A 71,543-nucleotide genomic window follows, 5' to 3' on the forward strand; every position below is an offset into this window, starting at 1 on the left:
GCTTTCAACGCACGCCGCTGTGTGGACGGGCTGTAACGGGGAGGGCAGCCGGTCGTCCCGGTGTCAAGCAGACGCGCGCGAGTCCTGGGAAATGAGCCGTTTCTCATTTCTCTAATTTTTGCGTCCCAGACTCCCAGGTCCTCCGGCAGCGACCCGGAAACGGATGTCGGCGCGCCGTCTCGAAGGGAAACAAATTTCTCTAAAGGCTCGTCGAGGATCGATTATCGAGGAGGCTGTCTGTAGGAGCCGTAACCGAGGATACACTGATTTAGAGGAGAGAGGAGTCGATTTCAGCCAACAGTGTTGTTTCCGTTGTGATTATAAGTTATTTAAGATGATCAAATGTGCATCAGACTTTCTGCCCTTTACCATTTGTTTACTCAATAATCACATAACCTCTGGATGTTAGGCTATCTATCATACAACTGCTTTCATTGTGAGGCGATGTTTACAGTGAGGACAGCTGCTGAGGTCAGTGCATAAAACAGAACAGTGTGTATAATATATATCGCTCAATAGTATTTATGTACCAGGCCTACATTTCACACTTTATTTGTAGGCTTTAGGAGTAATCTACAAATAGACAGTAGGGTTAGGGTTAGGGAGTGTATAGGTGTCTGTTGTAATGAATATGCCGCCAGCAAAGGGCGTTGTTGGACTAACAGTAGGTGAGTGTGTGTCTGTTTGTGTGCGTGTGAGAGTTGATGTGCCAGGCAGACAGGCAGGTCTCAGTAGCTTATCTGACATATAATTGGTCAAAAAGGGTACATTCTCCGTTAGCCTACGAGCTCCTCGTTTGAGCGAAGGACTATTCCTTCTCAATGTAGCATGACATTGGAAATGCATTGAAGTTGTCCTGGATAATTACCCTATGAGGAGTTCGCAGAAATGTCCTTAAAATGCATGAGAAACGCACATTTTGTAAAATGGCCCACTTTCTGGAGGGCGGGGCTAATAAAAGCAAATTTGAAATATGTCCGCAATCATAATAGCAATTTGTATACAGCATTTCGTGAATATCGGAAAAACTATATGCGAGCAGTTTGGAGCAATTTGCGCCATGTAAATCGTCAACAATTGTGTATTCGCTGTGAGCTTACGACCTCCACGAGTGATTTTTCAAAAATGTGCTCCGCAATTAAGCATCAAATTGGATATGCGCTTAAGTTGCCCTAGATTGGAATTTTCCGATAATTTCCCTATGACGAATTAGCACAAATGTGCTTAAAATGGCTGAAAAACGCACATTTTTCAAAATGGCCGACTTCCTGGGGGTCGGGGCTAATGGAAGGCAATCTGAAATATGTGTGCAATCTTAATAGCAATATGTATACAGCGTTTCGGGAATATCGGAATAACTATATCCGAGTAGTTTGGAGTAATTTGCGACATGTAAATCGTCAAAAATGGTGTATTCGCTGTGAGCTTACGACCTCCACGAGTGATTTTTCAAAAATGTGCTCCGCAATTAAGCATCAAATTGGATATGCGCTTAAGTTGCCCTAGATTGGAATTTTTCCGATCATTCCCCTAGGAGGAGTTCGCAAGAATGTGCTTAAAATGCATGAAAAACGCACATTTTTCCAAATGGACGACTTCCTGGGGGACGGGGCTAATGAAAAGCAATTTGAAATATGTGTGCAATTATAATAGCAATGTGTATACAGCGTTTCGTGAATATCGGAAAAAATATATGCAAGTAGTTTGTAGTAATTTGTGACATGTAAATCGTCAAAAATTTAACATTCTCCGTTCACTTACGAGCTCATCGTTTGAGCGATCAATTATTCCTTCGCAATTTAGCATCACATTGGAAATGGGCTGAACTTGTCCTGGATTGGAATTTTTCTGATCATTCCCCTAGGAGGAGCCCGCAGAAATGTGCTTAAAATGGCTGAAAAATGCACATATTTCAAAATGGCCGACTTTCTGGGGGGCGGGGCTAATAAAAGCCAATTTGAAATATGTCCGCAATCATAAGTGCAATGTGTATACAGTGTTTTGTGCATATCGGAATAACTATATCCGAGTAGTTTGGAGTAGTTTGGAGACATTTGCGACATGTAAATCATCAAAAATTGTGTATTCGCTGTTAGCTTACGACCTCCACGAGGGATTTTTCAAAAACGTGCTCCTCAATTAAGTATCAAATTGGATAGGGGCTGAACTTGTCCTGGACTGGAATTTTTCCGATCATTCCCCTAGGAGGAGTCCGCAGAAATGTGCTTAAAATGGCTGAAAAAAACGCACATTTTTCAAAATGACCGACTTCCTGGGGGGCGGGGCTCATGGAATCTGTATACAAATATGTTCGCAATTCCATGAGGAATGTCTGTGCCAAAATTCGTGAAGTTCTGAGAAACTATATGTGACTACCACACAATAGGGGGCGCTAGTGAGCAGTTTTTTTCTTACATTCTCGAAAAGGTCGTGGGCTCTGACGTGTGTCCCAAGTTTTGCGTCCGAAGCTCATTTTATGCTATCGCAATTAAAAAAAAATGTATAGGCCACGCCCACATTCTGGATTTGTTGCGACACTTTAAATCTGAGTTCGTAGTCACCCCGAGAGTATGTGTAAAAAAAGAAAAAAAAAAGATTAGTCCATCCGCTCGAGTTATAAATTGGTGGTGTTTTTGGCCCCCCCTATAGTCCAAAATGAAAATGCTTTGGTGTGCCTTTTCCCCAAGACAGACTGAACCTATCCACCAAAATCTGTGGTGAATGGATACATTGTTGATGAGTTATGAGCATTTATTTCTAAGCGCCGCCTTTTTGCGAGTACGTTTTAATTAGTGGCGGAAATGTGTGTGACCCTCCACGGATGCTGTATACTAAGTTTAGGATAAAAAAAACAAAAATGTAAATGAATATTTCACTGTTTTGAACATTATGCTAATTTAGAAGAATAAAAATGTAGGCGGAGCTTAGGGTTCCAAGAGGATTATTTGTAGAGCAGGTCCACCCGGATATGTGTGCAAAATTTCATGTCATTTGGAGTTACGGTGCGACTTTGTAAATTTATTCCGAAATGGGTTTTTCATCGGTGGCGCTAGTGAGCAGGTTGGAATATTTAACCCATTGACTCCAGAATATTGAATTTTCTACCGTTCCTGGCATCCGTGCAAAATTATACAACTTTTTAAGCATCCTAAAGACCTCAAAAAGAGGAAACGCGAGCACGATAATAATAATACCACCAATAACAATAGGTTCCTCGCACTTCGTGCTAGGACGCCGTTGGGTCCTAGCGCTCCGTGCTCGGGCCTAACTATGTGCGCAATCATAATAGTAATGTATATATAGCGTTTCGTGAATATCGGAAAAAATGTATATGAGTAATTTGGAGTAGTTTGGAGTCATTTTTCGACATGTAAATAGTCAAAAATGGTGTACTCGCTGTTAGCTTACGACCTCCACGATTCAGCTATCAAAAATGTTCTTCGCAATTTTGCATCATATTGGATAGGGGCTGAACTTGTCCTGGATTGGAATTTTTCCGATCATTCCCCTAGGAGCAGTTTGCAAGAATGTGCTTGAAATGCATGAAAAACACAAATTTTTCAAAATGGCCGACTTCATGGGGAGCTGGGCTAATGGAAGCTGTATACAAATTTGTCCGCAACTCCATGAGGAATGCCTGTGCCAAAATTAGTGAAGTTCTCAGAAACTATATGTGACTAACACACAATAGGGGGCGCTAGTGAGCAGTTTTTTTGAAAAATGACGTTGTTTTTTTTTACATTCTCCAAAAGGTAGTGGGCTTTGACGTGTGACCCAAGCTATCGGAATAAAAAAAATGTATAGGCCACGCCCACATTCTGCATTTGTTGCGACTTTAAATATCAGTTCGTAGTCACCCCCAGACTATGAAAAATAAAATGTGTCCATTCGTTCTTGAGTTATAAATTGGTGGTGTTTTTGGCGCCCCCTATAGTTCAAAATAAAAATTATTTGGTGTGCCTATTCCCCAAGACAGATTGAACCTATCCACCAAAATCTGTGATGTTTGGATACATTGTTGATGAGTTGTGAGCATTTCGTTCTAAGCCCCGCCTTTTTGCGAGTACGTTTTGATTCATGGCGGCAATATTTATGTTCTGAACATGCTCATTTTCTATGGTAATGTGTCTGACCCTCCCCCGATGCTGTATACAAAGTTTGGTGTTGAAAAACTGAAAATTGAAATTTAAGTGAATATTTAACTGTTTTTGTAAATTATGCTAATTAAAAAAATTATATATCATATTAATATTTCTAGAGCAGGTCCTCCCGGATCTGTGTGCAACATATCAGGTCATTCTGAGTTACGGTGCGACTTTGTAAATGTATTCAGAAATGGGATTTTGATAGGTGGCGCTAGTGAGAAGGTTGGAATATTTAACCCATTGACTCCAGAATATTGTAGTTTTCACCAGTCCTGGCGTCCGTGCAAAATTATACAACTTTTTAAGCGTCCTAAAGGCCTCAAAAACAGGAAACACCAGCAGAAAAATAAAAAGGACGAGTAAGGAGAGAACGAGGGCATATGGAGTGGAGACCATCACGTTTGCCAAAGCAAGCCCATTTAGCAGTCTTCCCCATGGCTTTTCCCAGAAGCTAACATAGATGTGAGTATCAAAGAAAGGAAAAAAGAGTGGCAAATAAATGAAGTGGGAATTAAAATGAGTATGTATCTACCTACAAGTATTACATACCTACACATTTATACAGATGGATCTAAGAAGCAATAATGTGTGGGGATAGGCATATATATCCAGGAATTAAAAATATCAATCGCAAAACAAGTTCAAATATCAGTTTATACAGCAGAAATACTCGCAGCAATTATTGGGCTACAATGATTTGAAGAGGTCAGACCTGATAGAGTGGTGATATGCACAGACTCACTATCTGCTTTGGAAAGCATACAGTCCACAATAACAGTTAGAGAAGATTTAATCATTGAACTTAACTACTGCTTACTGAGACTTCAGAGGAGGGGAATAGATGTGCAGTTATGCTGGGTGACTGCACATGAGGGGGTTCAAGGGAATGAGCATGCTGATAAGTTAGCAAAAGAGGCGTTACAAAAGGAAATAGCAATACCAGTGTCACTTGGAAAAGGAGAAGGAAAAGCAATAATTAAGATCTACAGAAAGGAACAGACGGGAGGAGATAGACTCAGACTGGACCATACAGGATTAAACGGAAAAATGTTTTTAAAGGGAAAAAGCGAAGTTGAAGAATGCAGGAGGTGTGGAGTGAAAGAAAATGCGGAAGACATCATATTACACTGCAACATGTACAAAACAGAGAGGGAACAACTAAGAGATAGGGTCAGATACCTCATTCACACAAACGCAACTCCGGTTTAAGCTCCGTGCTAGAGCTTTTCAGGTTCAGAACCGGTTTTTCGGTTTAGCTCCAGCTCTTTTCACAACGCCCAGAGTCCGACTGGTTCTGCGTCATGACGTAACCGTTTGCGTGCCTGCTTCACAAAGCCAAACCGCACGGAAACCCCTCACAGCTCACATCGACAACAACAACAATGACCAATTGTATTGAAGCGCTACTCGTTTTGATTTTGCTCTGTCGAAACAAAATGGGACGACTTTACTACCAACTTCACAGTCGTTACATGCTAGATTCAAAACTGCTTCACAATCATCAACTTCAACGACGATTCCGATTCCCCCTGCCCCTGCCTCGACGTAAGCGTGACGTATGTGGTGCTTTTGCTCTAGCCAGACAATTATTTGGTGCTCGAAACGAACCGGATTCCGGAGCTAAGAGGCTGCTCCACTGCGGTGTGAACAGGAAAACCTGGTGCTTTTCAAGCTCCAGCTCCGAACCGGCCCTGAATCAGCGTTGGTGTGAATGACGTAAGAGTAGGGTGACCAGATGTCCCGCTTTGCGCGGGACTGCACAGCATTTTCACGACTTTTGGTGCGTCCCGCAAATTGAGACTTTGTCCCTCATATTTCATTTTGATTGGCTAAAATGCTTTTCTTAACATTAGATTTATCCAATGGCTGTTGAGAAAGCAGGGAAGGCTATCATCACGGGGCCGTGTTTGCTGTCAATCAAACTGTAACACACGGCGGGTGCTGGTCAAGTGTTAACCAATGAGGGTAACTCACTCACACACTGACACACCCCCCCGCGGCCCCGCCAAACAATGAACAACGAAAGGCAATAACGCATGCGACGCAGCAGGTTATGGAAAATGGAGGAAACTGAAACTACAGCTCAGAAGAAAAGAAGATGCACATACAACAAAGACTGGGAAGACACTTACCCGTGGGTGAAGCCAGTGCAGGGCGACTCTCAGAGAGTTTTTTGCAATCTTTGCAAGAATACTTTTTCAATTTCACATGGCGGTGAATACGACGTCAAAAGACACAGAGAATGCGATTCTCACAAGAAACGTGTCGCTCAAAAAGAGACATCCCACTCTATGGAGACATTCCTACTCCAATCAAAAAATGATGGCCACTCAGACAAGGAAACAGCAGCAGAAATAACCAGTGTTTACCATACAGTGCAACACTCCCAATCATACCGGTCAAATGACTGTGGTAACAAGCTGGCGCCGACCATTTTTCCAGATTCTGAGATAGCAAAGAAAATGTCATGTGGTCGTTCAAAAGCAGCGTCCATAATAACAGATTTGCTTGCCCCTGCCTCTGTGGAGAGTTGTTTGACAGAGTTAAAGACACCAGTGGTTCTAGGTGACAAAATAGCCCACACACCATTTTTTTCAGTGGCTTCAGATGCTTCAAATCATGGCACTATAAAACTCTTCCCACTCTGAGATATTGGACCCCAGAGTTGGGTTTGAAAAGAAAGATACTTGATTTCTATGAGGATAGTGATGAGTCAGCTGCTACCATACACCGCCAGATTACAAGCAAGCTAGAAGAAAATGGTCTGCAACCTGACATGATTTCAGCATACACTGCCGACAATGCAAGTGTAAATTACGGGAGAAACAATTCAGTTTTCCAGAAGCTAAAAGCAGACAACAGTGGCATCATTAAGGCTAACTGTATGGCCCACATAGTGCACAACAGTGCAAAGCATGCTGGAGACAGGTTGAACATTGTCATTGAGCTAGTAGTAAACAAAACATTCAGTCACTTTTCCTTATCTGCAAAACGTACAGAAGAATTGAAAGCAGTGTTCACCTTTGTGGAAGAAGAATATCAGGTTGTGCGGAGACCTGTACCCACAAGATGGTTGAGTCTGTGGCCTGCTGTCAAGAGGCTACATGACAGCTGGAGAGCTATCAAGAGCTACTTCTTGTCACTGGGAGAGGATAAGTGCCCAAGTTCACTGTGGCAGCTGTTCAAAAATGATGAGGATGGTGAGGGGAAACCCCTAGAGCTAAAGGTGTACCTGTCCTTCCTCAATAATGTGCTGAAAATCTTCCACGATGTTGTGCTACTATTGGAGAGAGAGGACGGGACCGTATGTGAGCTATATGACATGATGCTCGAGTGAGCATCATGTCATATAGCTCACATACGGTCAAGACAAAGCTCCAACAACGACAGATTGATTCCTTCTTTGGAATGGAGACCAGTGCTATCCTCCAACAGTTTCCAGACCAAAAGGCAGCAGCAATCAAACATGATCTTTCCAAGTTCTACCAGGCTGCTCTCAACTACCTTGAGAAGTGGTATGACTTCACAGACAACAACTACCAGAAGAATGTTGCAAGCTTGGCACTGAAGAGCAAGTTCACATTCTCCCATCTCTGTGATGCAGTGGAAGTCCTACAGATAAGGGGGAAACTAGACATGGATGAACTGTATGATGAATACTGTGTGACTTTGACACGCCAGCAGGACGTTGTGGAGAGAAGAGCTCCTGTTGTGGAGAAGTGGTCCACCTTGCTTCAAGGCACAAATACACAAAATCTGACTGCTGTGGCATCCTTTCTCTTAAGCATCCCCATCACTAATGCTTCGGTAGAGAGAGTGTTTTCCCTCATGACGGCAGCGTGGACTGACCAGCGGAACCGGTGCTCTGTGGAGCTTATCAAGTCTGAAATTCAAGTCAAGACCAACTTTGAATACAGTTGTAAGGAATTCTACACCTATGCACTCAAGGAGAAGGCCTTATTGGAAGCTGCGCGCTCAAGCAAAAAGTACAAAGTCAAGAAGAGCATCTAAGGTAAGATAAACTTTGTTTAGAATAAAGACTAAGAGTAGGATATTGTGGGCCAATGTGGTGTTAAATTTTAATACGGTGCTGCTATTCTTGTGTTTCTGTTTCACTGCCAGGTGCTTTCCATGGTGCTGGAATTGCATAGCCACAGCCAGCGCCATATAGATAGAAGAGTTACGACAGCGGAAGTCCAAAAACGGTTATCGTCACGTGGTTCATGCAGACGAGGATTGTTCCCCGGAAGTTCACGGCGGGCAATGTGAATGCATTGATAACAGGAGATAGAACTACGATTTTTGGTAATTATTAGTGAATAAAGGTTTTGATTTGCAATATTTATACAACAAATCGATATGTGTATGTATTTACATCAATATGTTTTAAAAAATAAAATAGAATTTGCTAATATTAAGTGATAATATTAGGATTAGTGTGAACAACTAGTTTACATGTTAGGCTAACAGTGCCTTGGTTAAAGAGCCTGTTGCTGTTTATTTATAGCTTTGAATTCTTTAAAACCAATATTATCTTCTTAAACTTGTATGGTAGTCAGGAGCATTACTTTCTAATGTTTATTGATATATTTAGAGGGAGGGGATCTAAAGGAATGCTTCAAAATTCAGATTAGATTCATTTCTACCAGGTATTCAGGCTCCATTGAATCCCCCTCTGGTTCTTGTGCTGAAAGAGGGAGTAACAGACAGGAGAAAGGGTTATACACACCTATATAGCACACCTATTGGATGGGAAATTGCCTTGGGGAGATAAGGTGTGGTCTTTGTTCCCAACTGAAGTTATGGAACTTTATTATTTGTGAGTTTAACAAAGTATGACAAATGGCATCAGTAACAGATGTGATATGAATTTCTATAAAGTTGTCTCACATTCTTGGTCATATTTTATATACAGTATATAATGAGTATAACATGTCCAGTAAGTATAAAGTGTTTCCTAATACTGTGTATTCAACCACTATGGTATAGTGTATGGTACTATGGTATGGTATCCTAGCTTAATCTGTTATCTGTAAACGTTCCCTAAATCTACTAATTTAGGGATAATCCACTGACATCCTTTAATACACATGTTAATTTGAATCAGATGTACCGATAATATCCGCAATATAAATCTTTAAGCTTCTTCTTACCTTTAAAAGTCCGTCACGAACGGTCTATTATGCTGCAACTCTACAGCTCTGCTAGCCTTGGCGCTAACTTCCGGGGAACGATTGAGAGGCTCCACGATCCGCCATTGCTGTAAAAAAGAGGTCCATTGGAGTGAACGGAGATGACATAACTCTCAGTCTATACGGCGCTGGTCTGGTGGTTCCTCGATTATAGCTCCTCCGGCAAAAATAAGGCCGATTGGGGGGAGAGATGTCTGGTCGGAGGAACACGACAGATTCAGTCGGAGGAGTGTGAAAAACACAGAGAAAAGCTGCAGAAGAGAAAGAAGAGGAATAAGGAAGAAGAAGAAGAAGAAGAAGAAGAAGAAGAAGAAGAAGAAGAAGAAGAAGAAGAAGTAGTAGTAGTAGTAGAAGATTGGTCACATTCCTGGTTGCGTGGCGAACACGGAAGTGGCAGCTCACGACTGGAGAGTCTGCTGTCACGAGGAGCTGTTGACGGAGGGAGGGAGAAACGGACGGAGGAAGCCGGAAGAAGAAGGTGAAGTTGGAGACACGCTGCAGAAAGTTCAGAGAGAGTCGGAAATCATCGAAACATACAGAAACGGTAGCATTGGACTGGTTAGCATAAACTGTACATTGACTGTATCATCATGTCAACCAGCTCAGATGGGACCCAAAGAGCTGATATGGAATGGGAGGAAACCAAAGCGGTGAGGAAGAAAAGGGCTTTGAGGGAAAAAGTTAGCAGACCAAGAACACAAAGTTGGTCGGATTGGTCGAGTGGTGCAGGCTTAAACAAAAAAACAAAAGGCAGTCAAAATGAAAAACAAGCAATTTCGAATACAGAACTAGAGCAGGAGTGGAAAGTTATAATAGAATTCAACCGGGATGGTGGGCATTACCACCCGATTCAACTGAAAAAATCAATTGAGAAAGAAATGGGTAAAATCAAATTTGCCAAGTTTATGAACAACAAACGAGTTTTGATACAAGCAACCAGCAAGCAACAGCAGGGAAAAATACTTAAAATGACGACACTCAGTGGGGAAAAAATAAAGGCTCATATCCCAGGAGCAATGGCAATGTTGAGAGGAGTCATATCTGGAGTTCCACTTAATATGTCTATGGATGATGTTAAAAAGGAGATTAAAGGAGGAAAAGTTATTGAGGCAAACAGACTTATGAGCAAAAGAGATGGCACATTGAAGGAAACACTTTCAGTAGTTATTCAGTTTGAGAAAAATATACCGAAATCTGTGCAAATAGGATACATGAACTACAGTGTGAGGGAATTCATCCCAAAACCACTTAGATGGGATGAAGAATGGGACACACAGCAATGCAGTGTAAAGGAAAACTAAGGTGTGCGAGATGTGGAGGCCAACATGAGTATGGGAAATGTGAAAAAGAGGCAAAGATGAAATGCTGTAATTGTGGAGGAGAGCACAGTGCGGCGTTTGGTGGATGTGTAGTGCAGAGAGAAGCCAGAGAAGCTCAGAGGGTCAAAGTACTCAGTAAAGTCTCATATGAAGAAGCTCTAAAGAAGGTTAGGGAAACGGAAGCAAACAATCAGGCTTCTAGTGGAAGGGTTCAAAGAAACTTAGTACAGAGTGGTAGCAACATTTCAGAAAGGCAGGTTACAAATCAAAGCCAAGTACCTGTGGAAATTAAAGAAGATGATAGCATTCTCGTGGTAAAGAAAGTCAACTTTATGACATTCATCTGCCATACCATTAATGTTGCAGCACAGATGAAGAAGAAAAGTGACAGAATCAAAACCATCGTGCAGGCAGCGGAGAAATTCCTTAACATTAGAGATATAAAAGCAGACCAGATACATGAATTACTAGCAACAAAAGATGTGGGAGAAACGGACAACCAGGATGAGGGTTAGCACGTTGTTAATGGTAATTCACATACTCCAGTGGAATGCTAGAAGCCTCATAGCTAATGGACAGGAGTTTAAAAAATATGTCTATGAGTTACAAACATTGCCAGATGTAATTTGTGTGCAAGAGTCTTGGTTAAAACCTCATCTAGACTTTATGATTCCAGGGTTCACCTCTATCAGATATGATAGAGTTAGCAATCAAAATGGTGGAGGGTGTGTTACTTTCATAAAGGATGGGCTGGCCTATAGGGTAGTCCCATCCCCTGACGACAAGGAATGTGTCATAATAGAAATATGCAGCCCAAGGAAAGAAGGGAACATAAAGCTTATCAATTTCTATAACCCGTGTAAAAATCTGGACATTGAAACCTTACAGACAATAGCAGGGACGGCTCATAGAAGGGAAGTATGGTGTGGTGACTTTAATGCTCACAACAGCCTTTGGGGAAGCAGTCAAACAGACAGTAATGGGGATGTCGTAGAAGAAATGCTAGAGGAAAGATCACTGTTTTGCCTTAATGATGGACAAAAAACAAGAATAGACGTGAATAGGGGGACACAATCATGTTTGGACCTCACACTGGTGACGGATAGGTTAGTTAAATCATGTGAATGGTATGTTAAAAGTGATTCTACCATAGGAAGTGATCATTACCCAGTTTTCACAATCATCAATACAAAGGTATGTAGACAGGAAGGGAGTGTATTTACCAGGTGGTGCTTTGGTAAAGCTGACTGGGAAACATTTAGGCTTTACTGTAAGGAGTCAGCGCAATTGTTAACATTAGAAGGAAGTATAGAGGAGTGCTCAAATCAAGTCACAATGCACATTAAAGAAGCAGCAAATAAAACTATACCTAAAAGAACAACAGAGGGTAGGAAGAAAGTGGTTCCGTGGTGGAATGAGGAATGTAGCAGAGCTATTAAAGAACGAAACAAGGCATTTAGGTCTTTAAAGAAAAACTTGTCACAAGACAATATTTCAGATTATCAAAGGAAAAGGGCAGTAGCCCGTAAAACAGTAAAATACACAAAAAAGACGTCATGGAGAGAGTATTGTTCCACCATTGGAAGAGGAGTAAAGTTAGGGGATGTATGGTCGATGTTTAAACGGATGAATGGGAAAAGGAAGTCGGTTAAAATTCCCGCTTTGATTGATGGGGAGAAAGTGGCAGTGTCAAATGAAGAGAAGGCAGAATGTTTAGGTAGGGCATTTGCTGCGGTGCATAGTGGGGAACACCTTGATGACAAACATAGACAGCAAAAAGAGTGTGTATTAAGAGAAAATGAAAATGTGAGGGAAAAGAGACGGGATGATAATTCAGCTCTTGATGTAGACTTCTCAATAGCAGAACTTAAAATAGCTTTGCAAGGTACAGGATACTCAGCACCAGGACAAGACCAGCTATGCTATGCCATGTTCCGGCAGCTACCAGAGGAAACATTCAAATTAGTCCTGAGACTATTTAATAAAATCTGGAGAAACGGAGTCTTACCAATGAGTTGGAAAACGGCAGTTATATTGCCATTTAATAAGCCAGGGAAGGATCCTGCTAATCCCAATAATTACAGACCCATAGCATTAACATCACACTTATGTAAATGGATGGAGAAGATGATAGTGCATAGACTATCACACGTCTTAGAACAGAGAGGGTTAATAAGTCATTTTCAGAGTGGTTTTCGTAAAGGAAGATCCACAATAGATGCTTTGATTAGAGTAAGCAATGAGGTGGAAAAGACAGTGAAAATGAAAGAGGTTATGGCAATAGTATATTTTGATATTGAAAAGGCTTATGATTCTATGTGGAGGGATGGGTTGCTCATCAAATTGAGTAGAATGGGTGTTGGAGGGAGAATGTATAACTGGATCATGGCTTTTTTATCAGACAGAACATTCAGAGTTAAAGTAGGGGCAGAGGTTTCAAAAGAGTGCAGTATAGAAAATGGTATTCCTCAAGGGAGTTCAATCAGCCCGATATTATTTAATGTTATGATAAATGACATTTTTAGTAATTTGGATGGATGCATAAAATCTGCACTATATGCAGATGATGGGGCCATATGGATACGGGGAAGAAATGTTCCATATGTGTTTGAAAAAATAGGGAAAGCTATAAAGAAAGTGGAGACGTGGTCATACAACTGGGGTTTCAAGCTGTCAGCAAGCAAATCTTGCTTTATGAAATTTACGAATAAACGCAAGATGGAGACTGAGAAGCTTACATTATATGGAAAGCCGATGAGTGAGGTCAATGAATTTAAATATCTGGGGCTATGGTTAGATAGTAAATATACATGGAAAACTCATATTAAACATTTGGAAACAAAATCCAAAAAAGTGTTGAACCTATTAAGAGCAGTGGCTGGATGTGACTGGGGGGCAGACAAACAGGCATTAATCGACATCTATCGGGCAATTATGAGGACAACACTGGATTATGGGTGTTTAATATATGCAGCAGCAGCACAAACGTCATTACTAAAAATTGATAGGTTACAATATAAAGCGTTACGGTTGTGTATAGGTGCAATTAAGTCAACCCCTACTAATGCAATATTAGTTGAAGCAGGAGAGACTCCATTGGAGCTAAGAAGAGAGAAAATTGCTCTTGCTTATTGGGTCAGGTTAAAAGGAAGTGGGGAAGGAAATATCACAAACAAAATACTACAGGAGTGCTGGGAATATTCTAAGTTTCAGGGGCGTGGGTTTGGATGGACAAATAAAGAAAAAATAAGGACATACGGCATGCATGAGTTAGAGTTTTCACCATCAAATCCATTCAGTAGTGTACCCCCATGGCTCTTTCCAATAGTAAATATAGATGTGAGTATTGTAGAAAAGAAAAGAGAGTGGCAAATAAATGAAGTAGGACTCAAAACAAGTTTGTACCTCAGGAATAATTATCACAATTACCTCAAAATATATACAGATGGTTCTAAAAACAAAGAAGAGTGTGTCGGAATTGGTATATATATCCCAGAATTTAAAGTGTCAATATCAAAAAGAGCATCAGACCAACTTTCAGTGTATACAGCAGAAATGTTGGCAGTAGTAATAGGATTACAGTGGGTGGAACAGGTCAGACCAGACAGGGTGGTGATATGCACAGATTCATTATCCAGTTTACAAAGCATACAGTCAACAACAACTGCCAGAGAAGACATACTCATAGAAATCAATCACAGCCTGTTAAGACTTCACAGAAGCGGCATAGATCTGCAGTTCTGCTGGGTGCCTGCGCATGAGGGGGTGAAAGGGAACGAGTGTGCTGATAGATTAGCAAAAAGTGCACTACAAAAGGAAATCACATTACCAGTTCAACTTGGAAAAGGAGAAGGAAAAGCAGTTATTAAGAAGAAAGGGATGGAGATCTGGCAGAAAAGGTGGGAGAAAGACCAGAAAGGCAAAGAATACCATCAAGTGCAAAAGACAATTACAATTAATATTTATAAAGAAAGAAACAGAAGGGAGGAAGTAATGATAGCTAGGCTCAGACTAAATCACACTGCATTAAATGGTACGCTGTATGTCATGGGGAAAAGTGACAGTGACAAGTGTGGGAACTGTGGAGTTAGGGAAAATGTGGAACATATTTTATTACATTGTGTCACCTATAGAGTTGAAAGAGGGAAATTAAGGGATACAGTTTTAGAGGCAAAGAGGGAGTGGAATGTAGCGGGTATTCTGGGAACAGAAGGAGAAGGAGTAAGAGCTATCAGAAAAGCACTGTTCACCTTTTTGAGGGAAACTGGGATAGGGAAAAGAATTTAACAGTAGACCATGGATGATTTGTTTTTTTTGTTTTGTTTTATTTATTTTATTTTATTTTATTTTCTGGTTTTCTTTTTGATATGCTGGTTTATTAGAGGACTGACATGATGATACACACTCGTGTACAGTAGGTGGCGGTATGCAACCAAAAGCTGTTTGCGACCCGCCATTAAAAAAGAGAAGAAGAAGAAGAAGAAGAAGAAGAAGAAGAAGAAGAAGAAGAAGAAGAAGGCCGATTGGGACGCTACTCAAGATGGCGCAGACAAATCAACTTCCGGTGAGACCGAGACCGAGGAGCGAGGAAATGAAAAGTAAGAGAAGTGAAACGCAGCCCATGTTGCGTCTCGTTGCTACGGTTCTCTCTCTCTGTGTTCCTGAGAAAGTGTGTGTGAGCTCCAGCTCTACTGATCCATCATCTGTGTGTCTGGATAAACCTCTGAATGGACTGTGTGCTCTTTTTTCTGGAGCGTTTACCTCGGACTATAGGAGCTAGCTTAGCATGCTAGCTGGAAACACGTTAGCAACACAAGACAGATTGAGAGTTTGATGGAGAGAGAAACGGTGTGTTTAACGGAGTCTGCAGGAAAAGGTGATCAAGGAAACATGAGTAAAGTCCAAATGCTGCTGTCGTTGAAGAAGCAGCGACTCACTGCTGCTGAAGAAGAGATATTTGCTCTGTTTGAAAATACGATAGCAGAGCTCGAGGAGGAGCTGTCTCTTTCCAAAGAGGAGAACAAGAGACTCCAGAAACTACTGGACGCTGTTTCACAGCCTCAGTTTCGGATACACAGAGCAGGTCTGTTCCCTTTACCCTCAATTAACACTTTACACTCTTCAGTAGCACTTTATTATCACATTAATAACACTTAGACCCTTTATCAGCACTTGCTGCAGGTAGTAGATCCTGAAGTAAAAGTACAAACACCACACTGTGAAAATACTCCATTACAAGTACTACATTCACATCTTATTTAAGTGAAAGTATGTAAGTATTATTAGACACGTGTAGTTTATTATAATAATTAAAATGTATTACGGAAGAGTAACCTACCAAAATAAATATATTTATAAAAATACATAGGCCTACATTGAATAATATGCCATTTAATGTACTGATTTAAATATTACCATACATATAGGCACTAGGACTAGTTGGTTAAATGTGACATACATTGATACTTTAGTTTTAATGTGCTCCTTTATTCACCTTTTCTTTTTAAATGTGTAAAAGCAAATCAAAACAAATACTTTGGATTAATTCAGATTGCACGAGATAATTCATAAAGAAATCAATGAATAATTATGTTCAATAATAAATTAAACACTTCTAAAATGTTACTTGATAAAGAATAGGGGAACTCGTACAAAGGTCATTAAGTAATTAAAACATTAATATAAATTAATGTAAAATCTCATCAACCAATTATTGCCAAAATGTATTTATAATATATTCTGTATATGTATATACAGAATATATATTTTGAGAGAGATATACACTAGTATTAGACGTAGTATCTTCTCATTGGAACTTTTTTATTTATTTAAATTGGTTCTACTTTGTAGATTTATACTGAAGACATCAAAACTATAAAAGAACACTGGAATTATCTAGTAAACAAAAAAGTGTTAAAAAATCAAGAATATGATTTATAATTTGCTGGCTACTGCAGAATGCTGTGGAAGCCATGCTGGTTAAGGGTGCCTTGAATTCTAAATAAATCACCAATAGTGACCCCCCCCCCCCCCCGCCCCATCTCACGTCCTCCTCCATGCTTCACGGTGGGAACCAGTCATGCAGAAACCATCCGCTCACCTTTTCTGCGTCTCACAAAGACACGGAGGTCGGAACCAAGAATCTCTAATTTGGACCCATCAGACCAAAGTACGGATTTCCAGTGGTCGAATGTCCAATCCTTGTGTTTCTTGGCCCAAACAATTCTCTACTTCTTGTTGTTCATCCTCAGTAATGGATCTTTGCAGCAATTGGAGCATGAAGGCCTAATTCACGCTGTCTCCTCTGAACAGTGCATGTTAAAGGTCCCATGTCATGCTTTTCAAGTTATTACCCGTCCCCTTGTGTGTTATGTAGCTTTTTCTGCAAACGGTCTGCAGTCACAAACCCTCAAAGTATACCCTGTAGCGAGTAAAACTCTAACAGAAAAGACGTGTCTATTGTTACGACCCGCCCTCTACACCGTGGTAGTGGCTCCTGGGGAGACACACAACATAAAAATACACGTAAAAACCAGTATTTGGTAACGATCATTTATTGAAGCACAGCCGTTTACTCACACAAGCATCCGGCAGATAAATGGTCTACAAAAGTAGCAGAGAGATAATTAAAGGCGAGTGTCTCCCGGCGTTAGGAAAGGCGAGACCTCCTTCTCCTCCAGTTTCTCCTTATAATACGGCTGAGTGGAATTAGGAACACCTGGGCAGAGGCAGAGCCAGGGGCAGACCAGGTGCACCTGAAAAGACAACAAGGAGGTGAGCACTTAACATTTATGCTGCCCCAGAACGCCTCATTAGAGATTTTTCTTTTTCCATTTTTTCCCTCCGCATACTCACGTAACGAAGTCCAAATGGACCAATCCACGGAGCTCCACACACACACACACACACACACACACACACACACACACACACACACACACACACACACACACACACACACACACACACACACACACACTCAACCTTATCTTTTCTCAGCCGCGGTGCTGCGCGGAGCTCCGTACACGAACATACTCAGAGCTCAGGCTGAGCTCCGCGGTGTCTCGCTGTCTCGCAGACCCCACACAGAAACCAGGGAACGACACCACCAGTAATCCAGCTCACACTGTCTGCTCCTCGAGCCTCAAAGGGCGGAGCAGCGAGCCCCGCTACGTCCCGCCAACACGGCATCCAGACCCCACGCAGCATTCTCATCTGTTTGTCATTACTGGTGTCATTTTCTGGTTGCTAACAAATGCCATTGAAAAACATAATCACTGATGTTCAGCTGTAACGGTGGACTCATCAGAACAGAGTGGGCGAGCTGACCAATCAGAGCACACCGGGCTCATAGGGAGGGGGGGGGGGGCAGGAGCTCCAACAAGGCGTGTAGGACAGAGAGTGAATACACATACTATACAGAGAGGCTGTATGAGAAACCAATGTGATTTCGGAACATTGAACAATGTAAATCTATAGTAGACCTCAACAATGGAATTATGATCAGTAGAAATGGCCAAGACATGGGACCTTTAACCTGTTAAGCCCGAGAGACCCCGGTACCGCCGCAACATCTTGCAGGAAACAGTGTCTGAGGGCATGTTCATTTAATAAACTATGAATGTTTTATATCCATGTAACAGGTAGAAACTCATCTAACTGATCATTTAAAAACATTTTTTTTTGAAAAACCCACAATGCTAACGCTGAGCCTCTGAATTAGCAATGAGCGAAAAATGCTAACAGATGACTGCACCGAAATTCACTCAAAAAAACTTATTATTTATCTTTGCTGCACATCCAACACATCGTTTCACATCGTGAAGTAACACAGGATCGAAGGGTACCCTTATTATCACTCAATTTTACGAACTCGCGGAGGTAATAACAAGAACAGGCATCAAAATATATGGCGCTCGGTAGCTAAAAACGCTAACATGGCTCACATGTGTCGTAGTCTGGTCACAAGCTGTCTTCAATGGCATTAAAATGATAAAAACGCTGCTGAAGTTAATCCATAGGTTAATCCAGTGGTTCTCAAACTTTTTCTGTCAGGCCCCCCCTTTGGAGAAAAAAAAAAGTCGGGCCCCCCCAAAACGAATAATCAGGCTCAGTGGCGTCGCCAGAGATTTATTTTGGGGGTGCTGTGGGGTAGCTTGACGTTTCATAGAGGGTGCTCAAACATTTAGGGTTTCCCATTAATGTACCGGTCGCTACAGTGGAATTTTCTACTGCAACAATCCCCACGCAAATACACAACGTACCCGCGACTGTTACAATGAAGGCTCGATATTCAGCTCACGGCATATAGGTGTAAGCAGGGATAAAGTGCTATTTTTATAGGTGATGTGTGGACGTCACATAGGGGGGTCCGGGGGCAAGCTTCCCCGGGAAGATTTATTTTTAAATATTGAAGTTAAAAGCATCAATCTGGTGCACTTTGAGAGCGAAATGAAGAGATCTATGGATACATCTCTCAACACCCATATGAAACAGAAATGTAAACAGATTTACTTTTTCTTGATGGATATTTTACAAATCACCCTTTTAAACTTTATTCTTGTTTTACTGTCATATAGTATTTCATACCTGTTTTTCATTTATTCTCTTATTTTTTTATAACTATAATGATCATATAACCGTGTGCCTCGGAAATAATTATTTACATTAATGGTGACCAAAACATTTGAGACCCACTGAGATAACACTGAGAGAGTCCTTTAGCTCTCAGTCTGACAGGAGAGGACTCTCCTCCACTTTGTTGTTGAAAAAACTCCTTATATCCGTTAGCGTAGCTCGCTAGCACCAGAAGCTAACAACAACGATCTCCAGTACCGGTGCGCTCTCTCTCTCTCTCTCTCACGCGCACACAAAATGGCTCGTTCCACACACACACACAGAGCCGAGCTTTAATGAAACAGAGACCCAGACGTAATAGTACTGTACTGCATCATATTATTTTCGAATCAATAATTTTTCAAATTATGAATTTTTTTTTTTTTTTTTTTAAATCTTTTTTTTTTTTTTTTTATAACCATTTTTCCTCCTGGTCTCTCGCGCCCCCCCTGGCATGCCTCTGCGCCCACCAGGGGGGGCGCGCCCCCCACTTTGAGAACCACTGGGTTAATCCAATGTCTCTGTGTCCCTTTGAAATTATTTCTGATAATCCATGAGCAATAAATCTGCTTTTCGGTTTCCAGATGTCAGAGCTAGAGCTATAGCTCTATAGCTTCACTCTCATGCATAACTGCGTCCGCGAAGCCCCCACCTTTTTGTTTTACCATGTGTGTGAGTGGGGAGATTCCTCTTAGATTATATTGGCTCTAACGGTCAGAAAGAGATGTCAATCACCAAAATCGACCAATGGGTTCCAGAGAAACGATAAAACCCCCATTTCAGGTCAAATGTCACTTGTTTTGCATCAATCTTGATACAGGTACTTGTTATATGTTGTACTTTGGATTCCTAATGCTTTTAGTCTACCTATCCAGGGGTAGTTTTCACTATAAAAAAAAAAGATTTGGACGGACACTATAATTTACAGTTTTTTACTATGTTCAATCTGAATTTTCTTTAAAATAAAAAACATCTATATTGATTCTGACTCTTCTACATCCAACTCACAGGTTTATCATTACTTTGAGAAAAAAGATGATTAATTTAACCCTTTTAGAAGGGAAGATATGGTCATTTGTTCTGGGAATGTCATTTTCGAGCCTGAGACCTGAAAAACAGGCTTAGGGCTAAACTGGTTATGATTGTCTGCTCCTTGAGCTCTGTGATCATCTATGTGGGCTATAATCTGAGGTGCTGTTAACTTGCGGTTTCTGAGGCTGGTAACTCTGATGTATGTATCCTCTGCAGCAGAGGTAACTCTTGCTCTTCCTTTCCCGGGGGGTCCTCATGAGAGCCAGTCTCATCATAGCATTCGATGGTTTTTGCGACTGCACTTGAGGATACATTCAAAGTTCTTGACATTTTCTGGATCGACGGGCCTTCATTTCTTAAAGTGATGATTGACGGTAATTTCTCTTTACTGGGTTGAGTGGTTCTTGCTATAATATGGATTACAACAGCAGTCAAATAGGGCTTTCCACTGTGAACTAACTCTACCTCTGCACAACACAAGTGATGGTCTCAAACACATTAAGAATAAAAGTCATTCCACGCATTGACACTTGACAAGGCATGCGTGTTAATTGAAAACCATTCCAGGTGTCTACCTCAGGAAGCTGACTGAGAGAAGCCAAGAGTGTGCACAGCTGTCATCAAGGCAAAAGGGGGCTACTTTGAAGAATCTAAAATAAAAATCATATTCTTGATTTTTTTAACACTTTTTTGTTAACTAGATAATTCCATATGTGTTCTTTCATAGTTTTGATGTCTTCAATATTAATCTACAAAGTAGAAACAAATTAAAATAAACAAAACACATTGAATGAGAAGGTGTGTCCAAACTTTTGACTGGTACTGTATATACAAAACACATTTTAATACTAGCAGGTTCCCTCATCTATAATCATTTATGCAAGCGCAACTTTGAACATGTTCAGCAGTAAAATGCAACATACAAAATAATCAAGAAACATCATAAATTAAACACTGACAGGGAACATTTTACTGCTCCATCATTAATTTTACATAAGGAGGTGCCGTAAAAGGTTCTGATGATACTCGCATACTTTTACTTAAATAAGGTTTGAATGCCGGATTTTAATTTGTAACAGAGTATTTTCATTATATACTGTAGGCGTAGTGTATCTGTGAACGATCCCAAATACAATTCATTGTTTACATTGCGGCTAGTGCTAAACCCTTTTTCATTTTTAAGTGGAAGTGGAAAGCGGTTGGGCTACATGAGGTGAATTGAGCCAACAAAAATACACAATAGGTGGGACTAAGAAAGATAATGTGAAAGTATAAAAACAAAGGCATTGATTAGGGCTGCAAAATGTCTCCCATCGTAATGGTGATTAGATTTGTAAATGCTAACACTTAACAGTTTGTTCTGACTGTGTTTCCTGTTTCCTGCAGATGTCCAGCAGCTGGTGGTGGTTAAAGAAGAGCTTCTCCCTGACCAGCAGGAGTGGAGCACCAGTCTGGACCAGGAGGACCCAGAGCTCCCCCCTCACATTAAGCAGGAACAGGAGGAACTCAGGATCAGTCAGGAGGGAGAGCAGCTTCAGGAGCTGGAGGAGGCTGATATCACCAAGTCCACTTTCACTCCTGACCCTGTGAAGAGTGAAGACGACAAAGAGAAACCTCAGTCCTCACAGCCTCGTCAAAGACAAACTGAACACATGGAAACAGAAGCTGATGGAGATGACTGTCGAGGACCAGAACCAGCAAGGAACTCATATCCAGAGAGCAGTTTACAACCAAAGACTGAGGACGACACTGAAGACTCTTCTGAACCTGACACTGGAGACTCTTCTGAACCTGACACTGAAGACAGTGCTGATTGGAAAGAGACCAGAGAACCTGCATCAGGCTCAAACTCACTGAAAAATAGACATGAATCTGTCAGTGATTCACAACGTAGTGCTGAAAATAAACCATTCAGCTGCTCAGTCTGTAAAAAGGCTTTTTCACAGCGTAGAAATTTAAAGGAACACATGAGAATCCACACAGGAGAGAAACCACACAGCTGCTCAGTCTGTAAGAAAGTTTTTTCACGTAGTGATCATTTAAAGACACACATGAGAATCCATACAGGAGAGAAACCACACAGCTGCTCAGTCTGTAAGAAAGCTTTTTCACATAGTGGAAGTTTAAAGGACCACATGAGAGTCCACACAGGAGAGAAACCACACAGCTGCTCAGTCTGTAAGAAAGCTTTTTCACAGAGTGGACATTTAAAGGACCACATGAGAATCCACACAGGAGAGAAAGCACACAGCTGCTCAGTCTGTAAAAAAACTTTTTCATGGAGTGGAAATTTAAACACACACATGAGAGTCCACACAGGAGAAAAACCACACAGCTGCTCATTCTGTAAGAAAGCTTTTTCACATAGTGGAAGTTTAAAGGATCACATGAGAGTCCACACAGGAGACTCTCATCTCTCAAGAACCTGAGGAAGGTTGCAGTGGCCTCTCTCCTTCTCCTCTGGCTGCATGTGTGCAGCATGTCTCTGTCTCTGTGTGAGGCCTGTATATTTGTGAATTGTTAGGAGTTGTGTTCCTGCATACTTTGGTACCTTAGTTTACTTTAAAAGTTGGCTGGTGAGCCTGTTTTCTTTTTGTCCATTAAAACCTCAATTTGTGGCTTCAGAGATCAGCTTCCTCTTCTTTTTCTCTCGCCTGGTCATTTTAAATTTGTGTTACTTCCCTTTGGTTCCCCTAACCCAGTACGGAACGTTACAGCGGGGCTTAGAAAGAAATGCTCATAACTCATCAACAACGTATCCAAACATCACAGATTTTGATGGAAAGGTTCAGTCTGTCTTGGGGAATAGGCACACCAAAGCATTTCCATTTTTGGACTATAGGGGGCGCCAAAAACACCACCAATTTATAACTCAAGAACGGATGCACACATTTCTTTATTTTTTTTACACATACTCTGGGGGTGACTACGAACTGAGATTTAAAGTGTTGCGACAAATGCAGAATGTGGGCGTGGCCTATAACTTTTTTTTAAATTGTGATAGCATAAAATGAGCTTCGGACGCAAAACTTGGGACACACGTCACAGCCCACGACCTTGTCGAGAACGGGGAAAAAAACGTAATTTTTCAAAAAAACTGCTCACTAGCGCCCCCTAGTGTGATATAGTGTCACATATAGTTTCTCAGAACTTCACGAATGTTGACACAGACATTCCTCATGGAATTGCGGACATATTACTAATTAGCGAGGTGTGGACTCGAGTCACATGACTTGGACTCGAGTCACCAATTTGATGACTTCAGACTCGACTTGACAAAATCACAAAACACTTGCGACTTGACTCGGGACTTCACTTGGACTTGAGCCTTCTGACTTGAGGTGACTTGATAATTTAATTCAGAGGTCTCCAACACGCCGATCGCGAAATGCCGCTAGAAGAGCAGACTCCCGTCGGGGAGAGCAGAATCTTCAGCCGCTCCTACTCTTGCTGAGAATCCTTGCAGGCAGGGGCGGGTCTTTATTTAGCTGGGCCATCATGCGGCCAATCATATGCGAGGACACACTAGGATCATACCATTATGTGAAAGAAGGGTGGGGTGCACAGCAGGTGTAGTGGTACAGGCCAACTGCACAGAGCGACGGGGAGACGGATTTAAATGCAAGCGCGTCGGAAAAAGTCAAGAAATTAGCGAAAACCGAAAAAAATAAGCAGCATCTGGCTGCATTTCAATGATATTGGAAAAAGCAAAGCTGAGCGCAGGATTTGTAAAATGAAAATAACCTTCAGAGCAGGGTTTTTTTTTTTGGTACCCACTCAGGATTTATTGTCAGAGGTGGGAGAAGTTCAGATCTTGTACTTGAGTAAAAGTACCTGAGTGTAGGAATACTCGGTTACAATAAAAAGTCCTGCATTCAAAATGTTACTCAAGCAAAAGTACAAAAGTATTAGCACCAAAATATACATAAAGTACCACCTGCAGAGGGACCTAGATTCTGGTGTTATTTTCCCCATAGAGACCGCCTCGCTGCACATTATCCCTTGCATAAAGATAGATTGTGGGTCCCTTTATAACATGTTGTACACAGTGGAAATAAACATTCTGGTCTCCTTAACATCAGGGATCTTATACATCAAACCGTCACGGTAGCCTTACTTTACTGATCCCTCTTAAAAAAACACTTTACTTTACCAGCAGAGAGAAAATTGATTATTAAATTATTAATGTGACTAATAAAGAGCAGTTTGATTATTAAGTATTATTCTGTTGATTGATGTCATTACATTTGGTGAAAAGCACATAATGAATTGTTTAAGACTCGTTTTGTCAAAGTTTAGGACTTGGAATTGACTTGAACTTGCCCATCCTGACTTGAGACTTGACTTGGACTTGAGTGCAAAGACTTGAGACTTGACTCGGACTTGAGGGCAAAGACTTGAGACTTGACTCGGACTTGCAAAACAATGACTTGGTCCCACCTCTGCTAATTAGCTTCCATTAGCCCTACCCCCCAAGAAGTCGGCCATTTTGAAAAAATGCGTTTTTTCATGCATTTTAAGCAAAAAAAATGTTGATAGCTCAATCGTGTAGGTCAGGGGTGCCCACACTTTTTTGGCTGGTGAGCTACTTTTGAAATGACCAGCTCACCGAGGTCTACCAACCAAAAATAAAATTGCAAGGGCTGCTGAATAACACATTTTATTTATACATGGGATAACTACAATAGGGCTGCAACAAACAACTAATTTGATTATCGATTAATGAAACGATTAATCGACTATTCGGACTATTACTGTATGCCTTGCACAATTTATCAAACGCTCTTATTTAGCCGTCAACTTTTAGATTTAGCTTGAGGTTGTTTTAGGCATTTGGAAACTAACAATGAAGACAATAAAGATGAATACTTGATTCAAAAATACATATATTAAATTAACTTAACAAATTGTGAACAAAATTAACATTGCTTTTTATTTAAATTAAATAAATAATATTTCTCATCAAAAGAAACAACAATGTTTTAACAAATCATATTAAATAATCTGATGACAGAACTGTAAACAGAATTGATAAATAACAACATTTTATTACAAAATAAATAACTCAGTTACCTCTAATCATTAACCCATGTTTGTATAATTGAGTTAACTCTAGAGGTTTCTCAATACTCAAATTTCCCCTCCTCGACTCCTCGCCTCCTCGGTCCTCCGGCAGTGACCCGGAAATGAATTTCAGCGCGCCATTTTGAAGGACATCTCATTTCTCTAAATGCACTTCGAGGAACCGAGCATCGAGCATCGAGGAGGCTCTCTGGAGGAGCTCTAACCGAGGAGACACTGATGCATCCTCCACGGCTCCTCCACGGATGCATTTCCGGGAACGGTGGAAGCTTGACGCACGGCCGGACTTATCTCAGCCAATGACGGCTCTGCATGCATCCCCTGGATATTATTTTAGTAACTGCTTTCATCGCGACACGATGTTTACAGTGAGAACAGCTGTGAGGTCCGTGCAAAAAGCAGAGCAGTGTGTAAAATATATATCATTCAGTATAACAGGCCTACATTACTTTCTGTATTTGTATGCTGTAGTTTAGTAGATATCTACAAACAAAGAGTTGACATTTTTCTAAGACCATTTAGTGCTTCACATAATAAAATACACAACGGCTGTAGCCAGGGGCGTAGCTGGAAATTCTGGGCCCCATGAAAGAATCTATTTGTGGGCCCCCAATCCATGCGAGTGCGCATTAGCGCGCACGCTAAAAAAAATGTGGCCATTTATTTATTGATGAAAACGCATAATATGGTTTTTACCTATACATTCGGATCAGCAGTTCAGCACCAGTTCAGGATGTCGCATTGCGTTCATCTTCAATGAATGGACCAATGCAATAGTCTACCAAACAACCTTGAGTTGCACTAGCTAGGCATATTTTCCCCTATTCTTGTGACAATGTTTTCTGATACTCAACATACAAAAGCTGTTACTTGTCCTGTCTCTCTGTAATCCCATCTCCAACACAAATAGTCTACTCAAGCACACTATTAGGTTGACAGACACTTACATTTTGATGTGCTCTGTAGTATACAATCGTTCCCTGCTTGGATATACCTTTTCGAAGCAGATTTTGAACTGTCGCGGGCAGAGCACTAGCTTTTTTGCTGTAGCGGCCGGGTTGCTGCCTTTCTCAGCAGAGTGCTAAAGCCCTACCTGTTACACGCGCAAGTAATTCGAGGAGGCGCGAGTGACAAGTGTTGAGTTATTGGTGGGGACAATTCAGGATTCTTGGATACTGGTGGGGTCAGAACCTTGCGTCCACCCCCAAAACGACACGATGAAACCCAACCTCGAAAACCCTGTTGAAGTTAATGAACTGTAATGGACTGCAAGAAATCAACATGCACTGACTATCAACTTTATCTTCTGTCTATTTAATTGAAAATTACACCCAATACAGGAATGAACAAACAAAAAATCTCAACATTCTTTGACTTATTAAATTAAGATTTGAACAACACAAGGACAAAAGTATAAATTAACTGAAGATTTGAACATAATTATAAAACAATAAACTCTCAGGACATGAACACACTTACAGCAAACAATGAAAAATGTAGTGCGAGAGGACTATGCATCAGATAGTAATTGTTCACAATGTGGGCTGTAGCCTGTCAGCTTACTATAGGGAAACATCCCACAATCCTGTCATAGACTGGATTTTTATTCCTAAATCCCGAACGCCAATCGCCGGACCTTCTTGGTGGCAAAATCTTTTACGAGCTCTTTGAAATCAAGTGACAGAGCCAGCTTGCTTTCAATCGATAACATTGCAAGGCTGTTCAACCTCTCTTGCGACATGGTAGATCTTAAATAGCTCTTGATAAGTTTCAACTTACTAAATGATCTTTCACCACCAGCTACGGTAACTGGGAGCGTCAAGAAAATTCTGAGGGCAATGCAAACGTCTCCAAAAATGCTCTGGAGTTCCATCTTGTATATTGCATTCAGTAGATCAAGAGAGCTACAATCAGGGGGGAAAGTGGCAGAAAATATTTTATTGAGATGCCTTATCTCACTCTCAAACTGATCTGTGAGATCCTGTGAGTATTTCTCCCTCAGTGGCTGACACACAGAAGCCATGACACTGTCACTCAACTTCCCAATTTTAAGTATGGCAGCAAATTCTTCAACAATATTTGCTGTTGTTTGGAACCGAGTGTCCAAGTCACTTATGATCTGGTCCATGGCAGTGAGAAACACAGTGTTACGGAATGTTGTTTCTGGCCTATCCTCCTGACCTGTTCCTTCAGCAGTTTCATCATGAAACCTCTTCCTCCTCCTCTCACGGCAAAGTTCTTTTTTGAAATGAGGTGGAACCTCCATTTCCTTAGCTACCATTGATGCCTCAGACAGAATAGCATCCCATCCATTTCTGAGAGTCTGCATCTCATCTCTTAGTGCAGCAACATTACCTGCCTCCACCTCTATTGAGATTTTCCCTGACTGGAGTATCAAATTTCTGTCATCAATAGATTGCAATACTTTCACCCAAATGGTGAGAAGGACAATGGCATCAAATGACATGAGGTAGTTCCTCAGACCAACAGCTTCAGATCTGGCCTCACCTGTGAGACTGCATGAGCTCAGTATGGTAGCAAGGGCTTCAATGACACCAGGTAGGTGCTTTGCTACAGGTTTCACAGCATCAATTCTCGCACTCCAGCGAGTGTCAGATAGCCTATGTACAGAGCAACCTGTTTTCTTTTTGTATATAGACCAACGAGATGGACTGGCACTTACAAATGTGTAGAGGCGGTTAATGTAACCAAAAAAGTTGGATACTTCAGGGCTCGATTCTGCAGCATGCACGCCTACCAGATTCAACGTGTGGGAGGCACAAGGTGAGAAAGTAGCAAGATTATTCTTTTTCAGTATTTGTGCTTGGACTCCCTTGATTTTCCCTGACATATTCGCCCCATTATCATACCCTTGCCCCCTGCAATCACTAATGTCTATCCCTAGATCCAGAAGCACACTCTCCATCATGCCTGCTATTTCACATCCTGTTTTTCCGTTGAAATCTTTGAATTCAATAAATCTTTCAGTGATCTCCCATTCGCCTGTGTCTTCATTATAATGTACATATCTTATGAGCACAACATTTTGCTCGGTGTGGGAAATGTCAGGCGTTGCATCACAAATGATTCCATAGTATATGGCATCCTCCCTTTCCGTCAGAATGGTTTTTAAAACCTTTCCCCCACACAATTCAATAAACTCGTTCTGGATGTCTGGGCTCAGATAATGAGTTAGCTGGCTTCCTTTTTTGGATGTCCTGATTTTGTCTAAGTGGTCTTTCAAGAGTGGATCATATCGTGACAAAAGTTCTAGCGTACCTACAAAATTTCCATTGTGGACATCGCCCAAAGCATGCGTTTTACCTCGGAAAGCTAAATTCCTCGTTGCCAAGTGCAGAGTGACATCAAGGAGTCTCTGCAAGATAGCTTTGTTTTTCTCAATTTCAGACTGTAGCTCTCTCTGCAACTGATGATCAACGCCACATGCAGTCATAACCGAACACTGTAGGTGTTTCCATCGCAAATAACAGTCCCTGTGATTCCTACTTGTTTCATGGCTTGGGAATTTATCATACATGCGACGCCACTCGACGTCACACATCTTGTATCCCTGGTCACTACTCAAAGCACTAAGAGAGGGTATTTTTTGCTCCTTGGAGAAAAGAACACATGGTATGCAGAACAGTGCATTTGCACTTTCACTGTGAATCAACCAGTCCCTTTTCACTTTTCCCCTACCCTTATCTGCTTTGGTGTATTTCAAGTAATCTGGAAATCTCTTTCCCTTTGAATCATGTGGAATTTCTTGATCTGTTTCTCGCATTGCTAATTTCTTTACAATAGTTGCCCTGTCCTTGTCACTCATCCTAGCTGGGAACAACCCTGGGTCAAGTGATAGCAGATCTTCTACCTCAGACACCACTACAGGTGGCTCAGTATCTGTGGCATCCTGTGTCGGAGCCTCACTTTGTCCCTGACATTGACTGTCCATAGCTGCTTCCTCCTCATCTGTGCTGCTTTCATGGTCCTCGACCTCTTCTTGTACTGGTACCTCTGCCTCTTCACCTCTGCTCTCCTCGTTGGCTGCCTTGCTCGAAGGCCCTGGCTCTAGAGTATCCATAGTGTACATAATTTATAAAATGCCCTATAATAGTAATAACACAGTACAGCTCGAGCTATCTCTTAATTGTTATAATAATAATAATAATAATAATAATAATAATAATAATAATAATCATTTGTATAGATATTTTTCAATTGCTCAAATCTAGCTATAGCTACTGTAACAACCTCAATTTAATGTGCCAGTGGTCAATGGTATTGCAATTACTGGAAGAACTAGAGTAACTAAATGTGAATATTACCTAAAGTTGTATTCAATGCATGGTAAGCATATTTAAAATCTGTTTGTTAACCCCAAGCCCTGCTGCTTTACCTCCCTCTCCTTCAACTGGGAACAGGCCTGAGGGAAGGGGTACTGATCCTGAAGCCGCATCTGTGCATTAGAGCAGATGTGATTAGCATGTAACATTATACAGGTTAGGTTAGCTAGCCATAGCAAAAGGGCATAGCTGCTGGATACAAATTCACTGGGCTCATCGACACTCATCTAATTTTTGATAGCAACAGGTAGCTAACGTCAGCCACAAAATGTTGGCTAAGCTGTTATGGGCTTCAAAACAAGTTCTGTGAATAAATACCTTTCTTGTGAAAATACTTGGTGACTATCTGTCGACCTCTTTTATTATTTTCCTCTTGCTGACGTTTTTTCTTTCGTTTCTGAGCTCCTGATTCATGAGCTGTAGAGGACATTTTCCTGTCAGTCTGTTCAAGCTGCAAGCTGCTGGTGCACTGCTGTGCCGCCTAGTTATAGTTGAAAGTGGGGGTGCAAGATTAGTAACTGGCAGGCAAGGGGTGGTTTGGAGTGGGTCAGGCACGACCACCTCCATGGCAGAATTGTTTTAATTTAATGAACACCTGTACGTGCAATTTCCTGCAATATAGAGCACAGAACTGTCTCAAAATCCTATGGGATCCTAAAGGATTCCTATAGGGTTCCAAAAACGTATAGAGATTCCTATAGCATTTTTTGACTAGGGATGTTATCCTAGGTCTCTTTCTCACTTCCTCTGCCTCCTCCCTGAGTCTTCACAGTCACCACATCATTCTACATTAAGGAGAGCAATACACTTATGAGTACACTGAACTGGTTTGAATACACAATCTTTATGCTACTCTGTAAAGAAAGGGAGAGAGGGGGGAATATATTATCCAAGTATTTGTGTCTTAATTTGTTATGTTATCCTACACTTTAAGCTGACTGATATTTCCATTACCTGTAACTCTTGTGTCTCTTTCTCTCCTTCTCTGCCTCCTCCCTGAGTCTGCACTGTCACCACCACATCATTCTACACAGGAGAGCAATACACGTATGAATACACTGAACTGGGTTGAATACATGATTTTTTATTTTTTCTGCCATGTTCTACCTGGTTGGCTGGCTGGCTACACACACACACACACACACACACACACACACACACACACACACACACACACACACACACACACACACACACACACACACACACACACACACACACACACACACACACACACACACACACACACACACACACACACACACACACACACACACACAGTGTGCAGGTTAGTTACAGTAGGAGATGGGCTTCTATCATATTATCTTCTATCATTCTATAATTCATTCTTCTTTTATTTTCATTTCAGGTAGTTGTACCTTAAGAGAATTGAAGGCTGGCATCTGTAAATGCAGATAGATATAAGTACTTTATTCTTATTTTATTATCATTATTTTCTTTCCAATGAAATGAAATCAGAAAATAAGTGGTATATGATGGAAAATATGAAAGTCAATGCTTGAAGGAAAATGGACTTCGGAAAAGTTTTTTATTTTGTATTTACTGTTCTGTAAAAGTCTTGTCGAATGCAATGTTTTATGTTTTGTGTGGACCCCAGGAAGACTAGTTGTTGTCATGCAACAGCTAATGGGGATCCTAATAAACTCAAACTCTAATGGGCTTCGATCTACCAGGTAGCTAGCTAGTCAAACACACACACTGGTTGATGTTACTAGCTAGCTAGCAAACGTCAGCTAACCGCTAGCTAACATAAAGAGTGACCTGTAATTCAATGCAGCGAAAATGAAGAGAAGGTGATGATTATAAATGTGTTTTATTGTATTGAGTGGTAGAAGTAAAGACATGTCTAACATATTCTTTGTTTGAACAACTTACTGAAAAGGTCTGCCACCAATGACAGACTGTTCGCGGTGATTTACACTCAGCCTACCTGCATCAGGACTGCTGTGGGTGGGAGGCAGTTGATCAAACCATTGTGAGCGAAATGCGGGGGGGGGGGTCACAATCTTTGGAAACTTAAAAACTCGCTATTAAGTGTCTATAATCAGCACAAGTTCTTTCATTGCGTATTATTAATTCGATTGAAATTACACACTTATGTTTACAGTGATATATTGGGGGGGAAATGTCATATTTTTCATATGATCAAAAAGTGGGGGTGCAAAAGCACACGTTTGCTCCCCCAAGGTCAATTGTGGGGATGCACCTGCTCCGCTTGCTCCATTGCTCAGGCGCCCATACCATGCAATGAATGAAGGGAGGGGTGCTCATTCTGTCAAACAGAGTAACAAGCACCTGTTTGTTTCTTTTGGGACGTTTTTTTTTAATACAGGCAATTATACTTCTGAGTCATTTACATTAACTTACTTTAGGATAATAATAAAACCATATTAATAAAAAGATAATAATAGTGTTCTCTGGGCCCCCCCCCCAGTGCTGGGCCCTTGGAATCATCCTAACCTCCCCCCCCCCAGCTACGCCCCTGGCTGTAGCCTGATTATGCTTTAGGAGCAGTAGGTGTGTGTGGTACAGTGTGTAGGTGTGTGTGTGTGGTACAGTGTGTAGGTGTGTGTTGTACAGTGCGTAGATGCGGCGGACAGACGGATCTCAGTTGGTTTGGTGTCCTATGCTTACTTTTAATACTTGTACAACTTTTGGCCCGTAATTTCAATTCCCCATTTCAGCGACCAGAGAGAGGGGGGGGGGGATATATCCAGTCTCTGATTGTGTTACATTATTATGAGAGTGCTCTCATACTTCTTTAATTCTGAAATTGTAGCCTATATATTTATATAAATATATGTGTGTGTGTGTGTGTGTGTGTGTGTGTATATGTCCGCATCTGTAGCCTGTTATTGTCTCATTGTACCGCACTGTCAATGAATTAAAAGTAAATATATAAGTCGTCATGAACACATCTGTCCATCAGAGTGCTGCTGTGCCTCCTGTCGTCATTAATGGACGTCTCTTTAAAATGACCGCTCAGAGGAGAGGAGTTCTCATTTCTCTAACCACCTGCTGCTTCCAATATGGTCTAGCCGCGGACACTACATGACACTTCACGACACTACACGACACGCCCACCTGATACGACACTACGGTGGCTGAGAGGCACTACCGTTAAAAGCGAATTGACGACACTACACGACAGGAGGAGAGGTTTTGGGGTTTAGGTTTGGGAGGGAGGAAGGAAGATTAGGATTAGGTACAAAGGTAGGGAGTGGTTAGGGTTAGGATGGGGGAAAGGGAAGGGTTAGATTGAAGGGAGGGGAAGAGAACTGCTACCCGGGAAACAGGATGCAACGCGTCATCTGTGAAGCTCCGCCCACGTTGAGTTCCCGCCCACATCGAACTCATTGAGGCACTGCCTACTGCAGTGAGGGGCTTCTCGTCCGCGGCCGCAGCTAGACCTTTCTCAGCCACCGTAGTGTCGTGTCAGGTGGGCGTGTCGTGTAGTGTTGTGTACTGTACTGTACTGTCCGCGGCCACAGCTAGACCCTTCTCGCTGCTTCCACTCCTCTCTCCTCGGTTCCCCTCCTCAGTCCTCCGCTCGCATCTCCTGTGGGCGGCACCAAGTCTCGAGGAGAGAGGAGTCGAGGATAGGAGTCGAGGAGGGGAAATTTGAGTATTGAGAAACCTCTTCTGTGTGTTGCTGCTAGCATACATAACACCTGACGTGGAAACGTTACTCGTGGATGGGGCTACAGAGCTGCTAGAAAGACAGTAACCCGGTGCATAGCTCCGCCTGGATGTGGTGCACTTTTGCTAAATGTTTAGACGAATTGCTCGTGTTACCGCCCTTACATGCTAAACACTCTTGGCAAGGAGTATTGTCCACCTCAAGACGGGTAACATTTAACCACACCTTGGAGCGCTTCTCTCCGCCATAGATGAGATTAACACCTACGTCACTTCCGGGCAAAAATTACGGCCCGCCCACTTTTGGGGGAAAACAACGCTGTCATTTGAATGGCGGTCAATACAAATTCTGAAGTTTTTGCACACCCGATCAATTTTTTTTTTAAACCGTGGATTTTTGGATCTTCAAAGAGCTCGATTACGATGGCCAGTCAGGCAAACAATTACATTCGATCATTTGTAATCGACAATCGGTCTTGATGTATGGTTAAATTAAAATCAGTAGGCGAGGCTGTAATTTCTCCAGCTGTTACTCTCATGAGTGACGCGGGACATAATAGTTTTATCATGCCAAAAAGCTGCTGTGTCGTTTATTGCACCTCAAACATTAAAACAAATCCAGAGTTAGGTGTTTATGTACTTCCTCTAAGAAGAAAGGACAGTAACAGAAGATCTCTGTGGCTTCAGGCTCGATCGCCATTCAAATGACAGCCGTTGTTTCCCCCAAAAGTGGGCGGGGCCGTAAAGTGACCTAGATGTTACTCTCATCTATGAAAATAAATAGCCTACTGCTATATTTAACCATATATCGAGCCCGATCGTCGATTTCTAATGGCTTAATGCAATTGTTTGCCTGTCTGGCCATTGGAATCGGGCTCTTTGAAGATCCAAAAATCTCTTTCTTACATTTCTGATCGGATTGGCAAAAACTTCAGAATTTGTATTGACCGCCGTTCAACTGACAGCATTGTTTTCCCCCAAAAGTGGGCGGAGCCGTTATTTTTGCCCGGAAGTGACGCATTTGTTACTCTCATCTATTTCCTCCGTGTGTTGCTGCATGTAGCAGCTGCGTGTGTGTAAACTGCCCCGTCCCCCTCGCACACAGACGGGAGAGAGTCTGGATTGGAAAGGTCGAAAATACACCGACCATAGACGCATTTGTTTGTCTTTTTGCATGTTAGAAAAACGAGTTGGCGATACTAAGACTGCGAGATAATGTTTTTGTAGCAATAATACATGACCTTTCTCTTTCTCAACTCGCTACTAACTCGGAGGGAAGTCGCTATCATATGCCTTGTGAACACTCCGATTACCTTTCTTTGGCAGAGCGACGCCTGCTTTACAAATAAGGCAAATAACCTTTGAATGTGACATCACAAACAAATATTCTTCCTCCCATTCTGGGTGGAAGTGGTATGTCTTTAGCTTTTTGCTCAGTCCCGCACTCATTTTGTTGTTTGTGTCTTTAACTTAATTTGAGTTTTCCCAGCACTTGACTGATTTTGTATCGCTTTGCATTCTGGGTTAAAAGACTAGAAAGCGATAGGTCGCCTTTTCTGTCAATCAAGTAAACTCCTGAATTAAGTGGCAGGGAGGCCAAGGGAGGAGGGATCAAAACCTGTTTTGTCTATTTTAATTAGCGGAGCTGGATTTTTTTTTTTATGAATGACTCGCGATCTACCAGCATTGCCCAGTCGACGTACTGGGCACCTCTGGTGTAGGTCGTAATTTAACAGCGAATACACCATTTTTGACGATTTACATGCCACAAATTACTCCAAATTACTCTAAACTACTCGCATATAGTTTTTCCAATATTCACGAAAACCTGTATACATATTGTTCTTTTGGTTGCGGACATATTTCTAATTTGCTTTTATCGGCCCCGCCCCCCAGGAAGTTGAAGATATGGGGAGTCACATACTACCTTAAGATACTGAGACCTGCCTGTCTGCACGGCGCATCGACTCACACACACACACACACACACACACACACACACACACACACACACACACACACACACACACACACACACACACACACACACACACACACACACACACACACACACACACACACACACACACACACACAATGTACAACACACACATGCACTCTACAAAACACTCCTACTCATTGTACAACAAACACAGAGAAATTAAAACTGCGGTCGCACATGTGCGCGCAGTGATGAGCAGGCCCTCGCGTCCGTGCGCCTGTCAGGGAGGGCGGCCGGTCGTCCTGGCGTCAAGCAGATGCGCGCGAGTCCTGGGAAATGAGCCGTTTGTCATTTCTATAATCTTCGAGTCCCAGACTCCCAGGTCCTCCGGCAGCGACCCGGAAACGGATGTTGGCGCGCTGTCTCGAAGGAAAACAAATTTCTCTAAAGGCTCGTTGAGGATCGATTATCGAGGAGGCTGTCTGGAGGATTTGTTGTGTGTGTGTGTGTGTGTGTGTGTGTGTGTGTGTGTGTGCGTGTGTGTGCGTGTGTGTGCGTGTGCGTGTGTGTGTGTGTTGATTTGCCAGGCAGGTGTCAGTAGCTTATCTGACATATAATTGGTCAAAAATGCTACATTCTTCATTAGCCTACGAGCTCCCCATTTGGGCGAAGGACTATTCCTTCTCAATGTAGCATGACATTGCGATGAACTTGTCCTGGATTGGAATTTTTCCGATCATCCCCCTAGGAGGAGTTTGCAAGAATGTGCTTAAAATTCATGAAAAACACAACATTTTCAAAATGGCCGACTTCCTGGGGGGCGGGGCTAATGGAAGCTATTTACAAATATGTCCGCAACTCCATGAGAAACTATATGTGACTACCACACAATAGGGGGCGCTTGTGAGCAGTTTTTTTGAAAGATTACGTTTTTTCTTTTTACATTGTCGAAAAGGTCGTGGGCTGTGACGTGTGTCCCAAGTTTTGCGTCCGAAGCTCATTTTATGCTATCGCAATAAAATAAAAAATGTATAGGCCACGCCCACATTCTGCATTTGTTGCAACACTTTAAATCTCAGTTGTGAGTCACCCCCAGAGTATGTGTAATTTTTTTTTTTTTAATTCGTTCATCAGTTCTTGAGTTATAAATTGGTGGTGTTTTTGGCGCCCCCTATAGTCCAAAATGAAAATGCTTTGGTATGCCTATTCCCCAAGACAGACTAAACCTAACCACCAACATATGTGATGTTTGGATACATCGTTGATGAGTTATGAGCATTTGTTTCTAAGCTCCGCCTTTTTGTGAGTACGTTTTGATTCATGGCGGCAATATTTATCGTCTGAACATGCTAATTGTGTACAGTAATGTGTTTGACCCTCCACCGATGTTGTGTACGAAGTTTGGTGTTGAAAAACAGAACTTTTAAATGTAAGTGAATATTTCACTGTTTTGAACATTATGCTAATTAAAACAAATTATATGGATATGTTTGCAAAATTTCAGGTCATTCGGAGTTACGGTGCAACTTTGTAAATGTATTCCGAAATGGGATTTTGATAGGTGGCGCTAGCGAGCATGTTGGAATATTTTAACCCATTGACTCCGGGATGTTGCAATCTTTACCGGTCCTGGCGTCCGTGCAAAATTATACAACTTTTGAAGCATCCTAAAGACCTCAAAAGCAGGAAAAATGGCGACTAATAATGATAAAAGGAAGAATTCCTCCAATAACAATAGGTTTCCTCGCACTTCGTGCTAGGAAGCGATCGGGTCCTAGCACATCGTGCTCGGGCCCTAATTAAAACCGCGGTTGCACATGTGCGCGCAGTGATGAGCAGGCCCTCGTGTCCGTGGGAAATGAGCCGTTTCTCATGTCTATAATTTTCGGGTCCCAGACTCCCAGGTCCTCCGGCAGCGACCCGGAAACGGATGTCGGTGCGCAGTCTCGAAGAAAAACATTTTCTCTAAAGGCTCATCGAGGATCGATTATTGAGGAGGCTGTCTGGAGGAGCCGTAACCGAGGATACACTGATTTAGAGGAGAGAGGCAGGGCCGGACTGGGACAATAAGTCAGGCAGGGAATTATATACCCAACCAGGCCACTACCAGTTTTCTTTTGTGTCAATATTTACAGCGTTGCTGCCCATAGTGATAGCCCTAAACTTTAAATCTACTACCCCAGAATAGACATATGGACATGGGTTACTATTTTTTTTTAAAGTGCAAATCTATTTAGGAACCTATCCATGTGAACATATTTTAAGTGGAGGTGGACCTCAAATCCTCTAGGGGGGTCCGGGGGCATGCTCCCCCGATAAGATTTTTTTTTTGATGCATCATCTGGTGCACTTTGAGGGGAAATAAAGAGACTACACCCATATGAAACAGAACTGTATACATTTAAATAATCATAACATCATAAGAACATGGCCATAACCAATAACATACCATATCCAATTTGAAAAAACATTGAAACTTGTTTATTTATTTGTTTTTGGTTCATTTATAGTTAGCATGGTATAGTGTGTCTGGCCTCCTGAACCAGCCTCACCCCTCTCTCCCCTGCTCCTCTTTGAGGCAGCAGCAAAGACTAGTTTTAGCTCTCAACAAGTTTTTAAAGTTTAACTTACCTTTTTTCACCGAGTTAAATTTTTATTTTTTTATTATTCATGCATATTTTACTAATCACTCCCCCTTCAAATGGAAATATGTGTTTACATAAATGGTGACCAAACCGTTTGAGACCCCCAGAGAACTTAGAGTAAGTTAACTATCTAAACACTCTAAAGTCCTTTATGCCACCTGAGCTGTAGTTATCAGTCTCTCAGTCTGACAGGAGAGGACTCTCCTCCACCTTGTTGTAAGCTCATTATATAACCGTTAGCGCTGCTAGCTAGCACCGGATGCTAACAACAACAATACACATAACCGTTGCGCGCGCTTTCTCTCTCGCTCGCTCGTGCCACACATACACACCCTCCCGAGCTTGAATGACACACAGAGACCAATCGAGGGCATTAGTGTATGATCTGTATGAAAGTGGCCATGTCGGCAGGCCACATCATTTAGACAGCCAGTCACCCTCTGTGAGTCAGAGTCAGACCCACATTTGCGAAGCGTTGCGTTCACAATACATACATAAACAAAAAAATTCCTCAGGCCAGCAGGCCACTTAACCAACAAGTCCTCCAACTAATACGACCAAATAGGTCGATTGTTTTCCTTGTTTTCCGACCCATTAATACGACCCAGAGCAGCGTTTTCAATCAACGGGTGCGTCAGCCTGTATACCTTTACGACCCACGGGCGCGTTTTAAATCAACGGGAGGCGGCGTAATGACGTACAACGTCCTCGACAACTTCTGTTAACAACCATCGTTTTTCAGACACATACACTCTTCAAAAATCACGGCTGTCTGTCGTAGAACAAAACGTGATCCGTCTCTTAAATTTGTGTCGACCACAGACCTTATTTCGAGCTATTTTCCCAAATCCTATGGAGAAATCTCATTGGTTCTGAGGCGAGGGAACCGGAAGTGGTAAAATGCTAACTCACCGGGGTTTTGGACTCGTCACTGCATCAGTGACAACATCCATTTATTTCCCAGACAAGCTAATAAACGTGAGTAGTCACATATCAAAAGTATATTCATTTTGGGATATGTATTATGTTGTTTTATTTTGTCGTCTAGTACAGTGACTAAGATTACTATGTTTACCTAGGAATAATGATAGCAAAGCTAAATTAGCCAAAAGTAGAATCAGCTAATGTTAATGTGAGCATGGAAGTTATGTGATCCATCGGTTCATGCGGTTGATACAAATGTTATCACATGTCACATTCTTTATAACTATATTAAATACTATTTATCTATGAAGTGAAGAGTGACCAGGGGTGTAATACTGCCGGAACACCGCTCCGGCACCTAAAACGGGGATGGTTGTTAGCATCTGGTGCTAGCTAGCTATGATAACGGATAGGCTAAGAGGCTAATGTACCTAATGTAATTTTTACACAGTTTAATTTAGTCTAAGTTATCTCAGTGGGTCTGAAACAGTTTGGTCACCATATATGGAAATACATATTTCCAAGGCACACTTTTATATTATTGTAATGTTCCACAATAGGAGACGGAAATTCAAGTTCTTAGGTTCAATAGCTCCTTTGGTAGTATACAAATACAGGTTCATAGGTCACAGGTTGCAGGTCGCAGATTCAACGTCACACAGCACCCTAAAAAAAATCGAATGAATGTAAAACATCGATGAAATCATTACAATTCATTCTATTGGACATACAACAAATGCATAAAAAAAAAAACAGTAAATAGTTAAATATGCACAAAGATACATTTAAAAAAAGTATTATTCTTATCATTTTTTTTATTATTGAAATGTATACAGTTACATTTCATATGGGTGTTGACAGATGTATCCATAGATTTAGTTAATTTTGCCCTCAAAGTGCACAAGATTGATGCATTTAACTTCCCGGGGGCCTCCGGACCCCCCTAGAGGACATGAGGTCCACCCCCACTTAAAACATATTCACATGGATAGGATACTAAATAAATGTGCACACTTTTTATATAGTAACCTTTGTACCTCAGCAGGAGGGAGTTAGTTTATAAAGGTCCTTCACTGATCACTTAACTATCACGCAGCTGTGTGCAGCATTTACTGTAAGAATCACACATTTATTCAATAATGCAGACTTAATAAATGACCATTCTTTGTTGATTCTGCCTGGAGTGTTAATTGACAGTAGTTAGATAAGCTTCAAAACGAGCCACAACTGCGCGTGCACACATGCAGAACTTATAGAATTAGCAATACACCCCTGGTAATGATGATTTTAGTATTATTTTCTGTGATGATGGAATTCATCAACTTTTGGATCAACCAGATATTGACAGATTAGGGTTGTCCATAACAGTCACTTTAAACATGTGACTGACTCTGTATAACATTGTTTTCCTTACTCTTGTGATTTTTGTTCATCCTATCTAAAAGATAAAAAAACATGAGTTCATTGTTTTAACAAGATTTTTCACGATATAATAAAATACATGAATCCTGTAAACATTTGTAGTATAGTATTCTTATTTTTGGTATTCCCTGACATTATCTGTGTTTCTGTTACAGACGCCTACTCAAAAAGTGTGCCAGACATGCAGGGAAAGCAAAGGAGTAGCAAGTAAAAAATGCAAACAATGTGGTGCCATCCAACCCTACAAAGAGAAACTCTCCAAGCAAAAAGAAAAGGTTGCACAGGAGTGGAAGGCCACGCAAAAGAAAAACCACAGTGTCCACAAAGTGTATGACTCGACACATTTACTGGTAAGCTTTTTTCTCTTGCAGATGTCAGTTATCATAAAAAAGTGTGTAAATAATCCCTGATCTTAATCTTTTTATACAAATTGTTAAATTACTTAATTGATTTATACTTTCCAACAGTCGCCCTCATTTACTTTTTAAAAATAATCCTAATTTCTTAATTAAGTTTATGTGAGAAGTACAGACTAGTGCACGATTACTGCACTTCATGTAATGTGTTAAGCAAAATTGTTGTCACCGTTGTATTTAAATCTGTAAAGGCATAACACATTTTTTCGAACTGATGTTAGATAGTGTTTGTACTTGCAAGTACCCAGTTTTAGTAAAACATTATTTCTTAACCAGAAGTAACATAGTTCAGGCCAGTGGTAATTCCTAGAATCAGAGCTTCAATGTACATGTTTTTCTAATTATATCTTACAAAAAAACCTGCATTTTGGTGTTTTATATTTTATTTTGGAACTTCATGGTATGGAAAACACATAATTATGTGACTATGGTTTCCAAAAGTAAAGTAAATGAAATATCATATACATTTTTGAATAAATGGTAAAACCAAGAATGTCACAGAATCAAAACCAGCCCATATTAATATAGTGCTTGAAAGACAATCAAGACCTGGAAAGAGTTAGTATTAATAAAAAGGCCTTTAAAAGCACTTTCATTAAGCTTACCAGAGTCTCTGACTTTGAGCCGTGTTCGAACAGTCATTTCAAAATTCCCCTGTAACACCAGCTTTACATCTGAAGTGCTGTTAATGCAGAACTTTGAACCTGAAATGATATAGGTTATAGCTTGCTGACATGTTTCAAAGCTAAATGTAGCTTATTCAGATATCTGAATGTGAGAGTTAAATGGACCCATATTAGGGATGCCAGAAACTGACCATGATCAAAATCGGACAGCCCTGGCGAATATTAATTGATTATTCGCCGCCAAATTGAAACTAAGCCAGGAAAAAAAAGAAAAACATAAATAATAATAAAAATATATATAAATAAAATCGAATTTTAAAAATAATTTTCCATTATGGAGACTGTAACGAATATTCGAAAAATAGAATAATCGCTGGCATCCCTAACCCATATAAAAATAACTATGCCCATGTAAAAAAAACTCAAAGTGAACCCGAGCTCGATAAACTTCTTTTTTTTTTTACAGTTCTTTTTTAGGGGCTCCCCTAAAAGGGGTCTAAAATCACACCTGGTTAATTGTGGGGTGCCTTCCTCAATGTGCAAACGTATCACATGAGTGCATTTTTCACTTATGCAAAATAAATGGAGTTATAATGGCTTTAGGTGTGTGAAAATGTTTAGAGCTGTTGTGTACATAATATTTCTTGTTTTTTTGTGTCCATTGTGTTCCAGCTCCACAAATGGAAAATGTTAGATCGGCGTCCCATCCTCCTTCTTGCCAAGAGAGGCACAAATGGTTTTGCGGCCGATTGCATCTGTCCATGGCAAATCGAGACAGAAGATGGTAACAATGCACTTGTTACCATAAAGAGGATTTACGAAAGCCTTATTAATGGTAAAGTATACAAATCTGCATGCTATATTTCAGCAATTTATCTGTTAACATTTTTTGTAAATCAGTTGCCCAGTTATCTGGTTTTAAATGTAAAAAAATGTGAATCACTGTTTACCAAGTAGTACAAATATGTCGTTATGTCTTGTTTTGTCAGTTAAAGGGCCCATGTCATGCTTTTCTGGTTATTACCCGTCCCCTTGTGTGTTATGAAGCTTTTCCTGCATGTAAACGGTCTGCAGAGTCACAAACCCTCAAAGTACACCCTGTAGCGAGTAAAACTCTAACACAGAAAATACCTGTCTATGCTGCTCTTTTTCAATTTTTTTCTTCCTGAGTATAGTGACGTAACGGGCATAGTGACGTACCGGCTCACACACTCACTCAGCCTTATCTTTTCTCAGCCGAGGCTCCGTGGATCTCCTCACGCACACACGCACTCACACTCACAGCCTGGCTGTGAGTGTGTGTGTGTGTGTGCGCTCAGGCTGAGTTCCTCGCTGTCTCGCAGACCCCACGCAGCAACCAGGAAACAACACCAGTAATCCAGCTCACAATGCCTGCTCCTCGAGCCTCAAACGTCCCGCCAACACGGCACCCAGACCCCACGCAGCATTCTCATCTGTTTGTCCTTACTGGTGTCATTTCCTGGTTGCTAACAAACGCCATTGTAACACATAATCACTGATGTTCCGCTGTTTCATTTTTAGCTGTAATTACTCAGATTATAAATATATATGGCGGATTATACTTGGTCATTTATTCACCACGCGTCTACTTTTTTTTCTTCTCAATAGTGACTTTGGCAATTGAACCTGAGGGCCCTTCAACCACACAGGCAGAAATGGCCGCAGACCCAGGATCAGACTTGTCTGTACCTCTTACCACCGAGACTGACACTGAGTTCACTCTCTTCCTCACCCCTGTGTCCTCCGGCCTGACTCCTGCTCTCTCCTCCGGCCTGACTCCTGCTCTCTCCTCCGGCCTGACTCCTGCTCTCTCCTCAGGCCTGACTCCTGCTCTCTCCTCCGGGCTGACTCCTGCTCTCTCCTCCGGCCTGACTCTTGCTCTCTCCTCCGGCCTGACTCCTGCTCTCTCCTCCGGCCTGACTCCTGCTCTCTCCTCCGGCCTGACTCCTGCTCTCTCCTCCGGCCTGACTCCTGCGGCCTGACTCCTGCGGCCTGACTCCTGCTCTCTCCTCCGGCCTGACTCCTGCTCTCTCCTCAGTGTCTTCCTCACAGAAAAGAAGACCAACGAGGAATAAAGTGGCAATTAATGGTATGTGCGGGTTAATTAGTAATTATCTTATTTACATAGACTGAAACTGTGTTTGATTTTGCACATTGAATTAGTTAAAGAGAGAGAAAACAATCATCGGTACAATTAGAATACACCACCTTTTGCTTTGTTTAAGACTTTGCAGTATCAAAAGTCTCAGTGCCATTTTTGAACAGTTTAATTGAGCACAATGTGATGTTAGGCAATGTTTAGGAGGTTATTGCTGAACTTCAACTTATTACCATCTTTTAATTCCTTGCAGAATGTCCCATTCATCAAGGGTCAGACACTTTCCCCTACAAAAAACTACTGAGGGAACGAATCAGGGAGGTTTGTTTAGAAAATATTTTTAAATAAATAAACAATGACAATAATGTTTCCGTGGAACCAAGTCTTATCTTATTGGATTTTCATATACTTTGTTTAAAAGGAGTGTTTCAGTTTTAAGCATGACTGCTAATGTAAATTGAAATTACAGTAACAATAATTTATTATTAATCTAAGGTTGAGGTACTTGTGTAATGCTTCATGTCGCATTAATGCATCATGTCCAGCCATTTATTTGTATATTACATTTTTCCTATTCTTGGCAGTAAAAATATTTTTTTAAATAATAATAGTATTCCAAAATATTAAACTGATGGGGAAAATGCTATTGACTATGTTACAGTCCTTCATATGTTTGAGTTAATCGTACCTACTATTCTTTCAAATTATCATTTGATTTCACTGGACTTTTTGTATTTACATGTATGACATTTGAAAAAAATGAAGTTTACCTAAAATCTGTGTTTCTTTACTCAGGGCCATACCGAGGTGTTGGTGCAGTGGCAGTCTTGCTCTGGATGGTATGTATCTAATCTGAAGTTTCCTTCAGTGTAGCTGATAGGTCTGGCAGAACAGGGCCCACAAAGTAGTCTTACCAACCAACTTCATCAACCCTGAGATCACTAACTTAAACATTTTGGGTTCCTCAGCAGTAAATTGAATTTAGTTGATCACATGGGGGTGGGGAGCCATGTCATCAATGGCTCTATCAGACGTTTGCGCCATAAAGTAAGACATCCAAGTTCTCTGCCCTTCGTCATTCAGACATCGCGCCCTAGAAACGCTGTCTGATTGTAACACATAAGCAGGGAAGTAGCCTACATTGAAATAGAAATTAAAATAAAATATACAATAGAGTTTATCCTTGATCAATATCACTAAAGGTTAAATGATTGATATGTGAGGCTGGATGGTATTTGATCTCTTTTGTAATTACTGACTTGTTACATTTGTTCTTAACAATTATACTATAAGTATAGTTAGTAGTAGTAAGTAGTATTATTTCTGTGTGCAGTCTTGCAGGCAGTTGTCTAAGTTTAGTGCTGTATGTTTGGGCATTGATAAGACAGCAAATTCAAAGAATTGGTCAAATGAAACATTGAATTTGAAATAAAAAATGTACCTTGTATTATATATGATGTACGTGTTATATATAAATATATACATTATACTGCACTTTCGTCATGATATTTTTGAGTGACTTAGTGTATCTTCTCATTTGAAATAGCATTGTCAACATACTGTAGAACTACATATTCCAAACAGTTGAAAAAAAGTAATACTTTTTGCTGTGTTTCTGTTTTACAGTGGGGCGAAGTGGAAAAATTCCTGGGAGCCAAAGGAAAACTTTCCCAGTTAAATATGGCTGACTTTTTTTTTTTCTACTTTGGAGTAATAAAATACATATTAAAAAAACATCTATGTTAGTGTTGTGCCTATTTGTGTTCTTATGTTATCAGTGAGCTGAAGCCAAGACAAATACAAATATATGTTTTAAGTGTATCCATACAAACTCATTCTCTAAAACTGTCATGATTGGTCTGTTGTGAATGACACCCATGAGGAAAAAGGTCCTATACATTATATCACATCGGCAGGGCTGTGATGTGATGAGGCCCTCGCGAGCGTCGACGGGGGGGTGGTGTGTAAACCCTGGACACACCAAGCCGATTACAGCTAGTGGAGCCTCGCAGCAGAAACTGTGGCGCGCTCAATTGCGCCGCATTTGCGCATCAGATGAGGCTCCCTCCACAAGATGAGGGCGAGAGGCAGACGCAGTCTGTGTGATCGGCGTGTATGGAGGGGCGGGCCTGCACACCGGCATATCACAGACTGGTGCATACATTGTACAGGCGGCAATTTGAAATGGAACGCAGCCCACACACGGCAGACAAACCCAAACACGTTTGGAACACGCCACCTCCAGACACATTAACATGCACTCCCCTAACTTTCCCCTAATCTGACATTGTATTTCATTCCATAAAATATAAATATACTGTTCACCCATGCAAAACACACACACTGAAACCAAAATAATTTACAAACATGTAAAAATCTTTCATATGCGATGGAAACTTCTGAAGCAATGGAAACAGGAGTCAGAGAGACACGAGGAGAGCAGGAACTTTGATGGCAAACTGATGGTTTATTCACAAGACATGTTGTGTGCCACGAATTGACACAAAAGATGCCAAACCAATTCTGAAGATCTCTACCCCAGACCCATATTTAGCTAGTTCTGAGAGAAGAATCAACATTGTGCATAACAAGATAAAACCAACACCTCTATCAGCTGACGCCAATAGGCAGGAACAGGGAGACAAAACACTGAGAGCACAGCAGCCAAGGCTACAGGTGCCTGTGCTCAGTCAGGACAAGACCTGGGGGGTATACCACGAAACTGGTTCAACCTAACCTGGATATGTTTGAGTTAGCCGGTTGGCCTAATCCAAAACATACGCGCTCTCGCTAAACGGTACTACGACACGGGTTATCAAGTGGATCGCTGAAGCCAGCCGTGTCCTCTCTAGTTAGGTGCGCGTTCACATGAAAGGGGTGGTATCTGGAGCATTCGACCAATCACAAACATGGAGAAGCGTACTGACAGCGCAGCGTCATACTTCCTGAATGAAAAGTGAACTTTAATATTAGACAAATATGAAGACTTTAAACATCCATGACTTAAACACTTTATCCAGGATAAAAGCCACATAGCTGCACCTGCAAGGTGAACACAGCTGGTAAAAGAAAAAGTGTTTGAATGCGTACATTAACAGGTTTATGATATCACTGCCCCGTCTAAGACACGATCTGACTTTAATTACATTTGACTCGAGTGTTTCGTCAACTTAATGTGTTGCTTAAAATAATACTTCTGCATACAGTATGTGACACTGTAAGTGTTGCACGGCCAGTTACGGCTCAGCTGACTCAGATAAGGAAATATATGATACATTATGATGTGATGCCGCGGACTGTACTTAATGTTACTTTGATCCGGTTACTTATGTTGTGGCAGATATTTAATTAAGCTTTCTTAACGCTAATGTTATAATAGTCAGATTGCTCTAAAGATGGGAGGTGATATTCTATTAATGTTCACATTCACACGTGAACACGTTTGGTTCTATGCAAACTCAGTAATATCCATTGTGATACAGTTATAAGGCCTTCACAAGAGACTGTCAGTGGAGATTAAAGGGGATCAGGAGCTCACGTCTTCTCAGAGTCCTTGGTATCTGGCTTGATGATTGTCTCACATTTCTAAACTTCATGTAAATAACCTGCTTAAAAAGCTGAGGGTTAGGCTAGGTTTCTTCTGCAGGACCAAGTCCTGTTTCTCTGCTTGAGGCCAGGAAAAAGCTAGTCACTGTGACCTTTTGACCTGTGCTGGACTATGGGGATTTGATGTATATGAATGCACCGGCCAATTGCCTGGTCCAGTTAGATGCTGCGTATCACAGTGCACTGAGATTTGTGACAAACTGTAAAGCATTAACATATCACTGTACCCTGTATGCAAGGGCAGGTTTGCTTTCACTAACTGTACGGAGGCTCAGTCACTGGTACATTTTTATATACAAAGCCATGTTAGGGAAACTTCCATCTTATATCTGCTCCCTGATCTCACGGAAAATTGTAAGTGGCTACTGCCTGAGATCGAATGCTGTGGTTTTATTAAATGTGCCAACTGCTAGGACTGTCTTAGGGAAGACAGCTTTTAGATGCGCAGCTCCACTGTCTTGGAATAGTCTGCAATTTAAATGGAAACTGAGCAATCTGATGCCACTAAATGTTTTTAAAGCTCGGTTGGATGCTACTCAATCGGAAGCTGTTGTTACCGGTTCATGTGGATAGTTATGTAAATGATGTTGTATGATGTCCTTTTGTTGTTCTGTTTATGTTTTTATGTTTCATGTGGAACCTACTTGAGCAGGTCTCCCTTGAAAAAGAGATCAATGATCTCAATGGGATACACCTGTATAAATAAAGGTTTGAAATTAAATGAAATGAGAGTCATCATCATCATGTTCTCTCTGCTGCTGCTGCTGCTGGCAGCTGGAAGTGAGTCAACACTTATTATACTGCTGTTTAACAGAATAATCTGTCATATAACTTTTTTTTGTATTTGCACAGGTGTGAAGTGTGAACAGTTGACACAGCCAGCCTCTGTGACTGTGCAGCCAGGTCAACGTCTGACCATCACCTGTCAGGTCTCTTATTCTGTTAGTTCATAATAATAATAAAATTCAATAACGCGCTTTAACCACTAGGTGTCCCTTTCTATCAGCAGTGCACCGTTATGGTGTAAATACAGCCTATCTACCAATTGGATCAAATATAAAAGTCAGTCAAATTAGTGTTGATATTACGAGGAGACATATTGTGTGAAAATAAATCTAAGATGTTGTTAAATGGCTGATATATTTGTGATCCACGTCACGTTTTCAGTTTTGGCGGCAGTTCTTCCTGCTTGTCTAGAAGTCTTCTCATCAGGGCTCTATAAATAGATAACTACGGCAGATATGTAATATGTAATGCAGCCGAACCGTGTATTACAATGCCGTTATGTGATTAGCTCCAAAGAGAAAAGCAAGCAAACTCGGAATAAATTTTTTTTTTTTTTTTTTTTTTAAATGTTTTTGGATTTCACATCGCATAAACACCATTTCCCAACGTGCATTGCGGCTAAACCATGAATCACCGAGCTGAGGATCTTGGTTATGGCTAGAAAGGATCCGTCTTGTGTAAAACTCTCGCGAGAGTTCGGCTGAATGTCACGTGGCTGAATGTTTACGTTTGGCAGGCAGCCTTTCAGTTAGGATCGTTAACATCAGTGGGCCACAGCAAATGATGGTGAGAAGCTATCTATCTATTAATTATGTCAATGACAGGGAGTGTGATTGTTGAAAAGCGGTCTTGCTGGTGTTCAAAGAAGAATGACAACACTGTAGATCACCAACACTATGGTTTATTTTTTATTCACAGGCAAGTCAACGTTGTCGCAGTAAAAGTCCCAAGATAGCTCCTGGTGCAATAAAATGTTCCCTTGCAGTGTTTTACTATTATGTCTGATGTTTCTCTATTAATATTCCTGCTGCATTAATGTGTATGTTGCATCATGTTACTGCTGTAGATCAGCGCCGTATACATAGAATCAGTATCAGTATCAGTCTATACGGCGCTGCTGTAGATGTGTTTCCGAGCCGCTCCGATTACAACGAGAGTTACAACGAGAACGTGACGTCATATTTACACAAGACGGATCCTTTCTAGCCATAACCGAGGATCTTGGTTATGGCTAGAAAGGATCCGTCTAATGTAAATATGACGTCACGTTCTCGTTCTAACTCTCGTTGTAATCAGAGCAGTGGTAACCACTCAAAGTCCTCAAGAGATAGGAAACGACAGCAGTGTGGGACCTTATTGCGGGAAATTACTGAGCACACATACCACCTACAGGATGAGACGTTCATGTGTACAGTGATATCAATACTAAATTATCTTTTGGAGGACGTAAAGCAACACACCCCACATGACAGTAGTCTTCCTCTCACCTTCACGCCCCCCAAACACAAAAGGCAGAAGAGGACCATAACACCTCTCAGTACCAGCCATCGTAGACACCCTTTTTGAGGCCGGGTGGGTCATAAAGCTGAGGTCATGAGATCCAACTACAGATTGGACAGCTTGAACAAGATTTTAAAAGCTAAGTCCCCAGAGTCTAATGCGGGAGGAGCAGGCAGGGGTACGAAGAGGAGGATAGATGCTTTAGGTAAGAACAAAGTATATTTACTTTTGCCATCTCCTCTATATTCACAAAACACAGCCAATCATCCATTCCAATCCTATGTGACATGGCACAGTTCATTTCACTCCAATAGAAATTGGTATGAAAGAGACCATTAGTCTTCTCATTGTGCTTATTGCTGTGGATAGGTGTTAACTATTGTTGTTGTATTGTATCATATCAAAAGTTGTTTTCATCCAAGGCACCACCGCCAGGTGAATGTTGGAAGCTTTGAGATGAATGGAGCTGTAAAGAGGTGGTAAGTAAAACAACGTTTTTAATCCATTGCATGTGATTTATGTAGTTATAAAAAGTATATCATAAGCTGTCATTACAGTCTAAATATCTAACAGCAAAAGGAGGAGAGTCTGAGGAGATGAGGAGAACAGAGGAGAGGAGACAGCAAAAGGAGGAGAGTATGAGGAGAGGAGAACAGGAGAGGAGAGGATACAGCAAAAGGAGAAGGTGAGGATGAGGAGAGGAGAACAGAGGAAACAGGGAAAGCAGAGTAAAGAGCAGAGTTGAAAGAGAAGTTGAAAGCAGAGCAAACAGTAGCAGGAGAAGTAGAGCAAATGTAAAAGTAACTTTGAAAAGTATCAGCAAGAAGATCAGAGTTGCATAATGTTATTTTGTTTTATTCGTTACTGTTATATTCATGTTGTATGTTAATTTGTGTACATAGGATAATAAAGATGATCTTAACCTTGAACTCGATTCATGACCTCATTTCATTATTAAAACCTTAATATAAAATTACAGACTGGATTCAAATTAGGATCTCCAAATGTGTTGATGTAATGTTTGTGATAAACTGAAGGATAAAGTGTTCCTTTATGTGTTGAGAAAATTCCCCTCCCTCTTAAGCCAAGTAAGGTGTTTAAAAAGCCTCTTGGATCAGCTGGAAAATGCATCATCACAAAACTGAAAACAGCTGTTTCACTTTACTTTTGAAAGATACGACAGAGACAAAGCTACACATATATGATGATATTATAGAATATGATGCATTGCTGAAGATTAAACTACCCAACGGGATATAAAAGAGGTAAATACATCTACAGCAGTAACATGCAACATACATTTTATTGCACCAGGAGCTATCTTGGGACTTTTACTGCAACAACGTTGACTTGCCTGTGAATACAAAATAAACCATAGTGTTGCTGATCTACAGTACAGTGTTGTCATTCTTCTTTCAACAGCAAGACCGCTAACAAGTATTTACATACTTAATATAGTTTAGTTTCTCGCCATCCCAAACGTAAACATTCAGCCACGTGACTGCGCTTCCGAGCCGCTCCGATTACAACCGAGCCGCTCCGATTACAACGAGAGTTAGAACGAGAACGTGACGTCATATTTACATTAGACGGATCCTTTCTAGCCATAACCGAGGATCTTGCCTACGTCTGTTTCCGGTATTGTTTTTGACGGATGTATTTTGTTATACACACATTCCTTCACATTTAAATTAAAATGTACATTAAAGTATTTCGTGAGGCTTTCTAAAATGTTTTAAAATATAACTACGGTTCGAGTTGAAGAGTTTATAAATTAACATGAACCGAAGCTGTTGCCTGGTAACGCAATCGTGCAACGTCACGTCCGTTAATTCCACATCCACACACATCGATTTAATAAATGAATGTAGCCTTTGTATCTGCTAAAAGAGGTGCCGACCAGCTGGGGCAACAAGAAAATTGGCGAAATTGAGTGTGACTATTACGAATTAAATCATTATTATATTAATATTGATAATAATAACAACCGACCGTCGGGGTAGCATTTGATTGGCATTTCCGGGTATATCTCCACTGGTTGGGCCACGTTAACAATACTGTGTAATTGTCACGTTTGAAGGGACGAAATCGTGACAGCTTCACGTCTCCCATCATGGTAAATCGTCACATGTTCACGTCTTGCCGTGATACCGGGTTGTGCTGACCATGTCCATGCCTTTATGACAACAGTGTACCAATCTTCTGATGGCTACTTCCAGCAGGATAACTCACCGTGTCACAAAGCTCAAATATTCTCCAACTGGTTTCTTGAACATGACAATGAATTTTACTCAAATGTCACAGTCCACAGTCATCAGACCCAAATCCTACAGTGCACCATTGGGATGTGGTGAACCAGAGATTTGCGTCATGGATGTGCAGCCGACAAATCTGCAGCAACTGCGTGATGCGATCAGGTCAATATTGAGCAAAATCTCTGAGGAATGCTTCCAGTACCTTGTTTAATCTATGCCATGAAGACTTAATGCAGTTCTGAAATCAGATGCGGGTCCAACCTATCCTAGCAAGGTGTACCTAATTAAGTGGCTCGTGAGTGTATTACTTAGCTCAATTTTTATTGTTAGTTTGTGTCTGTAGGAGTAAAGTCTAGACACATTATTTGGATGTAAGCATTGGCTAATTAAACAGATCATGATTAAATGACATGATGATAATAAGGGTGATCACCAAAACCTTATACCAGGGGTGGGGAACCTCCGGCCCTCGAGGTAACTCGGATCTGAAGGTGACTGATAACTGCTAATGGCATTTACTTGAATACCAGACATAGTAAATGCAAAGCAGGATCATATAAAAAAAAAGGTAATAAACAAGCCATTCAATCGTAATACTCGTTTTAATACGTTGACATGCATAATAATAATAATAATAAATGGGATTTATATAGCGCTTTACAACACAATAGACTTGTTAAGTCCTGTTCGTTGTCCTGTTTGTTGTCTTCATCACCGTCCTGTTAGTTTTCCTCATCACCGTCCTCATCACCGTCTTGTTCGTTGTCCTCATCACCGTCCTCATCACCGTCTTGTTCGTTGTCCTCATCACCGTCCTCATCACCGTCCTGTTCGTCGTCCTCATTACCGTCTTCAATGTCTTCCTCCATCATGAGAAAAGACGAGTCCGAGCCAATACAGCTGTAGGTGCTGGTGACTCTGCTCAGTTTCTGCTCCAGAAGATATTGATGGTGTAAAATACAGCAGTGCAATCTCCTGTATCCCTCTTCTGTTATATCGCTTGGAGAAACTAAAATAAAAGGACAAAATGACAGTCTATGTAAGGCAACTTTTAATTAGCATTGATGTTGGTTCCATATAAGCAATTTGAATGTTTAACTCCGAGGCTGTATATTAGCTAAAAAGATTTGTGATTCAGAAAAAATGCAATCATTACAGATGCTATTCAGTGATAGACATTTGACACTGGGAGGGGGGCAGTGGCAAATGTTATAAATCGGTATTTGTGGAACATACTTTGGTTCCTGATGTCGTCTTTTGTCTGATGAAGGAGGTGGTCCAGTTTGTCCAGTGCCTGCCTCAGATTTTGACAATGCTGGGTCATCTCCTTCACAATGATGACTTTCTCCTCTTCCATACGCCTGACCAGCATAACCTGGTCAAAAAGTCGTCTCTTTGTGCGCAGGTTCACCACTATAATGGAAAAAACACAAAATATAACAACCACAATGGTAAGGCTAATAAAACAAATAATATCAGTTTGTATTCAATCTTTTTAAATTAAATTGACCAAAACCTTAAAATCTGGTAAAAAAAAATTCAACCTCGTCGCTTGCTGAATTTTTTCAATTCTGTCTATGTTGGCAGAATTACATTCAGTATGTCTTGAGATTCAACATTAGTATGCAGTTCAGGGTGGTCAGGAAGGGTTTTACTGTTTCCATAGATATGCCTGTCCCAGTGAGACTAGACTATTAAGACTTGATAGGGCAACATCATACAGACCTTTCAATATAATTATTTTAAAATGATTTGTTGTGATCATGATGATTTGTGACACCTATGTTGACAGCTCTGTGTTACATTGGTGATTGTATTCTAGTACTTCAACTGAATTTATGGAATATCTAGGGCAAACAAAAACAAGTTGTTTCTTACCATCTCCTTGCGCCTCCCAGGGCAGAATGACATCCTCAGACAGACCGCATGCTGCTTCTGTGTCAATTTTCTCTGAACAGGCATCAATGGTGTTGTACTGCAGTATCCTCTCTCTGAGTTTCTTCTTGAGCTCTGTCAGTCTTCTCCGTTTGCGTTGCCTTGTTTGGTTGCTGTCTGTAAAGTAAAACAAAATACAAATAAACTAATATTAATAATACAAACAACAACAACAAGAAACAAATATTGTTTCTAGATAACGTAATAATAAATACCATTTTGTCGATAGAGGTCGTGTTTCTTTCTTCGGAGGGAATAAATAATTTCATCTATTTCTCTCTGGAGCTGCTCTTGGCTACTCTGGGCTCCATGTTTCTCTTGAAAACAGAAACAACAAGGTGTAATCATAAAACATGAAGCCAAATGTTTGGAAATATGGAACCAAATCTACACCACAGTGATCATATAACATACCAGTGGCTGCCCATTGCTTGACCTCCAACACCCACTGCTCCGTGTCCTCCAGGGAGATGTTCAGCTCTTGCTTGAGACTCTCAAGATTGTCCACTTCAGTTTGTGCTCTCTGTGTAGTCTGTTTAGAATGTTTAAAAGGAAAAAGTGAATATGCGTTCCAGTTGGTTGAGAAGGTTGTTTTTTACTGAATTCCTTTATGCACATTAACTGACCAGACAACAACATGAAATGCTAAACACCTTCTCTTCAAGGTTGGCAAGTATCACCTTAGTGTCCCTTTTTTTTCAAGATCAAGCAGGATTAACATTATTATTATTATTATTATTATTATTATCCAGAAATTCAGATGAATCAACCTATAGTGCTTTATTAAAAACAAACAGAACAGAGACTCTCTTGGCAAAACAGTGTGCCATGGCAGCGCCATCATAATGAAATGATTGCAGAATACATTCAATTCAACAACATGTAGCTAAGGATGGTGTTAAATTACTACAACAAGAAACTCGGATATTCTTAATATACATTTTGAAATGCAGCATGGACGTCTTACTTTGACAAATCTCTTTGAGAGTGTCTTGTGGAGATTCTCCACCTTCCTGTGGTTCCATTGCATAGCCAGCACGGTTATCATATCTGCTCTAGCTGTAAACACAAAAACATGAAAATTCATATGAGCTTTACAATGTGGCACTACTTAAAACTATTTGTTTTCCTCTACCACACTGATTTGGTCATGTATTTTGTTGTCAGAGCTGCCCTTGAGAGGAAGCTGTTAACCTGTTCCACTTCCTCGCCGACAGTATTTCCAGCACCTTCCTGGCTTCTGCCACCCCACTTCACCTGCTCAGAATCATAAACAATGAGATCTAGCTATTTAGTTCAATATTATAATTTCTTGTACTGTACATCTTTAGTTATCATCAGTGTCAGGAGCAATTTCAGAAAGTTAAAATGTTCTGAGATTGAATTATGCTTTGAACTACAATGTCACAACTGCAGTTATTTGAAGCTCTGTTCATTAATTATTTCTACAGTGCGGATATATTTACTAAAATAAACATAATGGGTTTTGGAAGCCTATCCTTGTGACAGTCTGTTTTGTAACAATTTTGTCAACATTTGTAACTATTACAATTATTCCACAGGCTTGAATAGAATATACTACATGATATTCTTATGTGCACTACAATTTCTAAAACATTTGAATCTAGTGACACAAATGTTTAACTTGCATACTGTACCTCGCATTTGCCTGTGTGGGCCTTGGCGTGCATTACAGAGAGAAAAGGTTTCATCTCTGTAAGTGGTTGGAGCTCAGGCAACTTTGCTGCCATCTTCTCCAAATAAGGCCAGTACCTGTAATGACAAAATCAATTAGCTTTTCCAGTTGCATGATGGCATAATAGTAAAAAGATAAACCAGGTCCTTAAAATGACCAGTACAATCCTTGTAACCAACATCAGCATTTATCCAAATGAATGCTTTTTTTGCTTTACATCTACTGGATGTGCAAGAATTAAATAGATAACACGTTTCCCACAAACACTTCCAATTTTGCAATAGTTATAACTACCTGCAGGCAACATCCATACAAAATAATGTTGCATTCGCAACTTCAGCCAGCTCCTTCTGCAGGAACATTGGGTAGGCATATATTTCACCACGGTAGTGATTTAGGCCTTGTAGTAAGATGCCATGTCTGCACACAGCTATTTGCAGGCCTTCCTCATCCACCTTGGCCCTGGACTTGTGTGAGGTTTCTCTGCAAGCTGTGAATGTTGCCGGTCCACAAACATCACGACCACTTTTCTGAAATAGACACAATTTGTTACATTTAACCCTGTGCTAAAAAAAATAAATAAAGGGTTAGGGGATTGAATAGATTCTTACAATCGTCATCTGGCTCCTGATTTTGTCGACAAAGGCAGACACTTTACTGTCCTGGGCAATGAACAGTCCATCAAATAGAGACGGTTCATCTGTCCTGCGAAATTCGAGAAAGACATTGTAAGCAACATTATCATACATACATAAGTTTGATTGTGTCCTCTATTTAATGTGGCCAATTTGCTTTTGCCATAACATTTTCATAAATGTGGAAAAGGTCTTTGTGAATTTGATCTGTAATTCTGTGTAAAGTCTTTTGTCACCATTATTTAACATTAGTGAAAAGTTTACTGACTTCTTGTAAAAAGGTAAAAATAAAAGTACATCCTTTATATTGATGGGCATGGAATAGGGCAGAGGAAGGCATAGAAAAAGGTTCCTGGGCAATTTAATACATTTTTCATGAAGCGATTATATCCAAAACTGGTTCTTAGCTCCAACATATCCAACTAACGTCAACCATTTAACATTTTAAAGTTGAGTTAACTTTACAGGCATCATATACAATAATGTTTATGAATTGGATTTATATAATTATGTGTAATTTCAAACCAACTATTGTTTTCTGATGGTCTACAAACTTTGGAAAAAGAAATTGCAGAGTTGGGGAAAGTTAAACATTTCAGCAAAGACATTAAGCTTAGTCAATAAAACAACAACTAAAATGAGAATATGATTTCACTGACCCTCTGGACTTCTTGAAGCGATAATGCTTTCTATTGCCATCTACAGCAATAGCCAGCAGGTCAGGTATGCATGCTGGGCATTTAAAGGGCTCCACCAGGCATAGATCTTCTTGTCTGTAATTACAGAAGGCAAACTCCCGAAAGACTCTGTGGAAGATATCGCTACAGATTCTGCCTGTCTGGAAACAAGAATGGTATTCATTTGGTTAATTAAAAGTTTGGTATTCAAAAATCTTGAAAACCACATTTTATTCTTACCCTTCCTGTGGAAAACGATCGATGTTCAAGCATTTTTATAAATACTTGCTGGGATAATGCTGGGCTGGCCAATTTCATTTGCTCGAATGATGTGAACACATCAAACTTAAAAATAATTTTGCAGCTGTCGGTTGCTGGCCAGTATTTGTATCCCAGCAAGTCACCTATGCTCGGGGACCATTTGGCGGAACAAATTGGACAGCACACAGAAGGCAGACGAACGTTGTATGGACCTGAGAAAAAATATAAATGTGCAATTTGACAGCTATCTATGCAATGTAGGACAAAAGTATAATAGTAATCCTGTATTTCTGCTTGATCGTCTTCTGGTGGCAACAAACCATTGATAGTCACCAACACGGTCTGCTTTCCTGGGATGATGGTGAAATCTTGGCTTGGACCACAGAAGCAGATTTGGGATGGCGGAGGAATTGGAAGCAGACACACTGCAGCAAAGACAATTTCAGAGATTCATATGCATGTTAGGACATGTTAGGAAATGTAGTCAATACAAATTGAGACATTTTAACTGTTAAAGCAAACTTCCGACATGGTGAAAATGATGCCGCTGTATATGTAGTGCACATTAGGAAACCATGGTAAGGGAATATGTAATACATTATTTGAACCCACCTTGTTCACAGAGTCCATATTGGCCACTTTCATCCACAACCACTAAGGATGTGGGAGGAATAGGTCTGTAAAACCCATCAAACATGGCTTCCCTGTCATGGAAGACATGTTTACCATGGATAATAGGGTCACATGCCGGACAAAGAAAGGGAGTTCCTGGTGGAACACAGTCCAAGCACCGGACCACAGCATCAGCAGTTTTGCATTGGAGACAGGAACGTGTAGTGACAATCTCTGCAGCCAATTTCAAATTAAGGAGCTCTGGCATTGCAGCTCTGAATTTTTGTTCACGTTTCAACTACCTTTGGGTCCATGTTGATGCAGTGGGTGTTTCTTCTGATGATGCAGGGACAGTGAGAGAACCCAACAGGTTTCTCAGTGTCTGAAGATGTTGATATAAAATAACAAAATATAAAACAAATCATGGAATTTAGTTTAATTTAAAAAAAATATTCCATACATGGCTTTTCACTTTACAATGTATCATGAACAAAGCTATTACATACTACAAACAATTACCTACATTTCAAGTTGAAGGATAATTTAAGAATTCATTGTGCATACCAAGACTTGGGACCTGTAGAGGAATCTCATGTGTCTCCTCGACCTCTGGGGACTCCTGAGAGCTGGAAGGTTTAACTGCATAAAACAAAGTACGATGATATGGGAAACATTATTGAGGACCGACCAACGACCTTAAAACTTAATGAAACACTAGAACTAGATTATATTTTACAGACCAGATCGATTCTTATTCCAATGTTGGGCTATAATGTTCCCATCCAGGTCTCTCTTCCTCCAGGAAACATTTGATCCTTGCGTTATTTTCTTTGGTATCTTCTGTATCTTCGGTTTCTTTGGTATCTTAATATATAAATATATAAAAGAGATTATATATTTCCCTTAATTGTTGCACACACATCTTTGTAATGTGTGTGTCTGTTATCATTTGAGTAAATGTTATAATACATTTTTGGATAATGTTGTACTTGCCTTATTTGCCAACTCATCTGCGAGGGCATTCCCTATCTCTAGCCATTCATTCAGTTGCTTGGATGCCATTTTTAAGTGAGGATAAAAAGGGCAACAACAAACAAAGGATGAACTGACATACAGGGAGGGAGAAAAACAAAACAAAAGACAAGAAAACGAGAGGGGTGAAAGAGAGTAGGAAGAGGAATATGGCTCTGAAAAGAACCGTTGATTTTTTTATGATAATAGGCTACTTCATATAATTGAATTGATAGATGACCTGAAAAAAACCAAACAGATGAACTCAGATTAGCTGTGCTACCGTGTAATTTAATTGTTGCTTCATAAATAAGCATTTGCCAAAATAAAACTACAGGCACCAAAATCAATCAAGTCCCAGGTAAATCAGTAATTACAGGGAAATATATTTCTCTTTTTAACTAGATGTGATGCTTTCACAAAACTTAAGTTGAATTAGCGAATGTTTAAAGTAGTAAAACAACCATGACCTGATGATATTCAAGTGTTGAACTTACCCTAACTATCATGAATGCAACATGTTAGGTGACATTTCGAAGAAAAAAAAAGTGTGTGCATTATAAAAAGCGCCATGTAAATGTCAACTATTATTATTATTATTATTAAAGTGCCATTTCCTTTCGCATTGTTTACGTTCATATCATGTCCTGGTCTGGTTAGCTGAATATACATACTTTTGCCATTGTTATGTGTTATGTCACGTGCTACTAAGGGTTTTGTTTTTAGGCAAGATTTTAGCTCCTTTTGTGCGAAGGAGAAAACTCTCCCTAGACGAACCTTCTTATATTGCAATACATATCCGTTAGCGCATATAAGCTAAGCGCTAAGCTAAGCGCTAACCTTTACAGCCATGCTATTGCTAACAACATGCATTCGCCTATACTGCCTATGCCACGGGCCAGCCCTAAAACGTAAAACTGAAATATCGTGGTTAAACATGATTAGTAGAAAAACGACAGGATTAATTAAAAGCGTAAACAAATCAAATGAAATACAGAAATCAGATTTACCACTTGTAAAGCTCTGACGCTCTTTAACAATTCTTCTTCTTCTTCATCTTCTTCTTCATCTTCATCTTCTTGGCTCGTCGCACTTTTATTGATGCGCAAGGTTAAAGTTCACGGGATTACGATCGTGACAAAACGTGACAAAAGGTCGTAATAAACTGCTGCTAGAAATGAATAATGGGAAAGCTACGTGGCTATGGGTCGTAATATCGGGATCAACACTGCTTAAACAATCGACCTATTTGGTCGTTTTTTGTAGGAGGACAGGCTGCACTTAACAGGCCAGGCCATCGGGAAACCTCCCGGTCCTCCCGATGGCCAGTCCTGGCCTTGACCCCGGATGACTGGGGCTTTGAACACTGCCTAACGACAACCCAACGGACCCATCTGAAAAATGAGCTAGCTATAGCTAGAAAGCCCATTCTTTTACAGTCACAGACAACCAGAGATGGGGTCGTTACTAAAAAAATGTAATATATTACTTTTTAAAAAAGTAATATATTACACTACTTCGTTACTCACTCATTACTTTACTCGTTACTTTACTCGCAGGGCCGGCCCGCCCCTCCCTACAGGCAGATCACACAGACTGATAAGTTTCATATGTTCTCTTTAGTTCAGTTTCCATTTGTCGCATAAGACTGATCCAGATAGCTACTGAATGTTTTCCTATCTGACCATGGCTGTCCTCTGTCTCCTGCTATCTGTATTTCGCGCAGTATATCTCTACTCACCAGGGGCGTCGCCTGGACCTGGAAACATTCGGGGCTTAGCCCACAGTGGCGGCGCTACAGTCGAATTTTCTACTGCAAGACTCCCCACACGCAAATACACAATTGCGCCATCTGGTGTCACAAACGTGTGCCTGCATTAGCTTTGTTACGGCAATGGATTGTGGGAGATTCTCATAGCACGTGAGGATCTCTTGAGGGTAAGGCGCCTGTATTATCTCGGTGGACAAAATATATGTTTTTATTTTATAAGGACAATAACGTACTGTTGTGTTTGTTTAGTTTAATGTTAATTGTTTAATGCTCACAGTCACAACAACATGTTTTTTGTGTGATTGGCTATTTGTTTTATATGATTTATCAACGTGATCATCAATAGCTAATCTGAGCAACAGAACGCAGCTCACGTGTCCTTTTATGCTTTCCATTGAAATGCAGGTATGTGAGTTTTTGTACACCAGTTTATTTATGTTTAATGTTTCACATTGCTCCACATGATGCCTCGACTACAAAGTCTTCCATGTTTCTACGCTTCTTCCTCTGTGTCACAGTTTCGGGAATATCAAGATCATTGCACAGGGCCTTGGTCTTGTCATAGACCTCATGTGCTTTCTCGTTACTTCAGTAACTTTTCAGTGTGTTCTCAACTGCTGTTTTGTAATCTACTGCCTGCACCAAGTCAATTGTTTCTTTCTGCAGGTATTTTGCTGGCCCTGAGTGGTTGAGAGCAGTGTCTGGAACATGACAAGCATGTAGATGGTACTGAGTTTTCAAAGCTTGCTTTCCAGTCGCTTTGCTAGAGGGGCTGAAAGGGTCCCTAAAGTCTTGATCAAAGCAGGGAGGTTTTTGACATGACCAGCGAACAAGTTGTTTGTCCCCTATCCCCTACCTCTAGCTAGACTCTTGTCTGTTCTGGTGTTCCTGTTCATTGTTGTCCCCATTGTCGTTCTTGTCTGTTGTATCTCCTTCTTGTGGGTCCCTTTCTCCTGTTCCCCTTTCTTCATCCTCTACTCTGTTTGGCTCATCTGTGATGACTGTGTAGGTAAACACAAACAAGTAAGTCAATCAGTTTCCAGCTCTGTCAAATAAATGAATTTCAAGATACACAAATTTGTCTTCATTAAAATGAGTGTCACCACACTGTCACAAAATGTAATACTAACCAATTGAAAATAGTTACATTTACATTGGAAACCTCTTGTAGATATCACTGTTAAGACTAGTTATCTGCCAATAGGACAGAATCATTCCTATACAAATGCAGTTTGAGTAATTCACTTAATATATTCACTTAACACTTTAATATAGTCATTTTCACTTAAAGAGCAACTTCCAGGTTGTTGAGGCAGAATCTCTGCTTCGCGCGTTCCTCTATGAGTTTGTTTTAAAAGAAGGAAAAGTCAAAGCACCAGGATAAGGGTTAAACAATAATCAGCTTTAATGGTAAAAACATACAATACATCACCCAATTTCCTATTCACCTAATCACGAAGCACTCTGCAGAGTACTACGGGCTCAGGTTCTACCACCGTGTGATATACGTACCACGACAGCCAGTCAGAAACAAGAGCGCCGATCTTCAAAATGATCACAACATTTATACACAGGTGGGGAGGAGTTTTATCGCTTGCTCTTCCCTAGCTATTTGTTATTGGCGAGTTCACTTCTGAGCGAGCTAGCCAGTGAGTTGGCAGTGTTCCCATTGGTCGGTTTCACTTCTGGGCGGGACCCCAGGTAGTGGGTCAGCAGTTGTTGATTCCATCTGTTTCTTCTGTGCGCGTGTGTGTGTGTGTGTGCGTGTGTGTGTGTGTATGTGTGTGTGTGTGTGTGTGTGTGTGTGTGTGTGTGTGTGTGTGTGTGTGTGTGTGTGTGTGTGTGTGTGTGTGTGTGTGTGTGTGTGTGTGTGTGTGTGTGTGTGTGTGTGTGTGTGTGTGTGTGTGTGTTTCTGTCCCTCTGCCCTCAGGCAGTCCCCAAATCAATGATTCTGAGTCATGACAGAGGACTCTTTGACAGGACACATACTCATTCCCCCTAAACATCTTCAACACACACAAAGATCCTATCATGTATCTTTAACAGAAGTTAATTGTTCTTGTCGCTTAATGGCTTCTGTGAACTTCCTTTCACCTTGAAGTCAACTTACTAGGAATGAATACATTTTATTGATAAGCTCAAAAGGACCTTTATCTCGTTTACTGCTGGGTGACCCAAGTCTCAAGGCCTGCAGGATGTGCATCATTAACTACAAGACTTTAACTGCCTTATATCTGAAAATGTATGTGGGAATTCCCCTGTTAATTGCAAAAACCGTGGATGATTAACAGAGAGACCCTAACACTCTCCTGATATTCTGGGAACTGCAAAGCAGATGTCAAAGGTCATTTGTATTATGCCTAACCACAGATAGCCAAAAAACCACCATTTTGATTACACATAAAAGTGAAAGAAAAGACCATTGCGCTATATTTAAAAGAGGAAAAATGTACTTTGTCCCTTCAAATTTAACACACACGAATATATATAAGGTGACATTAAAATAAATATATCACAAATCCCCCTTTTGGTCTCGCCCCACGAGACCAACTCACATAAGACATTTGAAACACAACTACTGTCATTCTTTGCTACTGCGTCTGTCCCCCTACATTAAACCTTTTGGGAACAGAACACAACTTTTCATGTCAGTGAAGGAACTATTAGAGTGCGAACCTGAGTGCCAGACAGCAGTGTCCTTGTGTGTTGAACCATCCGGGCCCCCCTCCCCCTCAAAGGAATACGCCAACAAGGGTAGCTGATAGGGAGGGGGAGATGCGGCCTTTCCTTCAAAGGTGGAACTGATTAATCTGATCAGAGAGAAGTAGACTCCTCTGCTGCCTCGACAAGTCCCCCAGCCCGCTGACGCCAGCTTCCGAGTCGTCTGCTGTAGGGATGTCCGCGAGGTCCTTCTCCTCCAGTCCGCTGATGACAGCTTCCGAGTCGTCTGCTGTAGGGATGTCCTCGTTGACGATAGCCAGGTCCGTCCTGATGTGTCTGGGTCCTTCCAGGTGATTTCCTCGCCGCACACTGGCTCCAGTAGTACCAGATGTCCCTCTTTGCTCCTCGGCGGATGGCATGAGATGTTCTCTGGGTCACTCAGTGGGGGCCGGAGAACCTGGGGTTGAGCCACGTAGACCTGACGACCTTCAGCCAGACGAACTCCGCTGTGTCGGCCTCCTGCTGCTCGGGTCCCCCTTTTGGCGTCAGGAACCTGTGTGGAGAAATCTGATACCCACCCCTCAAGTCTACGCTCAGGGCTTCTGGGCCCTCAGGTGTTTGACCCACCACTGGTAGGCTGCTTGGAGCCTGTTGGTGGGGTGTCTTAAAACAACAGCTGTCTGTGAACAGGTTTTCTAAATTAGTTGCAGACCTCCTATCTGCCAGTGCCGCTTCAGAATCCTAACACTTGGCCTGTGTCAACAAAATAAACCCCAACATCTTCAAGTGAACTAAGTAACATATTTCAATAGCTCTGAATGTCTGACAACCATCTGTGTTATTTTTAAATGAAATCCTTGAGATCCTATTTAAAATCTAAATATAATAGTAACTGCTAATGTCTCTGATAAAGAAACACACTAATGTCATGGATTCAAAAACAACTAAAATCATGATACTGACAAAGTGAATAATTTCTTGGTGATACTGCTTCTACCTGTCAGTGCTTGGATATTATCAAGCTGAAAAATGAATACAGAAATCCAACATACTTTCATCAAATGTCTTTCTATTATGAATTTAAATTAAATGTACATCCCCATAATGATCTAAACAGTCTATGGCTTTTACTTCTTTAACAGGCTAGTTTCACGATGTTGTCTAAATTATATCTCATTACATTACTATGTTTTAACTTAACTGTAATATGTTCTTTCTACATTTCAAACCTCAGTTACTTTAATACCTGTTGAAATATTACAAAATTGTTTCATTATCACAGTTCACCTTCTCTGGTATTCCCATTCTGGAATCACCTCTCTCACAGTAGCCCCTTGGCCACTGATTCTACATCTGTGTTACCTGCAGTGTTGGGCAAGTTACTTGCAAAATGTAATATATTACATATTACTTATTACTCTCTTTTGAAAGTAATAAGTTACATTACAATATTACTGTCTCTGAAATGTAATGAGTTACACTACTTTAGTTACTTTTTAGTTACTTTCACCAAAATAACCGCAAAAGAATAGCTAGGTATTTTAAATGCTAAAATGTAGTTTAGTGCAGCTCATTATGCATCCAGTGAAGGGCAATGTGGTATAGCATAACAACTGTGTAGGCCCTTAAGGCTACTAACAACTTGTATTACACGTCTTAGTTGAATACTCGATTCTGATTGTAAATTCTTAACATGTGACACGTTGTTAATACAGCAGTACAGACCGCTGTCAAGGACTATAATGAAGGTTAACATATTGTAAATCAAGGCAAATATTATTTAAACCATGCTCATGGTTTGAAATGGCAAACATTGAAAGGCAAAAGTATTATTAAAACCATGTAGCCTTGTACATCATCACCTTGGTCCCATCATATACGCTGGGAAGAGAATATTTACTGTGCTTGAAAACTGGTATCACATCATCATGTGAGGTTGACTTTGTGACCTGGAGAACATTTCAGCTGCAACATCAGCTCGTTGATAATAAGCTTGGGATATGAGATATTTTTGTAGCCATTCGTGGTGAAGGCATCTGTGCTATTGTATGCATTATTTTTGACCCAACATTTCTACAGGCATGTCAGAATATGGTACTATTTTCACATGAATATTCTAGCCATTGTCTATTTGTATACCACAAGCTGCAAATTGACCGCCTTACCCCACTGTACAGGCGGGTAGTTGTTTAGATATACCTGGCACCTGCGGGCCGCAGAGGAGCGGCGTAGTTTCGGGCGACGAAGACTGCTGCTCCGGGGCCGGCGAGTCAGGCGGGAGTAAGCTAGTGTCCACAACGGAGGGTAACGTGATGTCCGCATCTGACCTGTTGCTACTGTCTGCAGTAGATGCAGTGTTGCTGCCGTTTAGTGATGGTTGCTTTAACCATTTTCGTATAAATGATTATCCACAGATCAGATGTGTGTCACTGCTGTGGAAGCACTTTGGAAATGATGCACGCGCAGCGGAGCAGGTCACGCGCACCTGACACAATTTGTTGTTTGTATTTTTCGCTACGTTCTCTTTTTGAATGGTTGCATAACGTTCAACTTCCCCAAAGATCTCGACGCGAAGCCTGAAGGGTAAACACCAGGTTTACTAATCTACCCGCACCATTTGTCCGGTGTCGGAATGTCTCGCTATGTTAGTACATTCTTAAAAAAGAAAACACCATTTAATTTCGGGTTAAAATGTGTTGTAACTACGTTACTGAGCATTGTAACGGGTAATATATTACCCACATTTCATTAGTAATGCGTTACATTACTTCGTTACAGCAAAAAGTAATATATTACTGTAACTCTGTTACTTTTGTAACGCGTTACACCCAACACTGGTTACCTGTTATAACTCAATCAATATTAGAAACATGTCAATATTTTTTATGAAACCTCTCGTTTCCCTTGGAGCTCCAGAATAATGTGTTAGTCTAAAAACATGCTTGGTTAGTCATTGTTTTTATAATCATGCAGCTGCACTGATCACATGCAGACATTCATTCACACTCACTCTGTCAGTCAGGGTCAAAGGTCATTTGGTCTCAGTCTTTTGGCCATGTGTCGTGCTCCGCAGAGACTTTAATATTCTACTAGCTGGAGTTGTACTAGTGACATCATTGTGTTGATGTCAACCAATGCAACAAAGTTTTTCTCGTGTTCGCAGCACCATTTTCTTCAGATGTTTAACCAACAAATTATCAATACACTTTATTAATATACCGCCCCTAGGAAACACAATACCTGACAAATGTTCATGTAAGGCATTCTTAATTGAACCTGCACAAAACGGCCTTTTGAATTAATATTCCAAATTAATCAATAATAATAACAATAATCAATTTTATCAATTTGTTTACCCTTAGAAGTGAACATACCTCATAATGTTACATCAGGATGTTAAACTAAGCTTTGGCCAAATCAATCATTATTACTGTTTCAGATTTAACTGGAGGTTGAACAAACACAGCCTTTTTGTTTTGTTTACATCATGCAAATCACTAACACATTTTTCAATTTCAGCATCAGCCTTGTTACTGTAAAATTACGTCTTAAATAGGAATATTAGAAATGAAACAAATATTTAATCTTCAGAAATGTTCTTAACAAATGGAGAGCTAACATATTAAAAAAAATTCAGATATACAAAAATAAGCCTAAATACTCTATTACTATCAAAGTCTAAAGCTAGACCTAAGCTGAACAGTTTTTTAATGGACAATTTAATCTAAAAACAAAACAAAACTGGACTTGTGTTCTTGTTATGTGTTCTTCAAAATACATTAGTAAATACCTTGTGAAGTATTCACAATACTAATCCTCTCTGGGATATGAAATCCATTCATCTTTAACCAGATACTATTTCCCTATTTATTTTTAGTTCATGATAATAATGGTATAACGTCCACACGTTTACCCATAGCTAGTCACTATGTCAAGATTATCATGTGTGACATAATAATCAGATGTCTTTTTTGCCAAACAAGGATATTAAACTTTAATCTTTTCAGTATTCCAGACCATCATTAAACAATCAGCCTCCCTTCCTAAACACTAAGCATATCGTTCTACACCACTTTCTGTCACGATTCTCATGTTATGTCACGTTTATAGTTTTGTAGGTTTGGGTGTTTTTGCTGTTTTCCATGTCATGTTTTCCTTTGGGTTATTGTCTGGTCCTTTCCCCTGTGTTTTTCCTCTTGTCATTAGTTTCCCTGGTGTGTCTAATTGTCTGATTATGTTCACCTGGGCCCCTGTGTTTTCTCCTCCCTCCTCACCTGTGTCTTGTTGTGTGATTGAGTCTTGTGTGTATTTAAGTTCTGGGTTGTCTGTCTGTCTTGGTCGGTTCGTCTTGTTCCATGACTAGTTCTGCGGTGAGTGTTCTGTTTTGTCATTGTACATAGGCCTATATATCATAGCTAGTGATGGGATAATGATACCTCAAGGAGTGTATTGACACACTATACAAACTGTGTCGGCACTGTATTGATACTGCGCCGGTCACCCAATAGTGCCCCCTGCAGTTGTTAGAAAATCATTGCAGGTAAAGAAATTCCTTGTTTGTGTAAATGCTAAACTGAGTTGGTATGTAAAATTTAGCAAATTTAAGTTACAATTCAGAGTTACAATTTGTGACTTATGTACACAATTTTGTTAACTTAACTGTTCAATCATATGAAATAAAATACTTGAGAAAAGAAGTGATTTGTTTATGCATTTTTATTGAGGAGCAACAGCTTTTGTAGTGTCTTTGCTCCAAGGCGATTTCTCCTCTTTGATACCAGTTCCCCCGCCTTAGAAAATACTCTCTCACACGGCACAGATGAACATGGTGAGCAGAGACATTTCAGTGCAAGTTCATGAAGGTGTGGATACGCTCTTTTGTTGCTCTTCCAATATTGCATTGGGTCTTGTTTTCTGGGTAAGTTGCTTTCTGCCAGGTAGCGTTGGACTTTTAGTATCGAATCAGCTGTGGCATTAGAGGTCCTCTTGTTCTCCTCAACCTCCATGTCAAATGTTTCCCAGAGATTGTGCCCTAAAAAAAATATAATAATAATAATCACAAGTATATTATCACATGACAAAGTGCCACAGAAATATACAAATAAACAGAAAGAAATGTGTTTTCATACCTGAACTGGGTTCTGATCCATGTGAAGAGCTAGGCCCTTCTTCTGCTGGGTCAGGCTCTTGGCTCCTCATTTGGTCAGCACACTCCAACTTCAGTCTTTTGACAGCTTCAGTTGCCTTCAGTGAGCTGACGAATCCAATTGTTTTGAACCTAGGATCCAAAAGTGTTGCCAGTGTCATCACACTGAGTGATTCCATGCTAGAGATGCATTCTGTTAGCCGCTTTCTCAGATTGTCTGCAAGCTGTTTAGCAGCTGTTTTTCTCACCGTTGACGCTTGACGGTGAAGCTCAACGTGGACCATTTTCAGCATGGGAATAACCTTTGACCCAGAGACTCTTTTTTCCTCAGACAGTTCAGTTGTTGCTTGGTCAAAAGGAGCAAGCACCCTGAGCATCTCTTCAATGGTTTCACAGTCTTCCGTAGTCAGTGGAGTGATGTCCCTTTTTAATGAGGCCAGTGACACCCAGACTGCCTCCTTCTGCTCAGCCATTCTTTCAAACATGTGGTAGGTGCTGTTCCATCTTGTTGGCACCTCATTGATTAATTTATGGACCGGTGTTCCCAGATCCTGCTGTATTTGAGTGAGCTTCTCTTTGGCAGTAGTGCTCGATCGAAAGTACGTCACTATTTGTCGTGTTTTGTTGCGTATTTCTGTAAGTGTTTCGACCTGATCACATGATCTCCTCACCATTAAATTCATGGTATGGGCTATACAAATGGTATGGCGTATTTGCAGCATCCGAGCACATGAAATCATGTTTGCTGCTGCATCAGTGACAAGACACCTGACCTTTGCAGCTATGCCCCACTTCTCCATGAGGCTCTTTTTAACTGTGGCCATGTTTTCAGCAGTGTGTTTTTCAGGAAAATGCTGCACTCCCAAGACTGACGTATGGAGTTCATGGCTTTCTTTGTCCACATAGTGGCAAGTAACCGCTAGATATGCCTCCATATTCATGGATGTCCACATATCAGCTGTTAAACTAACAGCAACGGCGCTCTGGAGGTCCTTTTTTGTTTTCTCCTTTTCCTTCTCATACCTCTGGCTCACCAAATCCTTGATGGTCTGAAAATAACCATACAAATATTCTTATACCAAAATATAGTTATATAGTACAAAAACATAATAATAACCTTTCTTAAACATACCTTCCTGCTTGGTAGAACATACGAGGGTATGATGAGCTTCAAGAGCTCCCTGAATCCCTCATTTTCAACCAAGCTGAGTGGCTGACAGTCTTTGATGATCATGTTGACCACTGCCTCATCCACTGCTTGCTTAGGAACTGCAAGCCAAAAGGAAATATTTCGTTAAAAGCTTATTTAAGGTCTGTATTATTTTTTTTTTACAAACAATGTTAATCTAGCAGAGAAATGCAATAGAGGAAAACTTCCCTGATCGGGAATTGAACCGAGGTCACTGGGGAGTGAGCTCTGAATCTTACCCACTAGACCACCAGGGCTGTAAAGTTAATAAGGAGAACATGTCAACATACCTGGGGTATTCTCACGGGTATCTGCTGATTCTTCATCGCCACCATGCCGAGCTCTATAATGCCTCAGCATTGATGAAGTGCTCTTATTGATGTAAGATAGCTCCGTAGAACAGAGCCGACACTTCACCTACAATGACATAACAATTTTATTTATCAGAAAACTATTCAAACCACTTACCAGAACAGAGTAAAAACTAAGGTGGCGCACTGCATTCACTTGTCAAAGAAAAATGACAATGACATAGGGTATCTATCAGGATCTCGTAATAACAAGATAATATGAATAAAGCAACTGTAAGGCTATTTCACTGACTATCATATGTATCACAGGTGACGTTGTGACGACAAAGTGAATGCAATGCGCCACCCAAAAAACATATGGTATATAATGGAAAAACTAACAGTAAACAGTGCTCAAAGGAGAAAAATATTTACCTTGTTTGGCGTCAGAAGATCAAAATTATTCCACACTGGGGAAAACTTCCTTGAACGATCCATTATAACGCAACAGCAAAACTCCATCCAACAAAACCCACGACATGTTGATGCAGTTTGATACCTTATAAACACACTTTGGCGCAACAAATTCAACCGATACACTTCCTGTATCGGTCACGTGATTAGTTCTTAAAGCAATACACGCACCAATACGGGGTTTCACTCTTGGGCTCTCGGCACAGTGCTGACGCACCAGTGTTGCTCGTCCCATCACTAATCATAGCCTTGAAATAAAGGAAGTTTCAGTTTATATCTGCATTTGGGTCCTGCTTGTTTCACAAACCGTGACACCTTCTGGTAAACTCTTGCACAGTTATGCTGTAAAATCATTGCATGTTTTCTTCAGAGTCTGAACAGACTGGGACCAGCCTGTCTCAAGATCTTGTCATATTGAGAACAGTCAATGATTCATTGTCCTCTTCAGCTGTAGTCAGTGGCAGGGTCCCCAAAAAGCTAGAACCGGCCCTGGTCAGTGGGCTCCAAGAAAACTATCTCTGGCATTGGGATGTCCTGAGGGGGAAGGGACCTCTGGATCAATGTGATACAATCAGCAGACACACGTTGTCCTCTGTACAGCAGAAATCCCCCAAAACTGCAGTACCTCTTCACACCACTGTTGCCTTGACAACGAGGCACAAGCAAATACCTAAATACCTCCTCAGAGATGCGTTCTTTGCACACTTCTTCTGTTTCTGTAGTGAGCAATTTTTCACCAACACACTGATTCAGAGTACAACCCAAAGGTGGCGCACAACTATCCAATGCTGCTGTAATCACAGGAAATCAGCTACTAGAGAGAAACTCAATGTAAATCTCTCCCCCAGCGGGTGACAAAATAAAACAGCTGAGTGTCTATATGGTCAGGAATGCTGAAACATGTGAATGTTAAACCCATTAATGGTAACAGTCTTCCTATTATTCATTAGTTCAGTTCTCAGTTAATAGGCAAAACAAAGACCCCCTTCTTAACCACTATAGATTCATCTTTTATCTACTTGCTTATTCTATTATTTTTCAAATTGTTTATCTAAGTCATGTTACAAACATGGTTAGATTTGTAACAGAATACAAAACTAACTGTATTCAGCGTTATATATTTAAAACAAGTAATCTAATTAAAGTTAATGAATATATTTTGGAACACTTAAAGGAATTATTACAAAATGTAATCTTCATTATTACTAAATCTGAAACCTAAATAAATCGTCACGGAACAGTTTTCTGTCCTTACTACTTAATTGTTAACCAGTGGTTAGCCTGTTCTTATATCTATTAAATATATTCTTTATTTTATGTTTCTCATAAAACAATATGAAATTTTCCAGAATAGTAGTAACTCTATATAAACTGTACTCTCTCTATACTTCTTCAAACCATCTGACTTTTCTCTCTCTCTTCCTCTCTGCGCCCTGCAGCTGCCAGCCCAAGCTTCTCTCATCAAAACCTCTTTTGTTCTCCAACTGTGTGAGATGGCTTTGAGCCTCGTGCAGCACCTCTGACTGACAAACTTATAAAACCTTCCTGTTTATTA

At 40.7% G+C, this 71,543-nt stretch overlaps 4 protein-coding genes and 2 long non-coding RNA genes across 11 annotated transcripts; 2 read left to right on the plus strand and 4 right to left on the minus strand.

Annotated features, from left to right (window-relative positions):
- Positions 1-14,322: 14,322 nt before the first annotated feature.
- Positions 14,323-22,930, plus strand: LOC307024243 (uncharacterized protein). 2 transcript variants are annotated; one of them, XM_079658209.1, is made up of 2 exons: positions 14,323-15,739; positions 21,691-22,930. In XM_079658209.1, exons 1-2 carry the CDS (start codon positions 15,490-15,492, stop codon positions 22,731-22,733), a joined length of 1,293 nt encoding a protein of 430 aa, XP_079514335.1. In that variant the 5' UTR covers positions 14,323-15,489; the 3' UTR covers positions 22,734-22,930. The 2 variants fall into 2 exon arrangements, with proteins under 2 accessions (XP_079514335.1, XP_079514336.1); XM_079658210.1 differs by having other exon boundaries at positions 14,324-15,254.
- Positions 22,931-26,851: 3,921 nt separating this feature from the next.
- Positions 26,852-32,144, minus strand: LOC307024250. The gene is made up of 4 exons (XR_013803874.1): positions 30,684-32,144; positions 30,048-30,210; positions 29,783-29,842; positions 26,852-29,454 (listed from the first exon to the last, which is right to left on the minus strand). It is a non-coding gene; the product is annotated as an uncharacterized lncRNA (long non-coding RNA).
- Positions 32,145-38,054: 5,910 nt separating this feature from the next.
- On the plus strand, positions 38,055-45,218 carry LOC307024418 (uncharacterized protein; the record flags this gene model as incomplete). The annotated part of the gene is made up of 7 exons (XM_079658487.1): positions 38,055-38,093; positions 40,478-40,672; positions 42,037-42,199; positions 42,994-43,474; positions 43,737-43,804; positions 44,279-44,322; positions 45,110-45,218. The coding sequence occupies 4 exons, from the start codon at positions 38,055-38,057 to the stop codon at positions 43,365-43,367; spliced, it is 771 nt and encodes a 256-aa protein (XP_079514613.1). The 3' UTR covers positions 43,368-43,474; positions 43,737-43,804; positions 44,279-44,322; positions 45,110-45,218.
- Positions 45,219-52,347: 7,129 nt separating this feature from the next.
- On the minus strand, positions 52,348-57,739 carry LOC307024242 (uncharacterized protein). Of its 3 annotated transcripts, XR_013803870.1 has the most exons (9): positions 57,447-57,739; positions 57,155-57,259; positions 56,814-57,046; positions 56,556-56,734; positions 55,873-55,966; positions 55,556-55,791; positions 55,224-55,338; positions 54,533-54,822; positions 53,980-54,097 (listed from the first exon to the last, which is right to left on the minus strand). XR_013803870.1 is itself a non-coding variant. In XM_079658208.1 (6 exons), exons 1-6 carry the CDS (start codon positions 54,611-54,613, stop codon positions 52,353-52,355), a joined length of 939 nt encoding a protein of 312 aa, XP_079514334.1. In that variant the 5' UTR covers positions 54,614-54,646; the 3' UTR covers positions 52,348-52,352. The 3 variants fall into 3 exon arrangements, 1 of the variants encoding a protein (XP_079514334.1); XR_013803871.1 differs by having other exon boundaries at positions 56,814-57,259; XM_079658208.1 differs by lacking the exons at positions 55,224-55,338; positions 55,556-55,791; positions 55,873-55,966; ... (2 more) ...; positions 57,155-57,259; positions 57,447-57,739 and adding exons at positions 52,348-52,639; positions 52,867-53,043; positions 53,509-53,682; positions 53,781-53,882 and having other exon boundaries at positions 54,533-54,646.
- A 446-nt stretch (positions 57,740-58,185) lies between these two features.
- LOC307024251 lies at positions 58,186-59,634 on the minus strand. Its single transcript, XR_013803875.1, has 3 exons — positions 59,468-59,634; positions 58,440-58,698; positions 58,186-58,310 (listed from the first exon to the last, which is right to left on the minus strand). It is a non-coding gene; the product is annotated as an uncharacterized lncRNA (long non-coding RNA).
- A 7,953-nt stretch (positions 59,635-67,587) lies between these two features.
- LOC307024240 (zinc finger BED domain-containing protein 4-like) lies at positions 67,588-70,212 on the minus strand. 3 transcript variants are annotated; one of them, XR_013803868.1, is made up of 6 exons: positions 69,950-70,212; positions 69,515-69,641; positions 69,168-69,304; positions 68,284-69,084; positions 68,019-68,167; positions 67,588-67,921 (listed from the first exon to the last, which is right to left on the minus strand). XR_013803868.1 is itself a non-coding variant. In XM_079658206.1 (5 exons), the coding sequence occupies exons 1-5, from the start codon at positions 70,034-70,036 to the stop codon at positions 68,126-68,128; spliced, it is 1,194 nt and encodes a 397-aa protein (XP_079514332.1). In that variant the 5' UTR covers positions 70,037-70,212; the 3' UTR covers positions 67,588-68,125. The 3 variants fall into 3 exon arrangements, 2 of the variants coding, with proteins under 2 accessions (XP_079514332.1, XP_079514331.1); XM_079658206.1 differs by having other exon boundaries at positions 67,588-68,167; XM_079658205.1 differs by having other exon boundaries at positions 68,019-69,084.
- Between the last annotated feature and the right edge of the window lie 1,331 nt (positions 70,213-71,543).

Source organism: Notothenia rossii (assembly GCF_949606895.1).
Source record: "Notothenia rossii genome assembly, chromosome: 11".
Classification (NCBI taxonomy): Eukaryota; Metazoa; Chordata; class Actinopteri; order Perciformes; family Nototheniidae; genus Notothenia; species Notothenia rossii.

What these genes read in the sequence shown, in the direction of transcription:
- LOC307024243 (XM_079658209.1), top strand. Translation starts at nt 15,490, where the DNA reads ATGGAGAGAGAAACGGTGTGTTTAACGGAGTCTGCAGGAAAAGGTGAT. An exon ending in GTTTCGGATACACAGAGCAG is followed by an intron (nt 15,740 to 21,690) that starts GTCTGTTCCCTT and finishes TGTTTCCTGCAG; the next exon opens with ATGTCCAGCAGCTGGTGGTG.
- LOC307024242 (XM_079658208.1), bottom strand. Translation starts at nt 54,613, where the DNA reads ATGATAACCGTGCTGGCTATGCAATGGAACCACAGGAAGGTGGAGAAT. An exon ending in TCTCAAAGAGATTTGTCAAA is followed by an intron (nt 54,098 to 54,532) that starts GTAAGACGTCCA and finishes CATTCTAAACAG; the next exon opens with ACTACACAGAGAGCACAAAC. An exon ending in CAAGCAATGGGCAGCCACTG is followed by an intron (nt 53,883 to 53,979) that starts GTATGTTATATG and finishes TCTGTTTTCAAG; the next exon opens with AGAAACATGGAGCCCAGAGT.
- LOC307024240 (XM_079658205.1), bottom strand. Translation starts at nt 70,036, where the DNA reads ATGGAGTTTTGCTGTTGCGTTATAATGGATCGTTCAAGGAAGTTTTCC. An exon ending in ATGTTCTACCAAGCAGGAAG is followed by an intron (nt 69,085 to 69,167) that starts GTATGTTTAAGA and finishes GGTTATTTTCAG; the next exon opens with ACCATCAAGGATTTGGTGAG. An exon ending in TGGATCAGAACCCAGTTCAG is followed by an intron (nt 67,922 to 68,018) that starts GTATGAAAACAC and finishes TATTTTTTTTAG; the next exon opens with GGCACAATCTCTGGGAAACA.